Source organism: Leptonychotes weddellii, chromosome 4 (genome assembly GCF_054177405.1).
Source record: "Leptonychotes weddellii isolate Sample4059 chromosome 4, ASM5417740v2, whole genome shotgun sequence".
In the NCBI taxonomy this organism is placed as follows: domain Eukaryota; kingdom Metazoa; phylum Chordata; class Mammalia; order Carnivora; family Phocidae; genus Leptonychotes; species Leptonychotes weddellii.
Window position 1 is genome coordinate 43701718 of NC_138372.1, and position 72089 is coordinate 43773806.

General features: G+C 44.9%; 1 long non-coding RNA gene across 1 annotated transcript; it reads left to right on the plus strand.

The window, feature by feature from the left end:
- Positions 1–17487: 17487 nt before the first annotated feature.
- Positions 17488–32850, plus strand: LOC115938094 (uncharacterized). The gene is made up of 5 exons (XR_014144883.1): positions 17488–17788; positions 18121–18257; positions 26747–26887; positions 28140–28253; positions 31082–32850. It is a non-coding gene; the product is annotated as an uncharacterized LOC115938094 (long non-coding RNA).
- The last annotated feature ends 39239 nt before the right edge of the window (positions 32851–72089 follow it).

Genomic DNA, 72089 nt, shown 5'->3' on the forward strand with positions numbered 1-72089 from the left:
ATCAGAAGCTGCATTGTAACTAGATCTCAGATGATTCATATACACACTAAAGTTTGAGAACCACCACTCTCTACAGCTTTAAGTGACTTCGAGAAATCCAATCTGACTGCACAGTCTTGCCTTGATGTATTCAAAGACCACCACAGCCTCTAAAGCCAGTTGCACTGGTAGGAGCAGCTGATAGTTTGAAGTGGGTAGAACTTTGTTATGCTGTGCATTTTACAGATGAGGAAGCTGAGGCCCAGGGAGCTGGTGATGCCCCCACTGCCCCACAGCTAGTGAGCAGCAGAGCCTGATGCTTTGTCTTCCAGTCCGGGTTCAAGTTTAGAGCAGAGGAACTCTAGATGAGATGCCAAGTGCCTTGACTGCAAGGTCACATCTCATATTCTCCTGGTAAGTGGCGGAACTGGGGTCCAAGCCCAGTCTGGCTCATTCCCAAACTCTGAGATTCCTGCTTCCCCTAGACCAGCTCCAATGCCCTCTTACTAATAATGGAGGAAGCAACTTGCCCCAGGTCACACGGAGAATTAGAGGCTGTGCTACACATAGTGTCTCTCCCTGAGACCATACCACCTGTCTGCTCTCTGCCATGCCATGGGAAGGGGCTTCCAGAGACAGGTCTCAGGGCTGACAGCTGATCCCCAGGAGACCCGGGCTTCTTATGAAACTGAGTGAGCCACTTTGGGGGAGGCTTCTGGCCCCACTTGGAAGCACCGTTTCTGTGTTTAGTCTGGTCTGCCTCCAGGGGCAAGATGATGAAACGGAGGATCACTTTGGACAGCGACTGTCACTTGCATGCCAGTCTATTCCCTGTGTTTTCCTTTTGCTGGGGGGGTGGTTCTTCGTAACTGGGCGGAAACCCATGAGACAGGCACTGGAGGGAAAGGGAGATCATCTACAACTCAAGCTGCAGAAAAGGAAGAGTCAAGGGGACAGGGATGGTTTCTGCCAAAAACCAGGTGGAGAACTCCCTACGTTCTCGAAGATCAGGTAATGACAGTCTTTGGAAGATTCTTAGAAAGCCTTAAGCAATTGCAGCCAGTAGCGGGCTGGGCCTGGGTTCCAGTCTTGCTCTTGGCCTCTTTTCACTGAACAACATTATACCCGTCGTGTAACAGTAATGACACTGACTTAGGATTGTTGTGATCTTAAAATGAAATAGTGTGTTTCCTATGCCTGGTCCAGAGAAGACAAGCAGTAAATAAAAAGCAGGGTGTGTGTGTGTGTGTGTGTGTGTGTGTGTGTGTGTGTGTATGCGTATGTGTCCCCTTACCTCCTCATTTTCTTTTTTTTTTAGAGGGGGGTGTGGGGAGGGGCAGAGGGAGAGAGAGAGAGAATCCCAAGTAGGCTCCCCACCCAGTATGGAGCCAGACTGAGGCTAGATCTTACAATCATTAGATCATGACCTGAGCAGAAATCAAGAGTCAGACCCTTAACCGACTGAGCCACCCAGGCACCCCCGCCTCTTTCTGACCTCCTCATTTTGTAGACAGAGGACTGAGAGCCAGAGACAGAAGTTGTGATGTGCACAGACACATGGGAGTTAATAACAGAGCTCAGAGTTGAACCCTTGTCTCCAGCCTCCCAGGCCAATGTTCTTTATCTCACATTATAATAATAAGGATGAAATTTGTTAACTAGATTCCTAACTTCTGAGCCATGGAAGCATAAAAAACAATTTTCAGAGAGCATACAGAGAATACACGAAAATAAAATCGCTCTTCAAGCATTCCAGCATCTAAGAAGACCATTTCTGTATGATCAGGGCATTGGGCATGTGGTCGGACTTGATCCTTCTCACTCAGGGGACAGCTAGACTCAGCGATGTCCTCACGCCGCCATCCCCTCCCGAGACTGAGGAGTCTCAGCAAGGTGTGAGCCAAGAGAAAGTCAAGGGCAGAACGCAGGCACTCTTGTATGGGCCCTGCAAACAGCTGGGGCCGGCTTTATCTATGAGATAAGGATTGTGAATGTACCTTATAAAGCACGAGTTAACCAGTAATTCTGTTCTTATTAAAAAGGAATATTTCCAGGGCGCCTGGGTGGCTCAGTTGGTTAAGCGACTGCCTTCGGCTCAGGTCATGATCCTGGAGTCCAGGGATTGAGTCCCGCATCGGGCTCCCTGCTCGGCAGGGAGTCTGCTTCTCCCTCTGCCCCTCCCCCCTCTCATGTGCTCTCTCTCATTCTCTCTCTCTGAAATAAATAAATAAAATCTTTAAAAAAAAGGAATATTCCAGAAATGACTTTATCCCTTACCAGTCTCTGAGACCACATTAGAGGCTGAATCTTTTACAAAGACATTGATAATTTATATCACTAAATGATATAATGATGTAATTTGTTAAGCATGTCACTAAATTTACAGTTTGAGGAAATCAACACTCATAATTAAGATTCAGAGGTAGGGCCATAAAATCCTTCCTTGCCTTCTGAACCATCAAGGCAAGGCCCAAGCATTGCTCCTGTCAGCTCACTGACCTTTAGGTCTTTGTTCAGATGACACCTTCTCAGTGTGGCCTTCCCCGGTCACCCTAACTAAAATTGCAAACCTATCTCCATCATACTCTATCCCCATTCCGTCCTGATTTAGTTTTCATCTTCACACTTGATATCATGTAACATGCTACATATCTCGCCTTGTTATTGCCTGTGTTCCCCTGCTATCTATTTAGCAATACTCCTATGCTCTAAATGCTTTGCAAATACCAGCCTATTCAGTCCTCATAACAGCTATAAAGGCGGAGACTACTATTTGCTCCTCTGTACAGATGAGGAGACAGAGGTACAGAGAGGCGAGACAATGTGTCCACAGTCACACAGGTTGCCAGCAGTAGGAATAAGATGTGATCTCAGGTGTGTGGCTCCTGAGTCCTCACTTACACCCACCACACTGTTCTACCCATAAGGTGTGAATACACAAAGGCAGGGACTTGCCCATCTGATTCCCAGTGCCTAGAATAATGCCTGGCGCACCATGGCACCCAAGAATTACTTGTTGGATGAATGAATGATTAAATGGTCTTATACTATTCCATTGAAAGCCCTTCATTCACAGACACTATGTGTAGATAGCCACCCTCCATGCACCAAACATCTGGAATCTAGGAAGGCAGTGGGGCGGGGGAAGGAGCATGGGCTTCTGGGTCAGGCAAGAAGGAGATCACAACCCTAACTCAGTCAGTCACAGGGATAATGTTAACTGAGCTGTGTGACCTTAACAAGTTCCCCTAACCTCTCTGAGCCTTGGTTGCTGCCTCTTTAAAAAGGAGAAAACAGTGGGCTCCTCATAGAGTTCCACGTTATAGTGAAAGTTCAGTGCAGACAAAGGGCCAGGCACAGAGCAGGTACTAAGGAAATATTAGTTCCCTCCTGCACTGGAAGGATGGAGAAAAGTGAAGTGAAACTCCATCTTCCTTTTGCTGAGCAAGCTTAGTTTTTGCGGAATGAGTATCTTAGGGTCAGGGGATGGGGAATGCAAAGAGGATCCGGAGATGGAAACATTTCACTTTTCGCTTCTATAGCAGTTAAGACTAGAACAACTGCAATCAGGTCAATAGCATATTTCATTTGATTTTCAGATAAAGCTGTATTGACATCACTTTTTTTTTCTTCTGTTACCTTATTAAATTTGGTTGTCTCTAACATAAAACACTGGCTCCTCAGAAGTGGTTTCCATCATATTATCGAGCAGTCAGGAGGATTTCGATCTATCTCCCACCAGAAAACAAAGTCTGCTTTAAATTAGAACAAAGTTGCACATCTGAACAAGTTAGAACAAGTTTCCAATTCCTCCTAATTTGTAGGCTGAGCTTTTAAAACTCTAAATATTTGTCTTACTTTTAAGACTGTTTTCTTCAAGTCTTAGTCAGAGACTCTGCTGTGAAACCAGCTAAGAGTCCTGGGCTCAAGCTACTTTGGGTTGTGGTGCGTGGAGGTTGCTTCTGCTATCTGGGTTTGGCAAGTGCCTTGACCTCTGATTGCACTGGAAACTTCCAGAAACTGCTTTCAGACAGAGGTATCTCCTTCTGTGTGGGGAGGTTCAAGGTCCAAAAACCTCTGGCACGCGCTCTGTTCTCTTTCCCGGACTCTTCTGCTGCTCATGGCAGGAGCACTGTGGTGGCAGCCATGTTGAATTCCTTCTAAATCTCTGCACACGCTGTTCCCTCTTTTTGGAACACCCTTCCCTCACCTTCTCTGAACTCTGAGACCTACTGAATCCTCAAGACCTGGAGTGGTTCTCCCTCTGGGAAAAGGGCTCCAAGGCGCCTGTGGTAGCCAGCCCTGTGGGTTCCCCCCACCCCCCAGCAATTAGCTCCTTTCTTATCATCTTTAAATGTTCTCATTTCTCACTGGGATCTCCTTCAGAGTAGGAGCAATGTTATTCATTTAAATATCTTCAGGTCCTGGCATGGGGCCTGGTCTCTAGCAAGAGGTTTAAAGAAAAGCACTGGAGTTTGAACGTTATGCTGACATGAACAGGGAGCTGGGTCCTTAACACAAAGAGCAAGCAGTAGGATGAGGGGCATATGGACTGCTCTTTAGAGGACCCCTCCGACCAGTCTGGTTCAGCCCCTATTATTTTGCATATGAAAAAGTAGAAGTTTGGGACATTGCTGACACTGCACACATTGCTGGCAAAACCAAGGGCTCCTGGCTCTCAGTCCAGCACCCAGCTTCTGATATCAGGATGTCCCTCGTCCTCCTGAGGATGAGCTGCGGCAAAGACACAGCTGGTGCAGTGGGGAAACGCATCGAGGGAGAAGATACTGGGAGTGGACGAGCATCACTGGATGTGGCCTGCCATCTTGGCAGCCGGCGGCCTGGAGCACTGAATGATGCCAATAGGTAGGAAGCCTCAGGAGGGCAATGGGGAAGAGCTCGGGGATGGAGACTTGGGTTCCCGTCCGGACCCATTGTGCTGAGTCAGCACAGGAACCAGGAAAGAGTGTCACAGAGCCATCCCCCAATATCAAAGGCTTCTGGCTCCTCACAGCTGGGCATCTGGCCAGATGTTAAGAAAAAGGGACATTGCAAAAACTTTCTAGTCAGAGGAAGTGGTTTGAGTTTCCTGTTTGAAGGAGGATGCTTCATTTAAATAGAATTCAGTAGAACTAAGAGGAAGGAGGAAGTATCCTGAGCCTTCCGCCTGGAGCTTGAGTCTGTTTCTTGTAGAGAAGAAGGATTCAGAAATGCCTCCCAGGGAACCAGAGGGAGGGTTCCACCAAAGAACCTCAGCCAGGGTAGGAGTGAATTTAACAGAACATGTTTCCACCTCTACCTGTTCTGTGCTAGGTGCTTACCTCGGCTAGTCCTTCTGACATTCTCCCCAGATTCTGGTGGAAATTCAGGTCCTCAGAGGCTACATGATTTGCCATGGAAGACAGCAATGCAGGGCTTGTGTTTGGATCTATTGCCCCAGACTGCTGGATCTAGGTGTGCTCCCAAAGCGGGCTGACGTTCCCCGAGCCCTTGGGGTCTCAGTCTAAGTAAGCTCCTGTTGTCTGTGAGCTGGCAGTTACCAGGCCTGTGCCCAGGACCTCCCCAAGGGCCAGGGGCTGAGCAGATGCTCAGAAATAATGGCTCCCCTGTGCCAGGATCTTCCTGCATATTAGCTCATTTCCTTCTCACGCCGTCCCAGTGATGAGGTCAGTTTTATCATCCCCGTGTTTGAGATGGGGAGACTGAGACTTGTGAAGGGAAATCATTTTCTCAGGATATATTGTTTGATCACCTTTTAAAAATAAAGGTATTTCCTGAGTATGGTATAGGGAAGATGTTTTAGGATACTTCAGGGCAAGAAATATCATATTTATTTGTATTTCTAAACCAAATAAATCTGGCTTGCCATCCCCGTTGCATTTGGCAGAAGATTCCATCTCAGCTATACGAGGTGGAGGTTGACCCAAACCCTGGAGGCTTATAAGGGATGGAGTTTAGAGAAGAGTCTGTCTCTGGTCTTCAGCTCCAGAAAGTTCTAACCACAAGAGTGACGTTAATGAAGCTCAAGCTTCAGAGCCCCTTGCTTGCACAGCCCCCTCTGAGAGGGACCCTGGAATGTGCCCATAGCTCAGATATTATTATAAAATTTGCAGAAGTATGATTTTTTAAGCTCAGTCAGTGAAAATGCTGCTTCTTCCATTCCCCACCCCATCTCCTCCATCACGCTTTCCCTGTTGGGTAAGTTGGAGTGGTCATAGACATTTTATATTTGTAATTATTTTTCTTAAGGAAAGCTTCCCCCTCCCCAAATTGCATATGCTTCAAGCCCCACAAAACCTAGGTCTGTTCCTTCTGTTCTCTTTGCACGGCTCTTCCTGTTAAGTCTTATGGCTTTTTCTTTGACCCTTTCAGAGGTTCTGCCCCGTCCTGGGTGAGGGGTGCTATCCGGGAGTGGGATGCAGGTCCTCCTCTTTGCAGACCAGCAGCTGCCACAATTTATTTTGCCATCTCAGAGAACCCCTGCCAGAGCCAGGCCATTCTCCCTTTTCAACTTGAGTACCAGTGTTGGCCCACTCTTCCTGCTCCAGAGTGATTGATCCCTATTTAACTGGGGAAGTAGGGGGGAGAGGATGTATAAGGACTGCTCAGACCTTAAAATCAACAGCCAGCAGACACTTCTCCTTTGTGGGAAAAGGCATTCCACGATATGTGAGCAAGCACATCAAAAACTAAATATATTTTTTTGCCTCCCTGTAGGATGCATGGGTTAAAAGGGAGAGGGCTTCTGGAAGAAGTGGCATTTGAGCTAAGCTGTAAAGAACAGAAGCGTTTCTGCCGGGTGATGGGGTGGGGAGGCCGTGAGTGAAAGGGCTCCTGAAGCACGGATGCTTTTGCAAATGTGAAATCACAAGTCAAAGAACAGAGGAAAAGCCAGCCGGGAAAGAGCAGGCATGGTGGGTATGGTTGTTTTTATTCTCTTAGATGAAGTTCAAAGCAAAGGTCTCTGATCCCTTCTGAGGAGAAAACATCCAGGTTGTTTTCCTGCCCAGAGCAGAGTAAACAGGATGACTGGAACCTGTGGCGGCCTCCACCAGACACACAGACTGCTGCCTGGCTGGCCCAGGGACACAGGGCAATGTGGAATTGGCTGGAACTGGGAGCCGCCCTGGCCTCTGGACTTGGGACCCTGAGGAAACGCCTCTGTCAGGAAAACCTGTCCCAGGCACTTGGAATCTACATCTCAGGTCAGAAAATATGCATAGCCTTTGACCCAACAATTCTGTTTCTGGGAATACAATGAGAAGAAATAGTTGCCAGTATGTGTGATGATACACATGCGAGGATGTTCTGCGTAGTGTTGTTTATAATAGAGCAAAATCAGAAGCACCTTAAGTATCTAGTGATGGGGACAAGTTAGGAAACTTAATGTGCATCTGTATGATGGAAAGATATTAGCCATTAATAATCATGTCACAGGTATTGACGTGGAATATTCAGGATATTTGGCCAAATGGAAAAAAAAACCCAAACCCTCTAAAGCAGTAGATACTGTTTGCTCTCAGTTATGTAATATAAGTTGTGCTGACCCTTCCTGAACACGGACTCTGTGCCAGGCATGGCGCCAAGCATTTAAAATATATTAATGCATTTACTCATCAAACAGCTTATGAAGAAGATATTTTTATTATCTGTATGTTACACATAAGGCGACTGAGACACAGAGTGTTCAAGTAATTTGCCCAAGGTCACACAGTAGTAAGTGGCAGAACCTGAATGTGAACAAGGCAGTCTCCAGAGCCCATACATAAACCACTAAACTGGCCATGCTCTCTCTTTCTGTGTCTGTGAGCATTGGTGTAGTTTTCTCAATGGTAGCAGTGCTTTAGGTCCTCTCCTCCTAGAACAGGATACAGCAGTGATTTCTTGATGCAAGTGAATGTTGCAGCTAGGGCGTGCAGGCGCTGGGGGACATCTACACTCTGAACAGAGAGACCACACCATGTGCCTATTTGGATCCTGCACAGGCCAGACCTACCAACTCCCCAAGTTGCTGATTCAGCAAAGCGGGGATTCAGTGTCAGTTCTTTGCAGGCTCTGTTCTAGGTTCTGAGAATTCAGCAGTGAGCAAGACAAGGTATGCAGAAAACTTCCATCCTAGCTGGGGAGGCAGAGAGGGGACCAGCAAATATTAAGAAAAGTATCAGCATTGCTGAGAACTTCAGTGGGGATGGTGTGACAGGGTGCGGACGTGGATTTAAGGGATTAAATGGTCAGGGAAGGTGACCTTTCAGAGGTGGCATTTTGGCTAACATTTAAACAGCCTGAAGGAGCAAGGTATCTATCTATCTATCTATCTATCTATCTCTCTCTCTCTCTCTCTCTCTCTCTCTCTATCTATCTAATCTTAGAGATAAAGTGAGTCCGGTAAAATGTTAACATTTGGGAAATCTGGGTGCAGGGTACGTTAAAATATTTTGCATAAGTGTTGCATCATTTCTGTAACTCAAAAAAATTAAAAGGCTGAAAATATTTTTAATATATTTATTTTAATATAACAGTGACTGCTCGACATATAAGGAAGCAGTCAAAGGGCTTGCTGAGGAATGACAGCAGCAGGGGAGGACCCCAGGGGGTAGGAAGATGCTGATGCCTTTGACTGAAGTGGGGCGAGGCTGAGGTTTGGGGAGCAAAAGCCAGCATTCTTTTTTTGGCACTGGGATGCCGGATAGTCACGGTTAATAAACTACCACACATTCATCTTCTCATTGGGTCTCCCGCCGTCTGCCTGTGGGTTAGCTAGGATTGGGATGATGTTTCTTTTCCAAGAGTGGGAGAATGATTTTGCAAAGTCTCATGGTAAGCAAATAGCAGAGTTAGGGCCAAAGTCAGGTCTTCTGAATCCACTAAACACAATACTCCCAAGGTTTGAGTCGTAAGAGACACTGCACATATTATTTTCTGCTGCTTCTAAGATTGTATAGACATTGAACAGGCTGGCAAGAAAAAAAAAAAAAATCCATCCACAGAGTATTCATATGAACTCAATCTTAATAGCAATACTCTTTTTCAGAAACTGCTAAGGATCCCCAGTGGCCCATGAACCAGTTTAATCCCCAAGAATACAATGTTATGGGCTGCAACTTGACTTGTCTTGTTAAGCTATTATTCCATTTATTATTATTCTGAAGTAAAATCATTTGTCCCACACAAAGACAGTTATGAGAATTTGCATCCAAAGGAGCCGATGCAAGAGAAAGGGCTTTGTGGTCTTCAACGTGCTGCTCCGGACAAAGCTCTGGACTGAGGCTTGGGCCCCCCGTTCATTGTCTTCAAGCACACTGCCAAGTGTTCCAAGTGTCTTTGGTGCTCACACCGTGTGACTGACTCCACTTCTGCTAATTTGGAGACCAGTTTTAAATTAGAAGATATAAGAAACAAAACAGAATGCAAGAGCTTAGAGAAACAAAGGTGACTTTATCACCAAAGTAGCACCTACCAAGGCCCTATGGCCTCATTTAATTCTTCCAACAATTTCTTGAGGCAGCTGATGGCTGGTATTACAGAGGAGGAAACTAAGCCTGAATCACCAGCACTTTGAACCCATATTGTCTAACACCAAAATCCACACGCTTTCTACCTCACCATGTGGCCTGATTGACCCTCTCTGCTCCCAAAGACAAAAGCTAACCCCATCACAGGGTGTAAGAATGAGTTGCCTTGGAATCCAGGCTGTTTGCAGATCCTTACCACCCTAAATCAACGATCTGAGTTATTTCACTGGGATGGTATGCACGCTTGATTTATGTTGGCACAGAGCAAGCTATAAATTGTGCCCATGGACCCATTGAAGGCTTTTCTCACATTGAAGATGTTTATAGAAACAGGAAACATGGCCTCTGCATGAATATACTGGTCCTCTCTATGTCAACATCATCATAAATAGACGTATCCAGGATCTCTGCCTGGGCTGTTTTCCACAGATACTCAGCAAGCCCATGAGGTGGGTCATTATTACCAAGGAGGAGGAAAGAGGCCCTCCCTTGTGTCTAGAACTTATCCCGATGAGAGACCCATTAAAAATTGCCCCACCTCCTGCCCCACCCTTTCTCTGTTGCTAGCAGCAAGGTCTTGTCCTTTTTGACGTCCCTCTCCTGTTTTTACAGCTTTGATCTGCAGGCTCCTGACCTAGGAACCTAAGAGTTGTAGAGCTGTTCTCTGCTCCTGGAAAAGTGGGTCCACCCTGTGGATTCAGTACTCTTCTACTCTCATTGCCCTTTCCAGTTTGCAGAGCTGTTCTGCCCTCTATCACAGTGGACTCTCATAAGGGTCATGGGATTGCTTTTAGTATTCCCATTTTGCAGATGAGGAGAATGAGGCACAGGAAGGGAAGGATCTGTTACTTGGCTTTGAATTCATCACAGTTTAGTATTAAACTTTGCCTTTTTTTAGGAACTTTATAGTGGTTGTAGGTTATTTCCACCATAGTCATCAATATCTGTATCCGTGAGAGGCCTGCCAGAAAACAGCCAGCACACTTATAAAGGGTTCACATTGAATAGCGTTTATAAAGACACTATTGCAGAGGTGTAGGCAGGGTTAGGGACTAACCCCCAGGAAGTCACAACAGTGGGGAGACTTTAGCTCCTGTTACAAGCTGAATTGTGTCCCCCTTCCCAAAATTATAAGTTGAAGGCCTAACCCCCAGTACTTCAGAATGTGACTGTATTTGGAGATGGGAGTCTTTAAAGAGATACTTAAGTTAAAATGAGGTCATTTTGGTGGGCACTAATCCAATATGACTGGTGTTCTTACAAGAAGAAGAAATTTGGACACAGACTATGCAGAGGGAAGGCCATGTGAAGACAAGAAGAGAAGTCAATTATAAGCCAAGGAAAGAGACATCAAAAGAAACCAACGTGGTCAAAATCTTGATCTTGGACTTCTCACCTCCAGGACTGGGGGGAAAAATGTTTCTGTTGTTTAAGCCACCTAGTCTGTTGTACTTTGTTATGGCAGCTCTCGCAAACTAATTCAGTGCCCTCTAAGCTTGAAAGAGGGAGAGGAGGAAAAAATAGCTCACCTCTCTCTCCTCCCAGCCTCTGATCTGCTGCTAGGGTTTCCCATGGGCTGAACCCTGCTGAAAACCTGGTAATATAATAGTATATGATCACATCAAGAGCCCTGGATAAGGGCTAAGTACATTCATTTAGTCAACGCATTTTCGCCAAATACCTACAATGGACCAGGAGCTAGTCTGAGTACTGTGGTTCCAAAGATAAATGAGATACAGTCCCCTGCCCCCTAGGGGTTCTCAGTGCAGCATGGACGGCAGACCCTACTATGAGTTCTACTCTGTAAAACCCCACTTTACAATGCAGTCTACAATAGACGCTTGCTGTTTGAGCATGGTGCTATGCAGCCCAGAGGAGGGGTCACTCAGTCAGCCAGGGAGGTGGGAACAGCAGCACAGAGGATGGACATTCTGGCAGGCCCTTGAAGGACACGTGACGTTTCACAGAGGGAGGAAAGGGTCGTGGTGGGCTGAAGGACATGCAAAGACCCAGAGAGGCAAAAAGAGGAGGACCTTCGTTAGAATCACTTCTTAACTGTGATGCATCACAATGCTAAGGACTACCTTTTGAGTACTTGTGGCCACATGCACAGGGTTCTAGAGTCTTGGGTTGAAGCTCCAGTGCTGGCATCTGCTCCCCGTGTGACCTTGAACAAGTCACTCAACCCCTTCCAAGTTTCTGTTTCCTGTGCAGTCAATCAATCCACTAGGCCTGCTGGGTGTCTTGTCTGTTCCAAGCTCCGGGGCTATAAGGGTGCATGGTGCTGGCCTTGGGGGCCTCTACTACAGCAAGGGGCAGACTCTATACTGAGCCCCCTTGTGCAGATGGAAAGGCTCCCAGTGCTGTGCCCAAAGTGCTCTGGAAATACACAGGTTAACACACTGCCCTGCACTCTACCCAGGGACGTGACAGGAGTCTGGAGAAATAACAAGAGCATATGCTTATAAACTGCTACTAAGTTTGGGTGGCAGTTTTGTTATATAAGGGTTCTTAGTATTCTCGTTGCTCTCCCTAATCATCTCTACCTTCGTACCCTGGCTCACACCAGGTCCACCTCCATGCCTCTGACTATTTAAATCCTACCCATCCTTCAAGGTCAAGGTCCAGATCCACCTTGTCCAGGAATTCTGCCCAGAACACCTCAGGCCACAAAGGTCTATCACCCTCCTCTCAACCCCGCCATGTCTATGGGCTCATTAGGCATTTATCCATTAGTAAAAGACAGTTCTGTATTCTTCTAGAATTGGTGCCTGGTCCAGGGTTGTCTGGATCAGAGAATGCCAGGGCCAGATGGGACCTCAAAAGGCCACCATCAAGCCTCCAGTCTCACCCCTCCTAGCTGTCCATGTGGCAACTGGGGTGATCACTCACCACACAGGCTGGAGCATGCTCCTCTCCTGCATAAAACCAGGTGACTCTACAGTTTATTGCCCAAGCAGTGATACTTTGGAGGGCGAAAGCAAATGCTATTATTTTAATGCTAGGACAACAGGCCTAAGCAGGGTGATACCAAGGCAACCAGGGCAGAAGGTCCCCGTGTAACCTGTCTACCACTCTGGTACTGCAGCCGGCCTGCAGTGTTCCAGCATCTACTGAACAACTTGTAATTAACCAAATGTCCCTTGCTGTTCTGACCCCTATGCTTTGCACATGCTGTTCCCTCTGCCTGAAATGCCATCCTCCTCACCCTGTCCATTTCATCCTCAAGTTTCCAGCCAAGGGGCGTCTCCTCTGTGAAGCCTCCCAATGCCCGGGATGGAGGGAATTGCTTCCAGCATCCTTTGCTCTGTCTCCTAGCGCACAGCTGTAGTCACCTACGAGCCCACTGGCCTCTCTCCCTAGACTCTGAGCTCTCAGAAGTTACGTCTCAGGCACCTTTGTCTCCCCAGGCACTTGTCCAATGTCTGTGTGTGATGCTCAGTACGTGCTCAGCGTGTATTAGTATTATTTTACAGATAAGATAGCTCATCTTTGCATTCATTGCTCTGTATTGCCACTTCATTCTTATCCTATTTCACTTTTGATGTGTAGGTTAGATATCCCGATGAAGGCAGACTTCTCAAACATATCCCATCATGAAGGTCGAGGTTTATCTCAGGGAAGCTGCTATTGCTCCAGATTTTCCAGTAGCTTCAGATCCAGAACCCCAGCTTCAGGCTTCAGCTCCAGATTTTCCAGTAGCTTCAGACCCAGTAGCCTTCTGAGTCTCCTAGGGGGGTGAATCCTCATCCCATAGGGCTACGCACATTGTATAAAAATAGGCAAAAGTCTTTCAGAGACATGTGAAGAAGACGAGTGAAGGAAACACGAGGTGTTCCAGTCCATGTTTGCTAAAGTAATGAGTACAAGAAAGGGAAGAATGACAGAAGGAAGAAAAAACTAGAATAATTTTTTTTATTTGGCTTTTAAACTAAACTGAAGTGGGACTTTACTGAAGGGAGTTAAGAGAGTAATAGATTCATACGAGAAGGAAAAGGAACCAGCTTTTATTGAGTACTTATGTTGCATTTACTGAATGAGACCTTTGTTTATACTATTTCACTTTAATTTAAATGGAGCAGCACCCCACCGGGGCAGAAATTATCATCTGAATTTTACACTTGAGAAACTTAGGGCTCAGAGAAGTTAAAACATTTCCCCCAGGTCACACAGGTTTACACTTTGGGTTGAGGGGAGCCTCCTATTGAGACCAGACTTAAACCCAGGTCACGTGACTACCTCCCCTGCTTTTCCCCTGTATCAGTGAGAAGCCTGGTTTCCCAGCAGGACTTTTTAAAAGAGTCACATCCATTTGGAAGCATCTATTCTGAGTAATTTTGTTTTTAAAAATCAGTCTCCTTACTTCATAATCATAGCTTATAGATACCATATGGACCAGGCCATGCTTATTCATCCCAGAATCCCAAGAAATTATCACAGTGCCTGTCTCCATAGGGGTTGCTACTCAGTACATAGTCATTGAGTGTCTTAGATCGGGCCCCTTGGCTTTCTGTGGCCAATCACCCCAGCATGCCCACTTTTCTGAGCCTTTTGATCTTTTCTTTTCTTCTCTGTCCTGGTGTTTCCACTTCACTTAGGGTGGGCACTTCACGTGATCATCTGCAAGATCCCCACAGCCAACCTCCTGGCATATTGGGACTGTATCTCAGGATCCTTGTCATGTGTTAAATCCTGTTTCTGGGCAGAGTGCTCGTATATCAATAAATGCTCTATTTTCCCACCGTCTATTGCCCCTGGATTCAGTCCCATGCACGGGCACCTAGCACCTGCCAATGCAGATGGGCTGGGCCCTGTGGCTCCTTTAGGATATAGCCCTTCCTAAAGGCCCAGCATGTCCATGGTGGGATTATGGGGTGGCTTGGTCCTAGTGTTTGGTCTGGTGGCCTGGAAGGGAAGTCCTGAAGCAGATGTGTGCTACCTTGTTGGGCCAAGTCCTCCGCTGTCATCTTCAAGCAGGGGGGAGATTGGTCCATAACTGGGAATATTGGGCCACTTCTGCAGCCCAGAAGATCTAGCACAGCTGGAGGGGCAGGGTCCCAGGTTCTCAAGTACATCAACCCACATGTGCTCACCCCATATCTGAGGGTCCCACTCCTTCCTAAACAGGGCCCTGACCTTAGTCACAGCAGGGTGGAAAATGATACTTTCACTGAATCTCTGCTACCCTTTTAATTAAGTGCAGGCCCAGTCCTCAGATTTTCTGCTCTCCAGCTGCAAGAGAGGAGAATCTCTTGATATGCTGCCAAGGAGGCCCTCCCCTCTGACTTTCATAGTTTGTCTTAAATTAGTGATTAATCACTTCCAGCCTTTCATTGACTCTCTCCAATACATCAATCACACTCAGTTGAGCCATCTCTTTCCATAGTCTTAATAATGACTACTTTCCCCCCAAAGCTCTCGAACATCCCCCCCAAGCACCAGCCAGTGCTTTCCTCTTACTGTGATCCCACCCCTGCTCACCAAGAGCAGAAGTCCTCCCAATCTCAGGGCTTCAGCATGCCAGGAGCTCTCAGCACTCTCCCTGCCCCATGATGGGATCCAAAATCCCATACAGTGCCATGTTGCTACCAACAGTCTCAGGCTGGGTGCTCTGGGAAACAGACTCTGAGGTGGGGATTTGTATGCAGACAGTTTAGGAGGAGTGCTTTTGGGAGTACCACCCATGAGGGAGTAAGCAAAGCAGGATCAGGTGGGGGAGAACTAGTTAGAAGGGGCAAGTGGGGTTTGGGCTGGGACTCTAGGTGGGATGGCCTTCTAAGCTGTCACAAATTGAGGGAAGGGGGCCAGGCTCTGAACCGTCCACATTAATCCTTTGATGAAAACAGGCTGTCAGAAAGCAGGCATGGCTTTGCTTGAGGCAGCACCCTCCAAGTGGGCAATTCTTGGAGAGGAAGTCAGCTGTGAACTCTCAGTAGCCAACACTCCTGGCACCTGGGGAGATGCCCTTAAGGGGGCATCTGGGCAGTACACCACCACATCCACTACTCCAAATGAATGAATGAATGAATGTTCTGTTTCTCTTTCTAACTAACTTGAAAATCCCTAGAAAAGAGGCTTTTCTATTCTGTGGCTTTTGCAGACCCGGTGGTGCTGGCTGCCTGGTGTGATACTGTGTATCTGGGTCCCTTAGTGTCAGAAAGAACTTTCTCGAAAATGCCCTTCTAATTCAATCAACTTATTTTCCAGATGAGAAAACTGAGGTCCAAAATGTTTAAACAACTTGCGTACAGGCCCACAGGGAATTTGCAATTGAGCTGAGACATCATAAGTATTATTTCAGCTTTAGAAACAGAGACTTACCCACACCAGAATTTCCTTGGTCATAGGAAAGAAGTCTGATGGCGCAGAGTTGGTTACAGGCTCCATAGTTGTCAGAGCCCCCATTTGAGCATATGGCTTCCAACCTCAAGGTCACTTCAAGATCCAACATGGCTTCTGGAGTTCCATGTAGCACACCTGATCCTTGCTTAGTAGCAGGAGAAATCAGGAAACAAAGGGTGCAGGCTCTTTCCCTTACCAGGAGCCTCCTCTGAAACCCCACTTGCCCCTTCTAACTATATACCATTGGATAGAACCTTCTTCAGCCATAAGGGAGACTGGGAAATATGTTTATTCTTGATGGCAATTTGCCCAGGGGAGTGGGAGTTCCACATGTAAGCGTAAAGGGGAAGATGGATATTTGGCAGGTAACTTATAATCTTTACCTCATTGGTTCTGGGACTGTAAAAAAGTGTATATTTGGGGATTATACCTGGTTCAGTCCCTAACTACATGAAGAACTAGTTAAAAGTTATTTAACATCTGAAACTAATGATGTACTATATGTTGGCTAATTGAATTTAAATTTAGAAAGAAAGAAAAATAAAGATGCTTTCTACACACACACACGTTATTTGACATCTAGACCTTTAGTTTCTCCATGTGTGAAATAGACAACCAATCCCGAATTTCACAGATGTATTGTAAACTAACATGTGGAAAGTGCCTAGCACAATGTCAAGTATGTGAATTGGCAGAATGTCCATCTCTCCTTCTCCCAAATGACCAAATAACTTGGTTATCATGTAATGGCATTACACCCTGTTACCTTGTTCAAAACCCCCTCAAAGAATAGTTCCCATCTTGCTCTTGGAGCATAATTTGGTTGAGACATGTGTCCAGCATCCCACCAATTTGTTGGGTATAATGGAGAAGCAAAGAAACGTCTGTCATGATGCTTTCAACAGGCTTCTCCATGAATTCAGCTGGTGGCAGACAGACATAAAACCAAAACAACTCCCAGAGCATTTCTGAAATAAAAACCTTTCTTCTCCATTTCCTCTTACTCAGGAGACCAGACCCAGGCTCTAATTATTGCCACCCACAGTCCCTGGACAGCTCCTCCCGAGGCAACATAGCCACTACCTGCGCCACACAGGCCTCTCTGCCTCCTTGGGCAGCTCAGCATCTCACACAGCTTCTGTTCATTGAGTCAGGCCCTGTGGGAAGAGCTGGGATATGAGGTTTGTAAGGTAAGGTCCTCGGTTTTGAGGAACCCCAGTCCGAGGAGGAGACCGAAACATAAACAGATCATATCACTCGTATTAGTTGAGTGCTCAGTAAAAGGAGCTGGGGATGCAGAGGAACACTTAAACCAGCTTGGGGTGGGAGTTCACTGAGGACTTCTCAGAGGTGGTGATGTTTGAGCTTCATCTTAAAGGATGAGTAGATGTCTCCTTAGGTCAGGAAGAGGGGAGGGTCCCCAGGAAAGAGAACAGCAAGAACAAAGCCTCAGTGGAATAATAGACCTTGGAGGGGATTGAAAACTGCAGGTAGTCTGGTGACAATTGGGTTGTAAAGGAGATTGAGGCCTCATTTATTGGAAGGGCCACTGGGTCTGACATTCAGTGTTTCAGTGGTCTGCCTCACCTCACCTCTGTCTATGACTACACTATTCTGGCAAGCAGTGGAATCCCCTCCTCAGTGCCAGCATTCAAGCAGTGGTGGGCAGTGAGGATAGAGAGTACTGAATCGGGTGTAATTATTCTGTAATTGATAAATTAGTAGAGTCACTTCCAGTTCTAGGATACTGTGATGAAGGATGCTCCCAGAGCATGTTTCTCATTGATGTGTTTGCTGGAAAACATCTGGCCTTAAGTTTCTTTGTGTTTTCTTGGCAGTCCCTGACTCTCTTTAAATAGGAAACACACGATGAAAACAATGAGCAATTTGGAACACCTTCACTGCACTGAACAGCCACTTTCACACACCATCTCCTTCAAGCCCCACAAGTCATTGTAAGTAAAAATGATTAGCCTACTTTTTATAACAGATGTAGAAACAGGCCCAGAGAGGTTAAGTTTATTAAGTTCATGTTTAAGTTTACATAGTAAGTGATGGAATGGGGAGTTGACTCTAAGACCACCTGACTGTGAAGTCTATGCAAACTCGTCTACCTTCCTTAATGTCTTGAGTGGGTTGGATAGGACTTTGTTTTACTCCCTTCTTTCCTTCTTCTTCTCAGTTTCAAATCCCTGCTCTTTTGGGAACCTTCCCTCCAGTCTGACTTTGAAGTTGGGATAGTGGCAAGTTACAGTAGTTTCCTCACCCATGCTTTCTCTTTCCACAGATTCATTTACCCACTGTCAACCACGGCCAGGAAGCAGATGATTCTCCTCCTGGGTGTACCGTTGGAAGGTCAGTAACAGCCTAACGCTGTGTCCCAGTGTCTACATCATTCGTGTCACTTCATCTCATCAGGAGAAGGTGAGTACAGCCCAGTAAGTAATTTTGGAAGAGAGAGAGACCACATCACATAATTTTTATTACAGTATATTGTTATAATTGTTCTATTTTACTATTGTTGTTGTTAATCTTTTACTGAGCCTAATTTATAAATTAAACTTGATCCTATGTATGTATGGGAAAAAACATAGTAAATATAGTGTTTGGTACTATCTGTGGTTTCAGGCATCCACTGGGGGACTTGGAACATATCCCCCTGCAGATAACTAGGGACTTCTGGATTCCAAAAAGACATCTGAATATGTTGAGGTCCCAGGGAGAATGGGCCTTTGTTTGATGGTTCATTCTTCTATAAGTAAGTTCTGGCCATAGGTGGTTTGTAGTATCCCAGCATCATAGAAGGATAGATCTAGAAGGGACCTCAGTCTACTGGAAACCAACCCCCAGGGTTTTACAAGTGAGGTCATCAAGGCTCAGAGTGGGGCAGTAGGTTGCACATGGTCACTCAGAAAGTGAGCAGAATTTGATGTAATTTCATGAGAATGTTGTCTTTGGATTCACTCTTTCTCTTCTCCTTATGGGTTTTTGGCTTCAGGAAGAGATGCAGTAAGCCAGGAATGAGCCTAGACATGCAGACCTGTGGCAGGAGTTGCTAGTTGAGAGACTGGTGTAAAAATTTTAAGGAGTGTGGAAGAGGATTGTCAGGTTTCTGCTGACTTGGGATCATCCTCAGAGACTTGACTATTCTCAGTGGGAACGCCCTAGACTGAAGGAATGGATAGGACTATAGGGGCACTGCAGAGAATTCTGTGTCTCTAGGAAGGAAGGGGACTTCCAGACCATTGAGTACAGTCTTCTAATTTGACAAATGAGGAAACGGAGGCTCAGAGAGGAGAAGTGATTTGTCCAAGGTCAAGAAACAAGTGAAGGGCAGAGCCAGGTTTTACTCCTGGTCCTCACGAACCAGGATAACTGTGGGTCAAGAATCAGAGCACCAGACACATGAAGGTTCAGCCTATGATTCTGCCACTTTCAGCTATAGAAAGCATAGCTGTGTGTCTTTAGTAAGTCACTTAACATCTCTGAACATTGACCTCCTTGTCTATAAAATGAGGTCACAGGTCTATACTCAGTGTTGTGAAAATTAAATGTGACTATAACATAGAAGAGTCTGGCACACAGTTGCTCATTTGCAGACCAACCTCCCACCCCCCGCCCGTGAAGCCTTGGTAATATTATGTTGAGGCAGGGGAGAGAGGGAGTTGTCACAGTTGTGTTAAATATAAAGGTGTCAAAGGAAGTCAGTGTGTGAAGATGCTTGGTGTGCTGGGGGCGAAAGGAGCCCTGTGGTGTGTCTGAAGCCCAGATGCTAGCAGAATAATACCTACCCCAGGAGGAGCCAACAAGGCCTGGGCCTGGGGGTGTTTTACTGCTGTTTGTCATGCAAAGTAGCTTACACTTCATCTTGTAGGCAAAGGGAAATCACTAAAGGTTTTTAACCCTGGAGAATACTACCACACACTGCTTATGTAGGTAATGTGTAAGTGCTCACAAAGGAATAGAAAACATTAAAACCAGAATAGTGGCCACGTCTGGGGAGTAAAAGAAGAGATTGGAAATAGGCTCACAAGGGGCCACATCTTTACTTCCTGCTTTAAAAAAAAAAATCTGAATCAGACATGGTCAAATGGTAAGATGTGAAGAGCAGAATGGAAGAAACAGCACTGTTCATTATATTATCCTTTATACTTTCCTGCATGGTGAATATCTTATCATTTCTCTAAATGTGATGAAGGCGTACTCAGGGTCTTAGGGAAGTACAAAAGCCTTGGCAGGAAGGGAAGAAAGTTCTGTCTTGGAGGGTTTCCTGCAGATGATGCTAAAAATTCTTAAACACTTGCCACAGGCCAGGCAATGTTGTAAAGTAGTGACTTCTAGAAGTAGGGACTTAATTATTTCACACAACCACCTTATAAGGTACATACAACTATCCTCATTCATAAAGGAAGAAATTGAAACCCGGAGAGGTTAAATAACTTGCTCTAGGTCAGGAAGCTAGTAAAGGGGGAGCTGGGGTGGAAACCAGGCCGTCTGGACCCAAATCCTGAGCTGGCCACTGTGAGAACAGCCAAATACCCTCTGAGCAGCGTGATGGATTGATTCAATCTCAATTTTGAGTCATTTCTCTGTGTGGGTGTGAGGGACTTTTTACACTTGGGTGAGGCGGGGGGCAGAGACATAGGGTATTACTGTCTAAGACACTCTCTTTTTTCTTCCTGAGACTTTATATATATATATTTAAAGATTTTATTTATTTATTTTGGGGGGGGAGAGAGAGAGCGAGCAGGGGAGGAGCAGAGGGAGAGAGAATTTCCATCAGACTCCGTGCTGAGTGTAGAGCCCGACATGGGGCTCCATCCCAGGACCCTGGGATCATGACCTGAGCTTAAGGCAGACGCTTAACTGACTGAGCCACCCAGGCACCCCTTACCTTATATATTTTTAATACAAATCTTCATTTTATAAATTCTTTAATACATACCTGCTTTTGCCATTCATGGCTCATCTTTTCCCTCTATTTATGGTGGCTCTTGTTGTATGGGAGTTTTTAATTTCCTCCCCAAAACAGGACCTGGACTAGTATAAGAGCGAGGGAGGAGAAAAATTTAAGACAGGTCATGAAGATGGCAAAAGTGGCAGGATTTGGAAAAGCTTCCTACCTCCTCGTCACTTGCAGAGCAGGCTGGCTAACCTGCAGGGACACTTAATTTTCTTGTTCTGTGCCTGTCCAAATTGCCCCCAAGGCCGACTCACACTCAGCTTGGCATCTCCCACAGCACCTGGCTGAGGGCCTTCTAGGCTCAGGCACTTGCCATCTAGAAGACAAGGACAGTCACAGTTTGGGAAACGATCCTCACTACTGGGGTAGGACAGTGGAGTGAGGTTTTCATAAAGCTAAGTTTATTCAGTTGAATAAACTTCATCATGTGTGTGTGTGTTTTCCGAAGGATATGTGGTTAAATTTTCTTCCTATGCAAGAACAGTGACATTATGGCAAATTAATTGTTTTCCAATGTTCTTTGTTATGCGAAATAAAAAGTTGGCAACACTCTTTTGGTGCCTCAAAGTTATTTATATATATATATTTTTTTGCTTAGCTAGATTTTAAAAATATCTGAGAACAATTGTCATAGAGAACAGAGCATAGGCTTTTGAGTCTCAAAAATATGTGTTTTTAGTCTTGTCACATGTAATAGCTCTGGAAGTCACCAAACTTTGGTGAACTAGGTTTCTTCATTAATGTGGGATAATTAAACTCACCTTAGGGAGATTGTGAGGATTAAATAAGATAATATCTGTAGGGGCTTAGTTCCAGGTATGGCTCATTTCAGGTTTAATTTTGCTGCCCTCTCTCTTCCTGGATGGCAAGAACTGGACTTTATTTGTATTTCCTGACAATTATCCAGTTTAGACCCAGACCATAGTAGGTCCACAAAAATTATCTGTTGAAAACCATAGTAAGATACCACCTCACATGGGTACGATTAAAACAAAACCCAAAACCCAAAACAGAAAATAATAAGTGCTGACAAAGATGTAGAGAGATTGGCACCTTTGTGCACTGTTATCGGGAATGTAAAATGGCATAGTTGCTATGGAAAACAGTCTACCGGCTCCTCAGAAAATTAAACATAAAATTATCACACACTTCATCAATTCTACTTCTGGGTATATACCCCAAAGAAATGAAAGCAGAGACGCCAACATACATTTGTACACCCATGTTCATATCAGCATTATTCATAATAGCCAAAAGGTAGAAGCAAGCCCAGTGTCCATTAACAGATGAATGGATAAACATAATGGAGTATACACATGCATGGAATATTATTCAGCCTTAAAAAGGAAGGAAATTCTGACACAGGCTGCAACACGGATAAACCTAGAAGACATGATACTAAGCAAAATAAGACAGCCACAGAAGGGCAAATATTGTATAATTCCACTTAGAGTAGTCAGATTCACAGAGACAGAGAGTAGAATGGTGGTTCCAAGGCCTGGCGGGGAGTGGGAATGGGGAGTTCACGTTTAATGGGCATAGCGTTTCAGTTTTGCCAGATGAAAAAAGTTCTGGAGACAGCAGTGTGAATGTACTTAATACCACTGAACTGTATGCTTTAAAATGGTGAAGATGAAAAGTCGTGTATGTCTTTCCTACCATAATTAAAAATAAAAATTAAAAAAATTGTTAAATGCAAGAGCCAATAAACGAACATGGAAAAGAACAGAGCCCTGGGGATGTCTGAAGCAAGAGCCTTTTCAGCAAGAAAAGAGCAAGTTTTGCTCAGTTAGTGGGGCAGCCGCTGAGAGGCCCACACACCGGGGGGAGAGTGGCAGCCGAGGGGCAGTGGGGAGCACGTGGGTTGAGGGGCAGCCAGGAAGCAGACCATGCGGGCTTGGTAGGACCTTGCATTTTATTTTCCCTGAATATGGCAGGGAACACAGATGTGTGAATGGAAGGAAGGAGGAGGTCATAGAAGCCCAGAGGAGAGTCAGGGCTGCTCTGCGTCTTTAGCAGAGCTTCGACATCCCTCCTCCCCAAGCCCCCACCTGCTCCTAGGACCTAGCGACTTGAGGAACACAGAGGAAGACCCCGGGGGCTCATGGGATTGATTCTCAGATCACAGGTCTCCACTTCCAACGTCCTAATGGTGAAATTTGCCTGGATGGGGACGTGTGTGTCTTCCCCCTGACATGACTGCAGATCATTGCTCTTGGTTTTTAATGTGCCAGGAGGAAGTACGAAGGGTGGAGGAGCTAGTTCTTTTATCACACAATTAGATGAGAAAGGGGCTGGCTGCTCAGGGCAGGGACCCACCCAAACTAGGCCTATAGGGGAGTTGCCCGGCTGGGTGGCCCAGTTTTGCCCTGGAGGGGCTTGACTTTTCTGGATCTGACTTCATTAGCTCTTCATATTCTTGAGAAAAGGCCTATGGTCTGCTTCACACAAAAGCCCGAACCAGATGGCAGAAACTCACTTTGAGTCCTAGTATCATTCACGTATTCCCTTGTTCATTCCTTCACTCATCGGTCATTTATTGAGCACCTACTATGTGGACTAGGCACTGGGAATACATATGTAGACCCTATAGTTGAATTGCTGAAAGGAGGAACTATGATGTAGTGATAATAAAAAATAACAATAAATTGGCTAATATTAAGTTCTTACCCTATGCCAGGCAGGCACTCTTCTGAGTTGCACACAGGGACTCGTTCAATCCTTAGGAAAACCCTGTGAGGTGGGTGCTATCATCCCCCATTTTACAGATGATGATACTGAGGCACAGAGAGGTTCAGTGGCAAGGACATAGTGCAGCTAGAAAATGTTGCAGCCAGAAAGAACACGCTGGGCCGGCTGGCTCCAGAGCCTCAGTGGTTAACACTCGGCCGCCCCTATATGAGAACTCAGTGGGAAATGGGCAAGGCGCATTGCCTGTAAGAGGCGGTGCCCTGCCTGAGTGGTGGAGGATGACAAGAAGTCGGTAAAGCTGAGAAGACAGGGACGGAGGACTGGGGAGGACTTACACCCATCAAAAGTTTCAAATGGAACTGCAAGAGCAAAGCCAAGAGGCGTGACAGGACATGGGCCTTTCAGAAGGTGCAAGTAGGGGAGAGACAGGGGATAAGCCGGTAGAGGGGGCCTGGGACAGGATCCCCGGGGTGGAGGTAGGGGGCTCATTTCTTTAGGCAGTGGGGAACAATGTCGAGTTTTGAGGCCTAAAGTGATGTGATTGCAATCACCAGTTTAGGATTTTTGCAAGAGTTTTGTTTATGGTTTGGGTTGAGTAATACTAGCCAATATGTAAATCACAAGGAATTCCGCTCTCTGACCAGCCTGGTGATTCACCATCTGCACCCTCTTTCCACTGATATCTGTTCTTTGGTCTGCACTGTGCTCTAGGAGGCTGCCCCCATGTGATTGCATCAGGGGGCGGGCTGCTTTGCCTCTGTCTTCCAGGTGAGCCAGTGATAGGCATCACAAGAGATCAGAGTGGGGAGAAGAGATTGGGATACTTCCCCCCAGGTCCCTCCCTGCTTCTGTGCTCCTGTCTGTCAGTGACCACGTGCCTCAAACTACAGCTCCTACCAGTGGCCCCTCTCCTCCAGCTCTACCACTAACGGGGCTCCAGCAACACCTGGCCCTCCTCTTTTGCCTTCAGGTACAGGGGTAGTGCTACCTCCCCACTGTGGCAGGTCTCTGGGTGCCTCAGTATCCCCTATCGGCTCCCTTAGCCCCACCCCATCCCTACAAGTTATCCCTCTGTGACGTCCTCCCCACGAGCCCAGCAGAATGAGCCTTCTTTTTCTTACTGACAATTTCATGCTGAGAACATAACAATGAGCATTTATTAAATACCGACTGTGTGCTTGAGGCTCTACATGCAGTCTATTACACTCCATTTTTGCCACGGCCCATAGGTACTGGATCCATTTTCGAGATGAAGCCGAGGCAGGCACACAGATGTTAAGTCCCTTGCCCAGAATCACCTTGCTAGTCAAGGACAAAGTCAGAATTCAATCCCAGGTCTCTGGACTCCAGAATTTATCCTCTTTCACTGCTCCATGTCACTGAGTAAATTCTTGCAAATGCTTAATTTGCCCAACTCTGGAAAGTCAGTAAAGGCCACAATAGTAAAATCTCTAGGGGAACGGGGGATGGGGTTTTCTGTGGAGGAATGTGTGTCTGGTGAGGAGCGGGGTGGCTCTTTAAGTAAAAGTTCCAGAATGTTGCCATTCCTGTGTTGACGGAAACACAATGGTGGACGATTACCCAGAATATCTCCCACTTCACGATGTGTGGTTCCTCTGGGGGGGGGGGAATGTAGCCCTTAATTAGTTCAAAAGAAGAGGAAACTCATCCCTCCAAGACCCACAGCAGAAAGCATAAGGGTTTATTTATAGAGAAGAATTTTATTATTTTTTAAAATCACTTGTGGGCTCCTGCACCAAAGCTTAGGAAAAGGCACATATTCATGGCCAGTGGTCAAGGGAAACCACCCTGTTTTCTTGGCAGCGCTGTGGCTGAAACAGCTCTTCCCAAAAACAATACATGGGGGAAGGAAAGGCAAAACCAAAGGGAGGTTTTTAAATGCTGTGGTTTGCTTTTTAATATTGTGTGTGTACGTGTGTGTGTGTCTGTCTGTCTGTCTTTCTGTCTGTCTGTGGGACTGGAGAAGGCAGTGGGGGATTCTACAACTGGCCAAAAATGTCATGCCCCTTGGACTGAGAATTCCTGGAGCTGCCCTCCCATGACTCATGCCTTCTCCTACCTCCAACCGCCTCAGGCCTCCTGTCCAGGCCCATCTGTGAAGGATAGTAACAATAACCCAGCAATAATGATGCCTCCACTTTAAAGTTCAGTAGGTCTTTCTGTTTCACAAACCTCTTTCATATTGGAACAAAAATGGCTGCCTTTATCCTAAATGCCTGGCTCCTTACCCTCATCATTTTATTTCATCCTAACAAAGCTTTGGAAAGGTAATGCTTATCCTCCTTTGACTAATGAAGAGTCTGAGGCTCAGAAGATTAAATACAACACCCCAAATAACATGGCCAGTAAGGAACCAAGCTGAGATTTAGAGCCAGGCTCATGCGGAGTTGGTGGTCTTGGGCTTCAGGATGGTTCTGGACATTCGCATCATCTTTCCATTTTCTAGATGAGGAAGCCAAAGTAGAGAGAAGTGGAGGAGATGTGACAGATTGCTGGGCAAGTTGGGGATGAACCTGGACTGCAGGCTCACCTCAGGATGCCTCCCAGGCAGTGTCCATCCACAGGCACATGGCCACATCTCATGGGTGGTACTAGTTTGTTAGAGGGACAGCCAATCACAAAACTTCTGTTTTAGACCCAAACAAATACCCTCATTGGCTCAGATATATTCACAGCTCTGCCTTGTGATACCATCAATCCTTATATATATGTTTAAAGCTAAGGTCTCAGACTCTCCAAAAGGCCAAGGGGTAGGTGATGCTTGAATGTGACATAAGAACCCCCCCCCCCACCCCGCGCAAGGACAGATCTGAATTTAATTCACATTCAATCCCAAGAGGACTCAGAGCTGGAGAAACTGCTCTTGCCTGGAACTCTCTACAAAGTCTTGCCCTGTGTGCTTGGGGCCCTGAACTCTGATTCACTGTCACTCACTAGCTGTGTGTCCTCAGGCAAGTTACTGAGCCTCGCTGAGTCTCACTTTCCTCAGAACACTGACTGAGATTTCCCCAGGCTGCAGTTCATTCCTTCTAAAAATCTGGTTGGCTCTGAGGAGACCCAGGAGGGCCTTCCAGGCCAACAGAGACACAGGATGGGACTGGTGCTGAAGAGCAAAATGGATGCTTAAACTTCCAAGCCCTCCCACCAAGACAGTTTATTCCAAATTTTGACAATTCTAAGCCATTACAATGAATAGTGCATGTGTTTAGAGTTATAAATGTTTTCTCTTCCTTCACAGAATTTCAGGGTAGATGGGTCCATGCAAGCCAATTTATCTGACAAGCCCCTTATGATACAGAGTTCGTGGTCCAGGAAAGGGAAGCCATGGACTGAGACCTTACAAGGGCTTCAACCCAAACACGAGTGTTCTTTCCAAAAGGTACTGCTGCCATTTTAAAGAGTTCTCTCATCTGCAGACAGGAATAGTAAGCATTAACTCATACTATTTTTCTGATGATAATAAAAATTAAGGCATATGAAAATGTTTTGTACTCTAAAGCAGCATGCTTCTGACAAGAGTTATCATTCATCTCAGATAGAGTCATACCAGTGATGCTGAAGAAGCACATTGTGATGGGCCTATGCGGAAGTCTTGCTTGAAAACATAATTGTGCTTTGATTTGTTTTCAATCAGTATGTTAACATTAGTTAGAAATTATAATTCACATTGAAGGCAGAGGATATTTGATTTTGTTTTTCCAAATGGATGTCTGAATGTTGAAAGATATTGTTTTACCAGAACTCTCAAACTCACATGCCTCTAGACGTCTGGAGATTAAGGCCTCAAAGTGATGAGCTTCTGTCCTTTCTAAAGCCAGCTGATTTTGCCTGGCAGGAATGAAAATACACCCCCTTCACCATGCTAATGGCTATATTTTTTTTCATTTAGCTACAGGGATCTGCTTCAGATTTTCTTTAAACCTTGGTTGAGCCCTTCCAAAAATACATCTACGAGCCTGAGACAGGCTGTGGGCCACCAGCATAGAACTTCTGCTGGTCTAGGTGTTCATGTTTCTGCGTGTTCACATGTGTGGTTTCTGCTCCTCTGCCTGTTGCAATATGGGCATCTTCCTGAGTACACTGGACACCATGACCATGTTACTGTTACTTACCCTATAGCCAGGGTGGCAGGCCAAGGCCAAGGGTGCCAGAGTATAGAAAGTGCGCAGGCTCTGGACAGGTGGCCCAAGATTGGATCTTAGCTCTGCCATCTACCAGCTGAGAAAGGGACCCAATCTCTCTGATCAAGTCTCAGTTTCTTCATTTGTAAGTATATCATACCCACCACCTCAGGTGTGGCAAGGAGTAATGAGATGGCAGATATAAAAGGCTTAGCTCATGAAGATGTTCAAATAGGATAGCTCCCTTCTTTTCTTAAAAATCTTAGCTAATGTGTAAAACTCATTGCAGGCTGTGGCCCTTCCAGAAAGGCTGTCATGACCTCTTCTGCTCACAGAACCCTTTTCTCTTAATTGCTGTTGCCCTTCAGGACTTGGCATTTAGTGGACAATCTTTGGCATTACCAGATCATTTATCATACGTATGCAACACCCTCAATTAGGTCATCAGCTCCCCAAAGGTACTTTTCTCCTTTTCATGAACTTAATTCCTTATACTTGACTTTCAACCAGGCATTGCCTTGTGTCAAGCTTTCTTATGAGAACTGCAGAAAGAAAGGAGCATCAGGGACTGGATACTCTAACAGGGCAATTGGCACACAAAGTGGAACAACTGGAAAGAAACAGGTGAGTATAGTGTTCATGGTCACCAAGGAGATAAGGCAACAGAAGTGGATGACCAAACTCAACCCTACTTCCGCTCCTGGAAAAATAACGCAACGTGCAATTTTCAAGGGGGAAAGCAAGCATGGTGGGCTGAAAAATGTTTCCTAAAGATGTCAGGTCCTAATCCCCAGAACCTGCAACTATTACCTCACGTGGGAGAAGATGTAATTAAGTGAAGGATCTTGAGTCAGGGAGATTATCTTGGATTATCCAGATGGGTCCTAGATGCAATCACAGATGTCCTTGTAAGAGGGAGGCAGAGGGAACTTTGATATCAGCTGAAAGGAAGGAAAGGAAGGTAATGTGTGGTTGGAAACAGAGAAGGGGATTTGCCTACAACAAAAAGATGAGGCCACGTGTTGCAAGAAGAGTGAAGCGGAATCAGAGGCTACACTGCCAGCTGCCAAGATGGAGGAAGGGGCCACGAGCCAAGGGATACAGGAATGCAGCTGTAGACACAGAAAAGGCGAGGAAATGTATCTCTCCTAGAGCCTCTGCAGGGAATGTGGCTCTGTCAACACCTCAATTTCAGCTCAGTGACACTGATTTCCAACTTCTGGCCCCAAGAACCATAAGAGAAGTGGTGTTTTAAGCCACCAGGTTTGTAGTAATTTGTTAGAGCAACAACAGAAAATGAACGTAGCAAAGCGAGGGAAAGAAGTAGCAGAAATGAAATAAGGATGGGTCGTGGAGCCAGTATGGGTGGTTGGAAGAGCCCTTCAGAAAGTATCAAAGACCAGTGCTTGTCCTGGTTACTTCATCATATGGCTGCTTCAGCTTGGGCAAATCACTTCACCTTTGAACCAGGATCTCCTCATCTGGAAAACGGGATCTATATCTGGAAGTATAGAATCAGAAGGGATAGTTTAATTAGTTTGATGTTTTGTTCTCATACTTTCATTTAGGCCTTTGGTCTTTGGCCATACCAAAAGTTTAGCTTGAGAAGTTTAGCCTGAGAAGAAGAGGGAACTAGGTGTTTTGATTCCCGCCCCCCTTTCTTTTTGAAAGTCGAACAACCCTGTGACTTCATTTCAGAAATCTTAACCCAAACCAAAGGCCTTTGGGCTTTGGCCATACCAAAATCAGTTAAGGTGGCACCCGACGTAGTGCACAATTATACAGTTAGTCATTTTAAGTTCAAAAAAATATTTCTCCCTATAGGTGATATTCTGCAGAGACCACCAAGACCCTGAGCTTCTACATCAGAACCAGTGTTGGATCACTGCTAGAGCCTAGTTGACCCCCTGAGATTATTGGGCCACTTACTGGCTAGGTGACCTTAGGGAAGTTCTTCGCCTTCTCACTGACTCAGCCCAGTTGCAAAATGGGGACACCACCTCCCTCAGAGGGTACTTTTGTGGGGTGGTTGAAATAACATGTAAAGTGCTTAGCCTGGGCATAGTAAATCCTGAATCATCGGCAGTGTCTTAGCAATATTATTATTTGTTACTACTGCTACCCGGCTCTTAATGAAGCTAATTAACTTTAGTAAAATTTGATCTCTTGTATTCTTCAGTCAGTTCGCTATGGCTCCTACCAGCAGAGCCTGTGTTGTGGGAATAGCAGAGCTTAGTGGTTAAGAGAAATGACGTTAGAGGCAGGCACTGCTGGCTATGTGACACTGGGCCAGGCACGCGAACTCTCGGAACCTCAGTGTTGTCATCCGTAAGATGATAATGGTATTTATCTCACTGACATGAGGGTTACATAGGACAATGCATTCACCGGGCTTAGCGTAGCTGGCGGAGAGTAGGCGCTCAATCCGTATCCGATGAATTCAATTCCCCTGCTTTCATTTCCTTCTAAAAAGAGAGAGAGAAAAGTCTGAAGGTCTAGACGATGAATGTCATCGGGCTCTTAGCTGAAAGTGGAAACTGTCACTTCACACCTGGTGTTTGTGTCCCTGTAAAAGGCCTCACTCAGGTTCTCCGTTACTCTTAGTTTCTAGGAGATTTGACTTAACAGGAAACAGGACTCTTCTCTCTCTGAAACCTTGACGCGTTAGCCTGGAGAAAAATCCCTCGGCCCGGGAGGCTGTTCAGTTATGACCTTTCGCAGGCAAATTGACCTCAGGCCTCGGGCGGGAAGAGGCCTCCAGGCGGGAAGAGGCCTCCAGGCGGGAGCGCCCCCCCCCGCCCCCCCAGGCCGAGCGAGCGGCGCGCCTGCGCCCTGGGAATTTCCTCCCGCCCCCTGGGCCGGCCCTGGCTGCGCCTGACTGAGCCGCTGGGGCTTTCTGTCACTGCTGAAACTGCTGCGGGAAGTTTAGCTTGAGAAGAAGAGGGAACTGGGGTGTTTTGATTCCCACCCCCACCACCCCCCTTTCTTTTTGAAAGTCCAACAACCCTGCGACTTCGGTTCAGAAATCTTAACCCAAACCGAATGCTTTGCTGCTGGGGTGACAGCGCTGCGGAGCACCCCCGGGCATGCTGACATGGTGGAGACAGTGACACTGGGCAGGGGCCAGATCTCAGAAATCACCCGGTACAGGTTCACACGCCACCAGGGACTGCTGGAATGTTGCTTTGTTTTGGACTCTGGATTTATAGTCCGGCCCCTCCTTCCCCCCGCACCCCCCGGAACTTGATTTATTATTCTGCAGACCCGGTGGCTCCCCTCCAAATTTATTTCTTTCTTCAGAAGTAAACAACGGTTTTACAACTCTATAACCTCCCCAAAGTTTGTTTGTTCTTCCCTGCGTACAGTGTGGGCCATGTTTGTTCCCTGGGAAAGTCTCTTCTCTTAATTATTTTCACATTTCAACAGCTTTTGTTTCTTCTTCTTTCCCTGAGGTTTATAAAAATGCCGATGGCGGATTTGCTGCAGGCTAAATTGTACAGTAAACGTTTTCTCTTCGGCACATGGGATCCTCGGTGACTGGGGCCTGTTGCCTTTTGTGACTGTGTAACCAACGCGCCAGAAGGAAGTTCGAAAATCCCGAAGTGCTCCTTCCCAAGGCTGAAGGAAAAATATGTAAATCGGTAAAAGGAGGAAATCCGACTGATCTTGTACAAGGAGCCTTTGACAACACTGTGTGTGCAAGCCTCTGCTGAGAAAAAGGCTGCCTTGATGACTGACTTTTCATTTTAAGGTGGGAATTTTCTGCCTCCAAGCCCAGATAGAAATTTGGTGCATTTTAAGGAAATAGGATTTAGAAAATCAAAGGCTAATACATTTTAGCAAAATCTTGGATTACGGGACAGGTAATGGCTTGCTTTAACCAAAAACTGTGAATCTAACCTTGACGTTTGAGTATTCAGTTTGAAGACTGAAGAACCTCTAACAATGGCAATCATTGGTTCTGGGTGAAATTGGGGCTCAAAAGGATAGTGCCTTGTTTGTTTCTCTCCTCCCTTATGTGGTCCTCTGTGTCTTGCTGGTTTCAGTACCACCGCCCCATACATCCAACCCCAGAGAGCCTTACTGACTGTTAAATGGCTCCAGAATCTCAGATTCACATGTCCTGTCAGCTGTTGTGTGAAATTCCAGACCTGCCCCTGAGCATCTCTCCTAGTATCCGACAGGAACCCTCAAACCTGACTGTCTAAAATGGAATTGTGATCTTACCCTCAGTCTGCCACCTTCTCAAATTCCCCACCTCACTGTGGGGCACCATCATCCCCTGAGGCCCCTTGCAAGGGAGCCTGGAATCATCCCACCTTCCTGGTCTCTCTTACCTGATCAGGCCTTGAATGTTGGCCATTCTCGCTGCCTCCTGTCTCTTGAATAGGATCATGTCTCTCCTTCCCCCAAAGACATTTGCCTCATTCAGGCTTTTATTGCTTCTCACCTAGACCACAGCTGTAGTCCCCTTGTTGGTCTCTGCTATGGTATGAATTTGTGTGTCCCTCAAAAATCGTATGTTGAAATCTTAATGTCCAGTGTGATGGTATTAGGAGGTGGGTTCTTTGGGAGGTGGTTGGGTCATGAAGATGGAACCATCATGAATGGGACTAATGCCCTCACAAAAGTGGCCCCAGAGAGTTCCCTAGCCCCCTCCCACCATGTGAGTAGCAGTGAGAAGTCCACAGTCTACAACCCAAAAGAGGGCTTTCACCAGAACCCAGCCATGCTGGCACCTTGTTCATGGACTTCCATCCTTTAAAATTGTGAGAAATAAATTTCTGTTGTTTATAAGCAACCCATTCTACCAGTATTTTGTTATAGCAGTTCAGCCAGACTAAGGTAGTCTCTATGCAAATCTGACTCCCTCACCCCCATTAAAGGGATCACCTGCCAAGCTGTAAAAGTGCTCTGACTGCAGGATGGACATCACTTGTCCCTTTCACTCCATTTTCCAATCAGGCTGTTGCAGGCCCCCAGCACTTAGTGCCCTCTGGGAGCTATTCCAGCCTCCTCCCCAGGCTTGTCCTGCTGCTCAAGGTCCACATCCACCCACCCATCACATAGCTGGTTAGTCCCCCAGATACACCCCATGCTCTTCTGTGCTTCCTGCTGCTCCTTAACTTGGAGTGCTCTTCTGTCATAGGCTACAAATTGTGTCCCTTTCAGAGTTCTTTTTTTCAGAATAAAGGGGCAACCAGCTTGGATCTCATGTAACTTCAGGTATCCCACACTGTCTGGAACCTTCTGCTGCCATGCACCTCGACCATCTTGGACTCTTCTGCACCAGGTTCCAAGCCTGGACTTGCTGCATCTCTTACAACATGCAGAATTGAACTGGGGACCACCTTGGCCCAGGGTCCTGCTTCCCCAACTTACCCAGCTTCTGTCGCTCATGAGGAAGTCCCAGCGTACCTCAAGGATGATCCCACTGTAGCCTGTCAGCAAGTGTTTTATCCAGGAATAGGGCAGCAGAGATTCTATGAGGCTGAGGGCAGTGTCCCCTCTGCTAAGATTTGAATGAGAGGGAAGATTCCAGGATCTGAGAGGTCAAAACTACACAGCTTTATTCATTCGTTTAAGTCACTTTAAAGACAACCTACTACATGCCAGAGAGTGGAGCTAGGCATTGAGGTTACAAAGATGAATTCAACAGTGTCCTTGTCTTAGAAGAGCTCTTGACTCAGTCTGGGAGGTTCCCTTCTGGGGCCTTCCGAGCACCAGTTCCAGCCTGAGGACCAGGAAATCTCCTGTGCTCAGAGTCAGGGTGTACATAGAGGGTGGATAGGCCTGGGCTTGGAGATAGGGAAGAGAGAGAGCTAAAAGGTCAATCCTGGGAAGACCTGAGTCTTGCCATTCTCTGAGGCCCTTACTATCTCAGGGTCTGAGTTCCCTTGTCTATGAAGTAGGGATCCCCATCCTTGCTTGTTCACAATACACAGGGTGTGAGCACCTGTTATGTGGGGTCCTACGTCAAGGCTCAGGATGCAAATACACACCCAGTCCAGTGTCTATCATCCTTAAGGTGCTCAATAAATATTGGTTGGATAAATGGAATAAATGAATGGTTTCTGCTCTCAGCCTTATAGAGAAAGGCCAAAGAGCATCTGCTGTACTTTACCTGTGTCAAAACAGGGCACACACAACCACCGCTAACAGGACCAGGATGAGTGAGGCTTCCTGCGTGGCAGATGGTTTGCTTTTCCTCTTCTCTGGATGGAGAGTGGTTTCTGTTCAGAGATGCTTGTGAGGGCTCTGTGGAAGAGGGGAGCTCAGAGCAGCCCTTAGGTAGAGTCAGATTATACACTGTTGACCCCTCCTTCTGGGCTCCTTTGTGTATACTGGAGCTTCTGTGGAGGGTCTCTTTCCATCTTAGCCTCCTTCTTCCTGAGCACGGCAGGGAGACACACAAAGATTGTACATCCTGGAGGCAAGAACTTTGCTTGGGATCCTCTGCAGATGCAAAGGAGGTCTCTGCAATAGGGAGACAATTTGGCTCTCTTTCTATGTTTCTAGATTTTTCACCACATTGTTGTCCCTCTGGGTCTTCATGTGCTTCTGTCTTTTTTTTTTTTTGCTCTCATGATCTTTTCTCTCTACCCACCCCTACTCTGATTGGAGGTGTTCATCTCTAGTTTTCTCTTTCTCTTCTCTCTCTCTCTGTTTTTTTTTTTTCCAAAATGAAACAACTTTGGGACTGATTGAGGTTGCTTTTAACCTGGAAGTTCTATGATCATACACCCCTTGAGGGCAGAGATCCACATCTGTTTGTTCACTGTAATGCACGTACTTCTGGCATAGCAACTACACTCAGTAGTGATGCCCAAATATTGTTGATCGAACACATGAAGAAAGCACATTTTCTTCAGAGGGCTGAGGAAGGTCAGGACAGGGCCTGGAAACCCTGAGAATAAAAGTTGCTGTTTTGGTCTGGCTTCATCTAAGCTTTAAGGGGAAGGACAGAAACACATAGCTTGAGATTTTTAGATTGTCCTACCCAGCTTCGCATGAGAAATGAAAAATATGACAGATTCTGAGTAGAAGCATCTCCTGGGAATAAAGAGGTTGTGTCTAGAAGCACATCCCTAGGTTTTTATCTCTTAGAAACATGAGGACCTGGGGAATAGAAAGCCCCGAGGAAGCCTGGTGCTACAGGAGCATGTAATGTGGGGTCCCTGTCCTCAAGGAGTTGACAGTCACCTCATAAGGATCTTAATTGCAGTAGGGGTTCCCATCCCTGTCCCATCCCAGGATGGCTGTCTGATCCTACACAAGTCGCCTGCAGCTTTGGCCCCATCCTGTCTGTAAAGTGAAGGATGTGAGTTAGATGATCCCTAAGAGCTCTGTGGTTCTTAGCTTCGTGAAATGAGGTAGCAGATGGGCTGGCAATTTGAGCAAGATTCTATGTCAGAAGCTGTTACTCTAACAGGAAAGATGGGAAACCATGATTTGATTGATTCTGCTCATTGCTGGAAGCATTGAATGTGCCTCTGATCTGTATGCTGACTCATGCAGGTCCTTCTAGAAGGGCTTCCTGGCCCAGGCAGGATGCCACCTTCACTAGGAATAGAACATCCAGGTCTCTGAGGCTTAAGTGTCCATATGGGGGATAAACCAAATAGTTCACAACTTGAATTGTCAGGAAAATAATACTTGGTTATCTAGGCCATCTTTATATTTCCCCCTTTGGGCCATCCCCCACCTCCCAACACATACATACATACCTAGGACCACAGCTAATGAGATCAGGCAGTGTATGCCCCCGAACCACACACAAACAGAGCCACCCATGTGGACACCCAGCCTACATTCATGTGTTAAACAGACACATGCCTTAGACATGTATAGAGATTCTATCTGTTCCACACACATAAAAACCCACCTGCATATTCAGATATTTTATTTTTGCCCTTGGACTAGCATACACAGTGTGGTTGGTTGGCAGAATAGCGGCCCCCTAAGGATCCCTAGAACCTGTGGCTATGCAGTGTTCATTGGCAAAGGGAATTAAGGTTGCAGATGGAATTAAAATTGCTAATTAGCTGACTTTAAGATAGGAATGGTAGCCTGGACTGTACAGGTGGGCCCAACAAAATCACAAGGTTCCTTAAAAATGGAAGAGATGAAAGAGTCAGTGTCAGAGTGATGCAATGTGAGAAAGACCCCACCAGCCATTGATGGCTTTGAAGATGAAGGAAGGAGCCATCAGTCAAGGAATGTGGACAACCCTCTAGCTGGAAAGGGCAAGGAGCAGATTTCCCCCTAGAGCCTCCAGAAAGGAATGCAGCCTCCCCACACCTTGATTTTAGCCAGTGAAACCTGTGTCAAACTTCTGACCTCTAGAATCTGTAAGATCATTAATTTGGGTTGCAATAAGCCACTGAGTTTGTGGTAATTTGTTACAGCAGCAATAGGAAATGAATACCCACAGAGACAGACATAGTCCCATAGCCATGGAACCTATGGTCTAGTAGAGGAGACAGGTGCAGAACCAGAAGGCAGAGTATTCTGCCAGAACACATAGTGAAAATATTGTAATAGGAGTAGACCAGGCGTTGAGAAAATACACAGGAGAAACTCCAACCCACATTTAGGCATGGAGGGAAGGTTTCCTCATGGAAACTCTATGAGGGCAGGGACCAATGGGGGCCAAAGTCATCAACACCTACCACTGTGCCTGCATGTACTGGGCACCGAATTAATATGTGTTAGAGGGGAAAGGAGGAAGCAAGAGAGGGAAGAAAGATGAAAGAAAGTTCAGATTTAGGGCCTGATAGATAAAGAGGATAAATAGAATAGAAAGCAAGGGAACGTGTTCCAGGCAGAAGGGACAGCATGGGCAAGATCTGAGGGCTATTTAGAGAACTAAATAAAGTTTAGTTTGGCTGGGACACAGTGCCTCATGGGGAATGGGGAAAGATGAGTCGGGCAAGGTACAGATCATAAGGGGCCTTATCAGCTATAATTAGACATTTGGCCTGTGTCCTGTATGCAATTGGCTGGTTCTTTCTCTCTCTCTCTGTTTTTTGTCTCTCCTTGTCCCTCTTCTTTTGGTTTATACTTTAATATCTTTTAAATGGAGAGTGTTTGTTCAATCTCAGTTATGTCTTATCTGATATAACTTTATTTGGCTTATGGAACTATCTCATCTTTGTCTCCTTAGGTTGTATTTCATTCACTCTCTCCATTTTAGCAATGCTTGATGACCTAACTCACCGATTTTCACTTTGGGTAAGATGGGATGGTCCAGTAGACAAAGGGCACTGGATATGTAATCATAGGGTTCAAGTCCATACTCTTCCTTTTACCAGCTAGTATTTGACCTCTGTAATCCCTGTTTTCCCAAGCTGTAAAATGGGACCAGAATAATGCTTTCTTTATGGACTTGCTCTGATTATCAAATGAGCTAATCCATGAACATGCTTTCAAAGGGCCAGGTATGCAGCAAGAAGACAATGACAGCTATCTACCCAAATCATTAGTCTGTATAGCTATTCTCAGCCAACCATAACCCTTGTCCTGGTGAGTGTCCATGTCCCTTTACATCACTGCCATCCTTCTGCACTCTGCACCCCATAGACCATGCCCATAAGCTCCCTTGCCCTCTAGCTTCCAAATGAGTCCAGCCTATGGGAGGCACCAGCAGGTGCAGAGAGCGGAAGGAGTGTGAGATTGGGGTATTTTTTCGCCCTGGCTCCCTCCTTTCAGGGCTTGTGGGGCTTGGCTGATTTCCTCTATTAAGAGCAGCCTCTTCCTGGGAGGCTCTCTCTCTATAACTACCATCTTTTGGTTCCAGGAGCTGCTCCCTACTCTTGTCCCTACATGATCTAGTGATAGTAGGGGCTCCCTGCTGTTGCAAGCCCCAAGATTTCCTTTGTGCTATCTGATGTTGCTTTCCTTTGTACCTAAGTAAGGGTCCCCCAAATAACCCCATTTGAGCATACCTTCTGTTCCTGCTGAAACCCTGACTGACAACCTTTTCTCAGGTATTGAGGCTGGTGGCTTAACAGGCTGAAAAGACCTCATCCTGATAAGAGAGCCCTTGTTCCTCTGGTCAGCTATGGAACATTTACCAAGGTGACCACATTGTTACAAGACCCCTTCTCTTTCATTCTGTAAGAAGCTTTGAAATTCTGAAGAAAATGTGTAAGCTGAATATACATTATGACTATACTCCTTACTAGAAAATGAAACCAAAACCAAGTGTCCCAGACCCAGAAAACTGGGTCACTCTGGATTTCCTGCAGCCAAAAGGCCATGAGTCAGAGTGACTGGCTTGAGGACATGAGGGAAAGTAGACCAGCAGGTCTGGGGACCACTGTGGTAGCCCTGCTATCCTGAGTCAACTTCCTACTTTCCCTCCTGCTACATTCCAGGGCTGTGTAGACCCTTCATCCATATACCTCTCTAGCCTCCATAGGTGAGCAGTCTACCTCCTGCTGGCCACATCACTGAAATGGAAGTTCCAAGTGGCCCTTCTCCCACTAACACTCCCATGTTACTCTGAATAACTAGAAGCTCAATCACTTTTTTATTCACCCCCATTCAGGGCTGCAGGACACAGCCCTCCTCCTTCCCCCCCTCATCCCCTCCCCATACCTGGGTTTGTTTGTTTGTTTGTTTGTTTGTTTGTTTGTTTGTTTCTTTCTTTCTCTTATTTATTTATTTATTTATTTATTTATTTATTTATTTATTTATTTGACAGAGAGTGGCAGGCAGAGGGAGCAGTAGAAGCAGGCTCCTTGCTGAGCAGGGAGCATGACGTGGGGCTCGATCCCAGGACCCTGGGCTGAAGGCAGACACTTAACTGACTGAGCCACCCAGGCACCCCATGGGTTCCTTTCTTGTTCCAATCATATCTTCCTTTTCCAGACTGTGAGCTTGTTGTGGTCAGGGAGTCTTCATTTACTTGATACCCAGCTCAGAGCCTGCTTTTTAAGAAAGTCCTGAATCTAGTATGGTGGTTAGAAACATAGGCTTTGGAAGCAAAGAGAGAAATCTTGGTTCCTTTGGTCTTTTATCAATCACTTTTCAAATTACCCTGTTTGTACCTTCTGATTCTTGTTTTGATACCACTAACTTTACGTATGGAATTTGTCTTCCTGAATTTTATTTTCCTCATGTGGAAAATGGAGATAAAATGGCCCTCCTCATAGAGCTATTATAGGGATTGAAACGGTATATACAAATCTCATAGCTTATTAGCATACACAGAAACAGTTATTGTTATTGCCCTGGTAAATAAAACGTTTGAACTTAGAGATCTATAGGCTGGGTTGCCTACAACTTAAAAATGGACAAGGAAACAAGAGAACCATCAGAGGAACTGAACAAAGTAGAAGATGCTTTACGTTTCCATCAGTGCATCTCCCTGCGCTCACAGAGCAGCTGTATCCTATAATGTGAGAGGCCTGGGTTTGGAGCAGGGCTTTGGGTCTCAGATCTGCCAGTCACGTTACCCACAGAAGGCATATCATCCCACATCCATGAACCTGTTTCCTCATCTCTTAGATTGGTTTAGTAACCCCCTCCACTCAAGGTTATTTTCTCCCTGGATGACAACTGAACACCTATTATATGTCAGACACTATTCTAGCTGTAAATATAGCCACAAACAAGGCAGGCTAGCCCCTGCCCTCATGGGGGTTACATTTCAGTTGGGGAAGGGGCAGGGGGAGACATATAATACACAAGGAAATAAATACATCAACAAGCTAATAATTTCAGGCATTAAGTATTATGGAGAGAATAAAAGAAAATCTGGAATATAGAATAACCTTGTTGGGAGGGTCAGGTCAGGTTCCCTGACTGAGCTGATCAGGGTGAGACTCTCAGAGGAGGTGATTTTGAACTTGAATGAAAAGAAAGAGCCAACCATGGAAGGATCTGGGAATAAAGTGTTCCCGGCAGATTAGCAGCCAGTGCAAAAGTCAGAGGTTAAACAAGCTTGTATATTTAAGGCATTACGAACAGGCCAGCATGGCTGGAGCACAGTACAGGAAAGGGAGAGACAGGGTCACATGGTGATGAGGATTAAGCGAGGTGGTGTGACTTCACTGTCCTGAACATCTGACCCAGCGGGTATGTTTGATGGGCGCTACCTTTCCCCTGACGTCGTCTTTACCTTGAGGACCCACTATGTGCCAGGGGATATGAGAATCAGTAAATCATCTCTCTCTCTAAGGAGCTCATGGTTTAATAGAAGAGAAGAGATATCCACTTTAAAACAAATCCAAACCAGGCAAACAATGGGAACTAAAAACAAGTGATAGCATGGGGGCAATGATATAAATATAGAATAGCTATAGATGTGGCTGTGGACCTGTGATGCTATTTATACTGGTATGATTAGCAGTCATTTCTATAGCACATGAATGGACACAGCATGTCTACAGCAGACCTGAACTGATATGAGCATATTTTATTTCCCCAATTTTCCCATGGGAAAGCAGAAGTGCAGAAAATGGCTTCCACCTGCCCTTTCTCCGTGACCATTTGATGATGTCTTATTTTCAACAAGCAGTGAAAACATACACCTAAAAAGGCTCATGTAAGCTCTGATGAGGAAAGAAGATGGATGGGCCAGTGGTAATGTTAAAATACCGTCATAAGTTTGTTTCTTGATCTCTAGTAAATATTTTAAAATGTTTTAAATCAAAATATGAAACAAAAATCAGGAAGATTCACAAAGTTCTTATAGATGTCAAAATTGGGGTGGCACAGGAACACAAGTCTGCGGACTCTAAGGAACCTCATGATTTCTACTGGTGAACTATCCACTTGATTCTGTGCAAGTTCATGGTCAAAACCAATCACAGAGGGACACCACAGAACTCAACACAGATGATCTCCTTGTAGGGCTGTGTTTGGCAAAGGAGGCCCTGAAAGAAGCCAGTAAATGCCAGTGAATATAGTCAGAATGATCTAGACCTGAACATTTTCAAAGCAGGAGTTGCCCGTTGTCCACTAGAATTGCAGAAAAGATTTTAATAATATACTACGGAGCATGTAGTTTTGAGCAGTATAACTTGCCAATGAGTCTTCTAGGTTAAATTAGTTACAAATAATGTCCCTAAAATTACCATAAACATTTGAACCATTGAAAGGGTTATGGACTATGTAACAATTACATTTTTCTAGACATTGTCAGCCCAAAATAGAGTTCTAGAAGTGTTGATAATTAAGCTGCCCTAGCCACCAATAATTAGATCATTTGCCCATTGAAATAATAACTTCAGCCAAAGAGATCCTTTCTGCCCAGTTGCTATGGGAAGCATGGGCACATTTGTGAATTATCTAACCATGATAGGTAGGATCCAGCGCTGTTATGTGTAGCCCTGGGGTCCACATGAAGAAGGCCTTAAAAAATACTGGGTGTGGGGCACCTGGGTGGCTCAGTCGGTTAAGTGTCTACCTTCAGCTCAGGTCATGATCTCAGGGACCTGGGATGGAGTCCTGCATTGGGCTCCCTGCTCAGCGGGGAGTCTGCTTCTTCCTCTGCCCCTTCCCCTGCTCATGTTCTCTCTTTCTCAAATAAATAAATGAAATCTTTAAAAAAATATATTGGGTGGGGCACCTGGGTGGCTCAGTTGGTTAAGGCTCTGATTCTTGATTTCAGCTCAGGTCCTGATCTCAGAGTCCTGAGATCAAGCCCCATGTCTGGCTTCATGCTGGGCATGGAGCCTGCTTAGGATTCTCTCTCTCTCCCTCTCCCTCTAACCACCCCCCACCCCCCGCCCCCCACTCATTCACGCAGGCACATGCTCTCTCTTAAAAATCTGAGTGATGGTGATGCCAAGAGAAGTTTGCAGCTCTTTTAAAAAATGACAGAACTGAGATGGTAGAATCTTGTGTTCTGTTTAGAGAATGTAATGATTTGGAAGAATTAAAAATCAGGGAGTGAGTCTATTTTGTTTTCCTCTGCTTTGGTCAAATTGATTTGCATTTGAGGCACATGGAGGCTAGGTGTGTGGCCGGGCATAAGTCTTGAGTCAGCCCTGTGTCCTGCAGTTTGACAAAAGCTGTCTGTCCCACTATGCCCCGAAATCACTGTAGAGCCAGTGGTCTAGTGTTTGGCACTTGGGCCAGGATTTCAACCTGTTCTAGACCATATTTCCCGCATTTCCCCAAAGGGCCCCCAAACCCAAATGTTCTGTTTTCCCTTAGGGTAGCCAGACACAGAGCATCCCCATGTTGGAACCCCAGGGAGTGTGGAGTAGAAAAATATGACTCCGTCCTCTCCCTCATATGTTTTGTTAGGTTCAAAAAAGCAGGTGAAATCACAACTGAATTTGAAACCCCAAAAGAAACCAAAGCAAATCAACTTAAAAAAAGCTTATTATAGCAAAACCTCCAAGCAATTATCAACTCCCTGGCTGATTTCAAAGCCCCCTTAGGACCTCATGTGGATTGAATCGCCATGATCTAGCCTCATGTGAGGACTGAGTGGGCTGTTCCTGAGCCAAATGTCTGCGGCTGTGGGTAAATATATTGATATCCTAGCAACTTGCAAAAGCCACGGTACCTTAGACAAGGGCTTGTTTTCACATTTTGTTAATAAGAGAGTAGGTTTCAGATGGGGGCCTGGATATTTTGAGCCAATCAAAGAGGTTTTAATAAACACAAAATCACTTCCTTTTGGTCATCCTTGACTGCCCCTTGCAAGTTGGAGTCATCTTCCCACTCAGCCACCCAGTGTCTTCCTGAAATTTAAAGTTCTTTTTTTTTAAAGGTAGAAACCAATATTATTCATTCACCAAATTCTCACTAGTTTGGGGTGCCTCGTTCCAAGCCCTGTGCAGGGTTATTAGAATGGAGATGTTTAAGATATGCTTTCCACCCTCAAGAAGAACTCTGTCTAGTGAGGAAGGTTCAGTGTACCATTCACACTAGACTTCTCGCCTTGGTGTCCTTGTACTTGTCCTCCCCTCTGCCTGGACTGAATGCCCTTGCTCCCCAGTCTCCTCTATGGGAGGTACCCTCCGCCCCACCCACACCTCTGCAATGCTCTGTACTTTGGTCCCACATATGTTTCACATTTCTCACCTGGCATGAGGTTATCCGAGATCCCGTTTATCACTTCTGCCAGACATATTCCTTTAGCCTGGAACATTTCCTGGCACACGGTAGGCACATGATCCTTATGGGTAGAATGAATGAGTGACTGAATTCACAGGAAAGCACAGTAGTGCACTAAAGTCTGTTTCAACTTAAATCTGGCACAAGTGCTTATGGTTTGGGTGAACTTGGCTGAATTACTTAGCCTCCTAAGACTCGCTTTTTCTATCTGTAAAATGGGAACAAGACCTACTGCACAAGGCTGTTGTGGGGATGAGCAAATTCTTAGTAAGTACTTAGCAAAATGACCGGTCATGAATAGAAGCCACTAGGATAGTTACCACTAACACATCTACTGATGGCTCACTATGTGCCAGGCACTGTGCTAGGCACTGAGGACATAAAATAAATAGGGAAAGGTACCTGCCTTCAATAAACTCCCAGCCTGGTTTGGGAGACAGATATGTTCGCAGAAATTAAAAGGCTATTTTACTAGTAAGTGGGATTAGGAACACAGAGGTGCAGCCTAACCCAGACTGGGATGGAGGGGCAAGATCAATAAGGAAGAATTCTCAGGAGAATGAACCTAGGGATGGTGAGATCCAAAAGGAAAAACAAACTCAGAATCTTTAAGGCCTCTCCAAACCCTGTCCTAAATATTTCTAACATACTTCAGCATTTCCCTTCCCTTCTAAGTCACCTTCCTTTAGCTATATTGTTGATGATTATTGTTCTTTGAATTCCATACTTGTGATGCTTTACACTTTGCAAAGAGCTTTTGCACATCATGTGATTGTTTCATTAGCCTCTCCTAACTCCCCTAGGAGGCAGACTAAGCAGGTAATAAACCATCCAGTCCACAAGTGAGGGAATTGAGTCTCAGACAAACCATACAGATCCCAAGTGATCAGCTAGATGTGACCCCCAGGCCTGAACGAAGTCTGATGCCTTTCAACTCCCACAGACTGTAAACCCCATGAGCAAACCAGGAGCCCACCACCTCTGCACCTGGGCCCCACCACTTCCCCCACCTGAAATGCCCTCCCCGTCCTCTCTGAAAGGCTTTGAAGTCCCTGCTCTAAGCCCAACTCCCCTGGGAAATCTCTTCCTGTCCACACAGCATGCAGGGGTCTTCTCCTGAACTCCAAGAAAACTCACAAGGCCATACTAGGATACTGATATCCCCTGGAATCAGGTTTGTGGTTCATTTTCAGGTGCTCATGTCGGCCTCCCCCCACCCGGCTGAGCCCCACGAAGGAGATACTGTACCTTTTTAGTCTCTGTATTTGGTATATAGTAGATGTTTGGTAAATGCCTGTTGATTAAGGGAATAGCAACAAGGTGGTTGCTAGCCAAGTCTCCTTTTAGGCTGATGGGAACATGAGGGGAAGGAGATGAGCTTGTATTAGGCAATTGGGCCCTGATGTAGAGACGGAAGTCAGATGGAGGACCAGGAAGCTCCTCATCTGATTCAGGGATAGCAGCTGTATAGGTAATACCCACACAGAGTGGGAAGTTCCAAATACAGATACAGAACAAGGGGCCATGGGAGACCCCAGGTGGCAGGGGGAGGAGAGAGTAGCGGGGAGGGAAGGGATGCAAGCAACCGCAAAGGAGAGGGGGAATGGCGAGATCTGAAGAAGGTCTTAGAGCATGCGCATGTGCTGACCGGGATGGCACCAGGTATGGTATGGTGCAGCGTAGAAAGTGGCTCCACGGTCTAGAGAAGAAACCAAAAATGAAACAAAGCCAAATCGGAGTCATGAAAGGATCTAATGTGGATATAAAAATATCACGGGGTATCATTTAAATGCCACCCTAAAGTCTAAAGAGATTTGCCTCCTGAGTGGGTGGATGGATGGATGGATGATATGAACATTCACTCAGGAAGAATAAAAAGGAAACATAGGTCAAAGATGAGCTCTCGGCTCTGAATATTAGAATTGGTGGTGTTAATAACTATGTGTTAACAAGGGCAACATAAGTTCATTACTAAATAATCAACAGAAATATGGTAAGCAATTTAAAAAATTCCTGTGAATTTCTCTATCCAAACACAACCACTGTTAAGCGTTGGTGTAGGTTTTTCCAGTCTTTCTTTTGTCTTTCTGTCTCACCCATCTGCTCCCCATCCAGCCATATCCCTACCTTCCTGCATATCTATGACCCTTCTATCCAGCCATGCCTCTGTCTACCCATCTATACTTTCCTAAAACAAAAATAGGCTCATATGGTACTTTATATTTTGTAACCTAATTTTTCGAACCAATTTATTATGAGAATCGAGTTATGTCTACCTATTTTAATCAGATGTTAATAGTACTAAGAAAGCACTAAAGTTGGTATTATAATCCCCTGGGTTGGGGTTGCCTCTATCAAAGATGCTTCAGTGAACAGTGTTGGTCTCTTCTTGGTCCAGAGTTACAGCAGAGAGGCTACCTTCCTCTGAAGCTCATGGAGCTCTAGGTTGATCACGCAGAACTTGAACTTGATATGGGGTCCTATTTAATCCTCTGACATAAATCAGCTGCCTCTCAAAGTGACATCCTTTCATGTCTAGTGGCTCCCTCCCCACAGCAGCCAGGCAGGGTGGAGGGGCGTTTGCCACAGTGCAGATACCCAAGTGCAGACACAGGCAGTTGCAGGCTGTCTCCGACCAAGAGGTTTGACAGCACCAGCTCTCCTGGCACCTTCTCGGCCCCGGTGATTCAGAGCTGTCAGCTAACACAGCTGCAAGGAAAGATGATGATGGATGGATGGCGTGCAGCAAGGACTTCGCGACCCACAGGTGGAAAAGCAGATGCTTTTGCAATAAGACTAGTCCATGTGGCAAGAAGGAGGAGAGAGGGACCAGCCTTACTAGTAAAATAGAATCCATCCTGCCATTTCTTTAGGTTTTTAAATATTCAATGCTCCCCCCTTCCATAACTTACAGAAAAAAACACCAACCTTTCTAGTCCAGCAAAGAGGTAAGTGATGTGGTGGGAAGAGGACTGGCTTAAAGGCCAGAAGCTATAGATTCTAGTGGCAGTTCTTCTACCCACTAGCTGTGTGACCTGGGCAAATCACTCTCTTCTGGGTTTGTTTTTCTCCATCTCTAAAATGATCATACACAGATGATGTATAAGTGTTTGAAACAATGAGTCAGTGAAAAGTCATGCATCATCCAAAACTCATTTACTGAGGGATTTTCACACACCGGGGTTACACAGTGGAGCGAGAGAGACCAGCCCCTGATTTTGGAACTTGCACTCTTGGGGGTGTGCATGTAGGGATCAGAATATAAAATAATCAAATAGCCTGTCAAGTAGTGATAAATTCTCTGTTGAAATCAAAGGAGCAGGGATGACAGAGACCAATTCAGGGCCTGGGTTGGGTTGGGTAGTCAGGAGATGGTAACCTGGCAGCTAAGGTTGGAATAAGAACATAGACAAAGCCACAGGTCCAGCTGGAGAGAAACAATCTAGCTGAGGAAACCACCATGACAAGGCCTTGTAAGCAAAGATGAGCTTGGTGTTCAGTTAACTAAACCCATATTTACTGACTGTCCCTCTGCTAGACTCTGGGTGTGTGAGGATGAACAGGAAAAGTACGGGCTCCATCCTCACTGGGCTTAGAGTGGAAGAGACGGGCTAGCAAACAGGCGATCGTGACAGTGTGGTGAACACAGTGATGATGAGCAGGAACTAAGAATGTTTCTAGGAAAATGTGACAGGAGCCTCTAACCGAGCCCAAGAAAGTTGGGATGCCTTTCCTGAGGAGGTGGGATTGAAGCTGAGTTCAGATCAAGCAAAATAAAAACAAAATGAAACAAGCCAGCATGGGGCCCAAATTCTAACCTACGGTGGTCTCTCTGCCCATGCCCACTCTTTGGCCTATGCCTATGATTCTGTTGGACTTTAAGTGAACATTGGGGGAAACTGTTGACTCATTTGGGGGAAGGAAGGCCAGGACATCGCAGGAAAAATACATGAGACTCTTGAAAGCATTCAATCAAACATTCATTCCATCACATTATCACTTACTGTAGCACTTCTCAAACTTTGGCTTACATCAGAATCCTCCAGTGGGCTGGTTTAAAACGCAGAGTGGGAATCCCACCCCCTGAGTTTCTGCTTCAGAATGCTTAGCTGGTGTCTGAGAATTTGCAGTTCTCACAAGTGCCCAGGTGATGGAGATGCTGCTGGCCTGGGAACCACACTTAGAGAACCACTGCCTTAGATGGAGTGCTTGACTCTCTGGGGAGGACTATTAGGGCTATAGCAGTGTTTTCTTTTTTTTTTTTTTTTATTATTTTTTTTTATTCTTATGTTAATCCCCATACTATAGCAGTGTTTTCTAATTCTCCTCAAGGCTGGTAGAGGACAAAAGAGGGAGCAGAGCTGGAGGCAGGAGCCCTTAATGCAGGGCATCTGGGGCGGCTCTTCCAGAAGGATCTTCTCCAGCCTAGTTCCCCTTCAGACTTTTTTTGCCAGTAGATCCAAAAGAACAATACCTACTCTTGCCTTGGTATTTGTGTTCTAATGAGTAAACAAACTTAGAATTGTTTTCTTATTTTTTTGAAAGAAAGATAGGGCTTTGCCAAGCTAACAGCCCAAGCTCCAAACATGTATTTTTGACCTGTCCTCTTGGGTAGCTTTTCCTCAGTTCTTTTTTTCTGTCCTATGGCTCCAAAAGTCATACTAATATTCTATTGGGTCAGCTCCCCAAGATGCCGCTTTCATGGCCTCTGGGCTATGGACAATGTCTAGACAGACCCCCCGGACAGCGTGTGAAGTATATGGTAGTGGATGGAGCCCCAGCTTCACAGCCACATAACTTTAGCATCAACAACTTAGCATCAACCAACCACTTAGCATCAACCCTCCATGGGGGTTGCTTAACCTCTTTGAGCCTTAGTAGAACAGTGGAGGAGAGTCAGTAACAGCTCCACTGTGTTGTTAGGAAATGATAGATGTTAAGCCTCTGGGGCATGGGAGGTACCCAGTAGGTTAGGGACTCACAACATTCTGTCATTTCAAGTGGTGCTGGACATAGAATTGCTGGCTCAATGTCCATCACTCTGTCCCACATTTCTCTAGGCCTCAAGGGCACACAATAGAGGATGGTGAGGCCATCACTCCATGTTTACCATGCCCTCTTCCATGGCATAATTCCAGGCCCTTGACACCTTTTGCCTGGATTATTGCAATGGCCTCCAAAGGACTCCTCTGCCTCCAGAACACCCCTACAAACTCTCTTCCTCATTATCACCAAGGGAATTGGTATAAAGCAGAGGCTTGACCATGGCTGCCAAAAACCTGTCACTCTCCATCATCCAGAGCATGGACCACACCCTGAGAGTCTACAGAAGGCAATAAGAAACAGAAATGAGTGCCACGACCATGGGTAGGCAATGGAGAGCAGTGGGGATTGTGGTGAATTGAAGCATGGCTGTCTAAAGACATTCAATCTCAGAATCCTGTAAAATCCCCTGTGAGCCAAATAAAACTTGTCCTAGTACTGAGTGTAGCCTTGGACTGCCAGTGTATGAAAGCTGGTTTGGAGTATGAAGTCCAGGTTCCTTGGCCTGGCTTATAAGGATTAGCCTCCTTCTTGCTATGCCCTGATTTAAATTCATACAACTGTCAAACGGTTTGCAGTTCCTCTGCACATGCCCTGCTGGTCCTCAGCTCTGTACCTTGATTAAGTCTGGGACTCCTTTTCCCTACTCTTCATTTGGCAAAATCCTGCTCATCCCATTAAAACTCATGCAGGTAATACCTCCTCTAGGAAGCCCTCTTTGCACTCATTCCTGGTTCTGTCAAATGGATTATGTGCCAATTCCTGGTGCCCCAACAATATGTGCTGCTTTTCTCCATCACTGTATTTATCAAGTGGTTAATAAAGTTTTATCTCTTGCATCTTCCTCCCCTGCCAAAGTGTGAGCACCTAGACCAGGTGTTAATCATCTTGTATGTAGCAAAAAGGAGCTGTTCGAGCATTGTCAAAAAGATGAATGGGGAGGTAGGTGGCCCCCAGAGTGGTGGTAGAGAGTCTAAACAATGGCACAAGGGGTGTACCCATCAGCGACAGGAAGAAATTGGGAGAAGTACAGGACTGTTCATCCCTATCTCCTTCCCCAGGCACGAATATCATGGGAATGGGGACAATGAAAGCAAAGGCACTGAGAAGCAAGAATGTCCTTGACTTGTTCTCTCAACTACTAAAGGCTGTATCTCCTTATTACTGATTCAATTTCTGAAAGGGAGAATCTGATTGTTGGATTAAATCACCCCAGGCTCCAGTGAGACAGCTGCCCACACCAGACAACCCCCATCAGCCGGCCAGACTGCATATTGGCTGCCTGTGGGCAGGGGCTCCTCTCTGGTCCAGTTGAGGCAGGATCATTGGCTGGAAAACATGGCACCTTCCATGGATAGGATCTCTCTGGAGGGACTTTGAGTGTGGCAGATATTCTCTGGTCTGCATGGTGCAGGGTTCAGGGCCTAGCAAAGCTTCACTTGACTTCCAAGGGCCTAGCTCAGAAGCCACTTAGCAAAGGCAGTCATGAAAGAACAACGTAACATCTGTTCTGGGCCTTCACAGAGGACATGCCTCACATTCCTCTCCTCAAAGCAAAATTGATCGGCCTTGACCTGGGGCTGCACCAGGAAGAAGTAACCCCCGGGGGTGGGTGGGGTGTCATTCGGTGCCCAGATGAGGTCAGTGACCACATGGTCCCTGGTAGCCCTGAGGTATGAGAGGTATTTGCCTCCTCTATTAATCACTCACAAGAGTGAGCACCTTGGGTTGAGTTGACAGTTTTCATCTTAGCAGACAAACGGGTCTAAGGCTCGACTCCCACTCAGTGAGAGTCTGTGTAGGTTGGTTCCTCTGAGATAGAGCCAGAGGACCACAGAGGTAAGAAGGGAGAGATGATAGAAGGGAACAGTGAGGTGGCAAGGGGGTGTTATTCATCTAGTCCAATCTCAGATCTGATAACTTGCACCCAAGCTAAGAGGGTTGCATCAGTCACCCTCCTCCAGAGGCAGCTCATTTCACTGTTGGATGGCACAGATTATTAGAAATATCTTTTATAATGATAAGCCAAGGCACATCTCTTTGACACAGTCATATATGAGTCAGTGTGGATGAGGAACAAGTAAATTTCTCATCCAAATAGTTGCCCTTAAAACATTTGAAGACATTATTACACCCTACTTGAATCTCCTGTTCCCTGTGCAAAAAAAAAAAAAGTCCCCATTCCTTTCAGTTCATCCTTCTATGTCAAGTTTTCCAGGCACCCATCTCCCCTGACTTATCCTGCCCCCCACCCCTTCTTCAGGAATCACAGTGCACTGGTGACCTTCACACAGTTTGGGGCCAGAACTACACATGGTTATGTAAGTGTAGAGAGCAGATCAATCATCTCAACTCACAGATGCTATTGGGTGATGACAGAGCCAGGACAGAGCCCAGTTCTATAGATTTCAAGTTACCTATGGTAGATGGTGAAATACTAACAAACCAGTGAGAGAGGGGACCAGCCTTTGCAAAACACAATATTTTGCATGGAATTTACCACGTGTGTACTGTCCCTCAGGGCTCCCGTGGACCAAGCATCTGCAGAAAGCCAGCACACCCACGACTGCAGAAATGCTGACCAACTAGATGTGCTTTCAGCTCTTTGAAGCCAATGACAGTTACACGGCTAATGCTAAAAAGCAGTTAATGTAGGCTAGGGAAAAGGCCTGGATGAGGACTCAAGTCTCTGATTTATACCCATGTTGCCTAAAATGTCTTCCTTTTCTTGATTACCACTTCTCAGTTTCCCTTTATAGTACATTTCCAGCAAACTCACACCTATATGTGAGCTCAGTTTCCTTGGCTTCCTTTAGCCTAATATTCTGGAATAATTATTCCCTTTTTTCATATGATAACCATACTTTTAATTCTATTTTTAATGATCTTGTGATTTTCTCTTTAAGGTTTATATTAGTCCCATGAATTTTACACAGTATTGCTGTAGAAATGGGAACGAATGCTATTCTTGACTTGCCCCAGTGGTTTCAGCTGCTACCTATATACCATGACATCTCCCAAACTTTCACTCCTGGAGTTTTCATCTCAAATAGTGCTGTACACTTTGCAGTGGAACCTCTCCTTTGGGAGTCCCATGAGTACTTAAAATTCATCATCTTTCTTTCTCATTCAAACCTTGAATAATCTACCATGATTAATGGTCCTGTGATCACTGCCAATCAAGGCGCTGTACTGCTGAGAGAGAAAATTCACATTTCTTGAGCATCCACTGTGAAGCTTAACAACAGTGCAGCACAAATATTATCCCTATTTTATAGGTACAGAGACTGAGGAATGCTCTCATGTCCCATATCTGATCCTGTAACAAATGCAGTGGGCTCTGCTTTCAAAGCACACCTAGGATTCTAGTGCAAACTTACACATTTGCAGCACAACTACCTTGGCTCTGGCCACCACCATCTCCTGTTGTGGTTATTGCAATAGCCTCCAAATGGGTCTCTCTGCTTCCACACTTGCTCCTCTAATACCCAATTTTGTAAGGTCCCCAGAGAGAAGTCTTCATGTGATTCAGATCAACTCCCCATTACATTTCCATCTCACTTAAAACAATATTCTTTTAATTGTCCTCGGGGCTCTTCATGATATGCTGACACTTCCTATTAGAACCTCATCTCCAACTGCTCTTTCTCCCACCTCTTTCTGCTCCATTACATGGGCCTCCTGAGCACTGCCACAAACGCTCTGAGACACTTTTCCCTGAGGGTCCTTGCACTTGTTCTTCCCTCTACCTGGAGTATACTTCCCCCAGATAGCCATGTGTTTCACTCCCTCATTCCCTTCAGGGTTCTGCCCAAATCGTATCTTATCAGGGAAGTTTCCTCTGGCCACTCTGTACATAAACTTCACACCCCCTGTCTCCTATCTTCACCTACTCACTTTAATTTTCTTCCTGACACATCTACAGCCAACATGTATATTATTTTTTTATTTGTTGTCCTGCTCCTCTTACTGGAATATAAGCCTCATAAACTTACATTCTAATGACAAAGTCTGTTTTATCTTACATTTAGTAGGTGCTCAATAAATATTCAGTGAAAGAATGACTTAGAGGCAACTGGCAAAGCAGGGAGTATCCAAGATGGTATGGCATTCAGAGACTATTACCAATAAGAATTATTTGGAAAGAGGAGGAAATTTCACTTGGAAATGTAGGACCAGGAAGAGAGTCACGAAGACTGACTTCAACTACTTGAAAGGCTGGCAAGCAGACTTACTCTGAATTTTCCATAAGGTAAAACTAGGACTAAAGGGTAGCTTGCCAGGTAGGCAAAGGGGGTGTGGTAGGCATTAAAGACAAAAAGAATGATCTGAGCACTGTGTTGATGCTAAGACATGGAAGGACATGGCTTGTTTGATGAATACCAATTAGCCATGTGTAGCTGGAGGTGAGGGGTGATAGATGAGGCCAGAAAGATATACTGGATGGGCTACGTGTGCCATGTTGTAGAGTTTTGACTTTTATTGCATTCATTCATTAATTTATGTAAGCATGATATGCTCCACAGTTAATGAACACACATTATAACACACAGGCTTTCTGCTGGGTCCTGGGAATGCAAAGTCTGGAATATAAAATCTGTCCTTAAAGGCTGGTAATGAGCATTTATCAAGTTCTTAATGGCCTCTGCACATAAGAGATGCTCAAAAAATATTGAATGCCTGAGTGCAGGCTAAGTTTTTCTAGTTAACTTTCATGATAATTATATGAAGCAAATAATTGTGCTCATTTTACAGGTGAGGAAACTAAGATTTACAGAAGTAAATTTTCTGTCCCATCTCTACACAGCTGGTTAAATTTTAAGCCATAATTTAGTCCAGCTCTGACATTGTTATTTTTTTTTCTTTTTTGCATTGTGCCCTCTTGCCTCCTCAAAGGAGCTCAGACTTATAAATGCCTTCATAGAGCAAAGAAGTAGAAAGAGGAGGAATGGATCTACTCTGCCTATCCAGGAGAGTTTTGAGAGGGGCTTTAAAAAATGAGTGAATCTCTTTGATCTCCTTAGTCAAACAGTTACCAAGTACTTAGACTGTGCCCAGAACTGCCTTGCTCTCAACCCTGGGAAGTAAGGGGCACCATGGTTAAATGTGCCAGCACTGGGTTGGACAGTCTGGGGTTTGAACACCAGTTATCCCCTTGATTAGCTACATGAATCTGGGCATATTTGATCTTGTTAGCTCTCAGTTTCCTCATCCTTAAAATGAAGATTAAAAATTGTGCCTCTCGGGGGTCCCTTGGCTAGCTCAGTCAGTACAGCATGTAACTCCTGATCTTGGGGTTATGAGTTCAAGCCCCACACTGGAAGTAGAGCTTACTTTAAAAAAAAAAAAAAAAGTACCTCTTAGAACATTACTACAGATCCTATGGATATTAAAGGGAAATAAGGAATACTATGAACAACTCTATACCCACAATTTTGATAAACTAGATAAAATGGACCAATTCCATGAAAGACACAATTTGCCAAAACTCATGCAAGAAGAAATAGACAATTTGAATAGGGCTATGTCTATTAAATAAATTGAATCAATAGTTAATAACTTCCCAAAGCTGAAAGCACCGGACCAGATGGGTTCAATGGTCAATTCTACCAAACATTTTAAAGAAATTATACCAATTCTGTATAATCACTTTCAGAGGATAGAAGCAGAGTGAATACTTCCTAACTCATTCTATGAGGCCAGCATTACTCTAATACCAAAACCAGAAAAAGACATTACAAGGAAAAAAAACAAAAACAAAAACAAAAACTACAGACCAACATCCTCTTGAACATAGAGGCAAAACTCCTCAACAAAATATTAGCAAATTAAATCCAACAATATACAAAAAGAATTATATGCCAGTGCCAAGCAGGATTTATCCCAGATATACAAGGCAGGTTGAACTTTAGAAAAATCAATCAATGTAATCTATCACATCAACAGGGTAAAAAAGAAAAATCACATGATTACATCATCATATCAATAGATGCAGAAAAAAAAATCATTTGACAAAATCTAACATCCCATCATGATAAAAACTCTCAGCAAACTAGGAATAGAGGGGAACTTCCCTAACTTGATAAAGAATATCTACAAAAAACCTATAGCTAGCATCTTACTTAATGGTGAGAAACTCGAAACTTTCCCACGTTATCAAGTTTAAAGCAAGGATGTCCCCTCTCACTACTCCTTTTCAACATCATACTGGAAGAAGCAATAAGACGAGGAAAGGGAATAACAGGTAAACAGACTGACAAGGAAGAAACAAAACCAACCATTCACAGATTACATGATCATCTAAGTAGAAAATCTGAAACAAAAAAACTCTGGGAACTAATAAGTAATTATTACAAGGTTGCAAGATATGAGGCCAATATACAAAAGTCAATTGTCTTCCTACATACCAGTGATGAACAGATGGAATTTGAAATGAAAAATACAGTACCATTTACATTAGGTCCTGACAAAATGAAATACTTATGTATACATCTAACAAAATATATACAACATCTATATGACAAAAACTATAAAATTCTGATGAAAGATATTAAAGAAAAACTAAATAAATGGAAAGATCCTGTCCATGTTCATAGATAGGAAGACTCAATATTGTCAAGATACTAGTTCTTTGCAACTTGATTTATAGATTCAGTGCAATCCCAATCAAAATCCCAGCAAGTTATTTTTGTGATACTAACAAACTGATTCTAAAGTTGATATGCAGAGGCAATAGACCCAGAATAACCAATACTGAAGAAGAAAAAACTTGAAAGACTGATACTACCTGAATTCAAGACTTAACTATAAAGCCACAGTAATCAAGATAGTGTGTTACCAGTGAAAGAATAGACAAATCAATGGAATGGAATAGAAAGCCCAGAAATAGACCCACATAAATATAGTCAAATTGACCTTTGACAAAGGAGCAAAGGCAATTTGATGCAGCAAATTTAGTCTGTTAAACAAATGGTGTTGGAACAACTGGACATAAACATGCAAAAAAAAATTCAACCTAGACACAGACCTTACACCATTCACAAAATTTAACTAAAATGGATCATAGACCTGAATGTAAAATACAAACTATAAATCTCCTAGAAGGTAACATAGGAGAAAATCTGGATGTGAGTATGGTAATGCTTTTTAGATTCCTTTTTAGATACATCACCCAAGACATGATCCATGAAAGAAATAATTGATAAACTGGACTTCATTAAAATTATTAAAATTAAAAACTTCTGCTCTGTGAAAGACAAGAGAATTAGAAAACAAGCCACAAAGTGGGAGAAAATATCTCCAAAAGATATATCTGATAAAGGACTATTATCCAAAATATACAAAGAGCTCTTAAAACTCAATAATAAGAAACCAAATAACCTGATTTAAAAAAGAGCCAAGACCTTATCAGACACCTCACCAAGGAAGATCTACAGATGGCAAATGAAAAGATGCCCCACATCATATGTCATCAAGGAACTGCGAGTTGAAACAACAATGAAATACCACTACACACCCGTTAGAATGCTCCAAATCCTGAACACTGACAACACCAACACTAGTGAGGACATAGAGCAATAGGAACTTTTATTCATTGCTGGTGGGAATGCAAAATAGCCCAGCCACTTTGGAAGACAGTTTGGAGGTTTCTTACGAAACTAAATATACTCTTATCATATGATCCAGCACTCCTTGGTTTTTAGACAAAGGATTGAAAACTTATGTCCAAACAAAAACCTGCACATGAATGTTTATAGCAGCTTTACTCATAAATCAAAACTTAGAAGCAAGAAAGATGTCCTTCCGTAGGCGAATGGATAAACAAACTGTGGTACATCCAGACAATAGACTATTATTCAGAGCTAAAAAGAAATGTGCTATTAAGCCATGAAAAGACATGGAGGGACCTTAAATGCATATTTCAGAGCAAAATAAGCCAATCTGAAAGCACTACCTACTGTATTGATTTCAACTATATGACAGCTGGAAAAGACAAAACTATAGAGACAGTAAAAAGATCAGCAGTTGCCAGTGCTTGCCAGGGATGGGGGGAGAGGGTGAATAAGGTGGAGCACGGAGAATTTTTAAAGCAGTAAAAGTACTCTGTATAATATTATAATGATGGCTCTATGTCATTATACATTTGTTCAAACCTATAGAATGTACAACACCAAGGGTAAACTGTGGACTTTGGGTAATTAGGATGTGTCAATGTAGGTTCATTAATGGCAACAAACATACTACCCTGGTGGGGGCTGTTGGTAAAGGGGTAGGTGATACATGTGGAAGGACAGGGGATATATGAGACATCTCCATGACTTCCCCTCCATTCTACCTTGAGCCTTAAGCTGCTCAAAGAAAATAAAAGCTTAATAAAAGAATTGTACCTCTCATAGGAGATTATTATGAAATTAAATGAGATAAATCATATAGAATATTTAGCAAAATTCCTGGTACAAAAGAAATAATTAGTGACTCTCCGTCATGGGATGATGAAGAAAATAGTGATGAGAATATTCTGGCTCTAGTTGACAAAACCAAGAACACATCTGGCTAATAAGGACCAGTTAGTGGCTTCCACTAAAAACCTATTCAGAAAATAAGCTGAGACCCCATTCTTCGTAGTCCCACACTGAGAAGGCCTGAGCCTTAGGAAGGGTGAGGAGGAAGGTACGTTTGCTATCCAGCCCACAAAGCTATCAAACCCAAGAAAGAGTTTGTTTTTGTCCTGTTCTAAATCCTTTTTCGTTTTGTTTTGTTTTATTTATTTATTTGAGAGCGAGAGACAGACAGAGATAGTGAGAGAGAGCATGAGCAGGGAGAAGAGGGAGAAGCAGGCTCCCCACTGAGCAGGGAGCCCGATGCGGGACTCGATCCCAGGACCCTGGGATCATGACCCAAGCCGAAGGCAGCTGCTTAACCAAGTGAGCCACCCAGGTGCCGCCTCTAAATCCTTTTTAAATGAATTCTCCTCTTTAAGGAAATACTATGACCTTTCCCTGGGGCCTAATCGGGGTGTCTATAAATGTATACATTTAAGAATATTAATACAATATACTTTAAAAGTTTTTCTTTGCTTTGGGATGCTGATCAATATTTTGCACATGTCTCAACTATGCTCTGGGTGGCTGCTTTAATATTTTTGCTGAGGCAGTCAGGATACACCCACCCAAATGCATTTCATCTAACATGATGTGATCTGGGACATCTTCGTAATCAGGGAAGACAAAGCAGATTGAAAGTGTGTGAGAGGCCAGTTTCCTAATGAGCTGAAACATATTCTGTTGATGGAAACCACTCCACACAAGGCATGGTGGGGGGATGGGGGAAACAGGGGGTCAGGTTGGGATGACGAGGTGGGAGTTTGGTCATGCCATAGGGTCTGTCTGGGATGCCAGTCATGAGAAAGCAAGCTTCCGCACAGATGTCTATGATGTGGAGTAACCCCACATATTTATATTTCAAAACCAATTTCCTGGGGGGGTGGATTTTTGGGAATTCACAACATGTTGTTAAAGTCAGACAATCCTTGGGAATTGGTTTTCTTCTCCCAAAACTCCATCACATTCAGTATGAGGAAAGCCCAAGTAACTGACCCACGTTGACTCCTGATATGAAATGGCAAGGGGGAAGTACACATTATATTTATTGAAAATTAACTATGTGCTTTCCTTAATTTTTCTCTAATTATCACAGAAGAGGTTACTAGGGGTCAGAAGGAAGCAGTAATTAGTATTTGAAGTCCCGAATGTGCCAGAGGGTGCTGGGAATCTATCGGTGAAGGGAGGAGGAAGATCACTGTTTAAGTCACCTTCCAAGTTGTGGACAGGTCATTAGAAACTGAGCCAGGGACACGAGCGGCCAATGAACACAGCCTATTCCAGGTCATTCCAAGGAGTTCTGCTCCAGTTCAAAGGGCTGTTCCAGGTCCCCGTAGGGGTGACTTTGGAGGCCCCCAAAGGCTTCCCAACCAGGATGAGGGAGGACAGGTCATTTCTTTCCCTTGAAAATGATTCAGCTAAGCCCATCATGCCAAACCTTCTGGGCCAGTGGACAAAACAGTAATGCTCATTCAGCCTTCTAAAGGGAACTTGCTGTCACTTATCCTTATTTTATATAAAATACAGGAGACCAAATTTGAATTTCAAATAAACAATGAAAATGTTTTTGGTATAAGTGTGTTATAAATGTTACATGAGATATCCCAAAAAATGATTTATTATTTATCTGAAGTTCAAATTTAACCAGGTGGCCTATATTTTTATTCTCTATGTCTGGCAACTCCTTCCACAAGTCCCTAAACTTCTTACAAGCATGTTCCCTTCCAGATGGCGAGAGGTAGTATGACAGAGCAAAACTTGCAAAATGGGAATAATGATAGAATATGCCACCTGGGGGGTCATGAGCCTCCCATCACTGAGAGTTCACTTGGCAGTTGCCTTCCTTCCCTGTATCTTTAATCCCTCAATACTCAGCTCCTGGGAATCAGGAACATGGACCCTAAGCCAACTGATTGGTTTGAACTCTGGCTCCACAGATAGTTAGCCATATGACTTTATATTAAGCAATGTAATCTTTCTGTGTGATTCCAGTTTTCTCATCTATGAAATGGGCACAATAATAGCCATTACCTTACAAAGTTGTTCAGAAGCTTTAAAGTGCTTAGATCAGTGTTTGGTCCCGGGGAAAAAAAATGTTTTTATTTTCATTATCCCTGTTGTTATTATTCCATGTTAACCTTATGTAAAAGGCACTGGGCAGGTGAGAATCATGTCGCATCAAAGCTGGGAGAGAATTTGGAGTTTTGGAAGGTTTTGCAGAACCACTGTAGTTCAGACAAGAAAAAGACTTCAGGAACACTTATTTAGTGTAATTCTCTTGTTTTAAAGATGAAGAGAAAACTCAAGGCAGAGAGGCCACAGGACTGGCTCCAAGCTTCACAGGTTGTTAAGAGTAAGGTCTTGGGGTGTAAGGCTAATATAGATCAAAAGAACCCGAAGGATTTGAGCTAATGGTGGAGATTATTCTTTTGCTGGAATCACAGAATTACAGGGCTTTAGAGTCACCAGGAATAGCCACGGCAAAATTTGCACCAGGGCCAGCCTAAGGCAAGGTACTGACATAGAGTCAGTGTTCTTGGGGTCCTGTTCTCAGTTTTATCCTGTGTTTGCTACGTGTCTTTTGGCAAGTTCTCACCTTTTTTGGCCTTCAGCGTCCCTCTGTACAAAAAGATAATCATCTTAGCTCTGTCTGCTTCCTAGGGCTATTGCAAAACCTTTGGAAGGAATGACACCCCGGCTGCCTCCCAAAAATTTACTACCCTGTTTTATCCTTGTGGCCGCTCCCCAGCTCATCGAAGTGCTGCCTTCCTTCATGTCCTTGGCTTCCGGCCCTCAAAGGCATGGGATATCTGGGCCTCAACTGACTGATGACCAGCAGATTCCAGTAGGTGGGGTGAGGGTGGAAATGGCTCCTTCCTGCTTAGCTGGCTTACATTACCCATCAGCCTAGATGCAAGCCATGCAAAGACAGCCTCTGAGCTCAGCTCTCAAGCAATGCTTTTTGAATTGAACAGAGTGACCGTGCTAAAAAGCAAGGCTGGTCTTGATAGTTACCAACCAAATGCTTGCATATAGGTGTTAAACTGGTCCCTACTCTCACCGCCGTTTGTGACCTTTTACCCAGACTATTGACCCCTAGCTTTTCTGTGCCTGGTTGCCCCTGCTCAAATCCATTCTTTGCATAGCCACTGGGAGATCCTTTTAAAATAAAATCTAAATGGGACATCTGCCTGCTTAAAACCCATCATGTACTGTAAGGATTTTTTTGTTTTGCTTTTGAAGTACATGGATGGGTTTAGGGAATTTGTGAATACCCTGAAATGTACACTCTGGTTCTATCTGTGTGTGCACATTAACTTTGATCAGATTCTCAGACCAGTCTGTGACATCTTCACCCTACCCCCCAAAAAGTTTAAAAATCTCCGCTTCACAGGATAAAATTTAAACTCCTTACTTTGTAGGACATGCAAAGCCTTTTATGATATAGTTTTAACCTACACCAGCTTTATTTTGGAGTCTCGGTCCCAATTGTTCAAACAATTGCAATTTCTCACCTCCTTGCCTTTGCTCAAGCTGTTCCTTCTGCCTCAAATACTTCTTCCTATCCTTCCTGCTGAACTTCCTCCCCTGGTTAGCTCCTTCATAAATATTATAACTCAATTCAAGAGTTCCCTCTTCCAGAAAGCTTCCTCTGACCTTCTCCCCCACCCCCACACTGAGGGGATGCCCCTCCCTGGGTTGTCACAATGGAGATGTGTCCACCTGTCTAGAAGTATACTGTTCACATTGTGCTCCCATGACATGAAAGCTCTTTAAGGATAAGACTGTGTCTTACTCATTGTCTCCCTCCTCTCCTACCCTAAAGCCAGTGGTCCTCGGGGACCAGCGGCATCTGCAGCATTGACATCTACATCTGAGAACTTGCTAGTAATACAGATTCTCAGGCCCCATCCCCGGCCTGCATGAGGTAGTCTTGCTTTTTTCTCTAGCCTCACCTCACATCTTTCCTCCACTAATTCCCTACCTGAGGCACACTGGCCTGCTTTAACTTACCAGACCAACAATCCCTTCCTGCCTCGGGATTTGTGCTTGGACCTCGGAGAGGGATATTAGTGAGTCACCTTCTCTGTCCTTGAGGAGGGACAGTCAAGTAGAAGAGACAGATAGGGGCACAAAGAAACATGCAAATGACAGGAAGAAAAGTAATAGAGTTGTGTACACGGTACAGAAGCAGCAAAGATGAATTCCATTTGGGGACTTCTGTTCCTCATTGACTTCCAACTGTTTCTACAGCTCAAATGCGTGGGTTTTCCCATTGAACATTCCAACGCTAGTGATTTCAGCGCCATGAACCTCAGTCCCCACATCTGTAAAACAGGGGTAATGGCCACCATGAAGGAGCACGGGGCAGAGCGCACAAGGTGTAGGTAAGGCATACCCAAGCACAGGGCAGGCCTGTAACCGGAGCTCAGCAGGGATTAGTTTTCCCTTATTTCTGGGACAGATTCAAGTTTAGATCTTAGGGGAACCTGAACTGTGGTGGGAAACTAAGTCTGTCCTGAAGAAATGAGGAGTCAAGGAGCAGGCTTGAGGTTAGGCTTAAAGAGAGAGGAAATTTCCCCTCCACGTTCAGAAATGTCCCTCATGTGGGTGTGGTAGCGAATGTGAAAGTGGAACCTCCCTCCTCGCCCCTGCACTTACCAGCAGGAGCAGTGGGGCTTGCAAAGCCTTACAGAAAGAGCAGCAGCTGAACAGGAACCGGGGCCATGGGTTCTGGGAAGCTGGGGGCTTCAAGGGCAGAGTCCAGCAGGCCCAGCATTTACAAACTTCTTAGCACCTGGACCCAGACTGTGTTCAACACAGGGCGAATTGCAGGGAGCTATTGGCTGGAGTCCTCCATAGATGGAAAGTTGGAGAGAAATCCAGGAGTGTTCTCCAGGGCCCAGGGCTCCCAGCTCTCTAGGTGCACAACCTCACTATGGCTGCTGGGAGGAGGTGGGAAACACAGCAGGCCCAGTGGGTTAGACATTCATTCATTCATTCATTTGCTCCCAATTTCCTCATCTATGAAATGAAGAAAGAATTCCTTCCCTGTCTATTTGAAATGTGTATCGTGAGGAAGGGTTGCTTTGGAGATTGGATGAGATAATAACTCTAACTGCTTAATCTTTACAAACACTCTGGGAGGTAGCTTCTGTTATTTCCATTTGTAGATGGGAATACTGAGGCTCAGAGAGATGAACATGCCTAGATCACACAGCTAGTCAGTGGTGCAGCTGGGATTTGAGCACAAACAGACTGCTAACTGGTCCTGTGCCCATAGCCACAAATGGAGCCTAAGTCTTACCTCCTGCACGTGGGTGGGGGATCTTCCAGTTCAGGAATTGTTATCTATTAATCTCTGAATCTGTAGTACCTAAGCCATGGCCCAGCATGTAGTAGCCGCTCACTAAATATGAGTGGGCCACTTAGATCTAAGAACAATCTAAGACAACAAGGTGAAATGAAGCAGTCTGGTGGGGGAGACAGGGAAGCAAACAGCATGTGATATAGTAGGTAGGTGACTACAAAGGACCCTCTCGGGTTTGTGCTGGGTTGGTATGTACCAGTCAGAGTCTCAACAGCCCACTGATGGCTCTTGTAGTAAATTTAGAGGAGGGCTTATTTGCAAAGGGGCAGATATAGAAGAATCATAGGAGACAGTGTAAGAGCTTAGCAGATGAACATTTCCTACAAGAGGAGGGAGAATCCTGCAGAGCTGACAACCTTAGGAGAAGCAGTGAGGGACACAGTCAGATCTGTGACCTTGCAAGGAGAGAATCAAAGGGATGTTTTCTCCTCTTGCCCTCTGGTCTCCTTCTGAGGCCTCCAATTAGCCAGGAATCTACTTGTGGCATCCCCACAGATCAACCTCCTGGGCACACAGCAGATGAAGAATGGTGAAACATGGATCTAGAAAAACAAAAGATATTCTGCAGAGACAAGAAGGATGTGCAGGTGTTTTCTGGAAAGCAGAGCTGGGAAGGGCACCCCACTGAGGAAAAGGATGTGCAGGCATATTGTGCAGAGTGTTTGGAATACTCTAAGTATTTTGGTATGGCAAAGACTTTGGGAATGAGGGATGAGTAGTAGGAAATGAGGGATGAGTAGTAGGAAATGAGATTAGAGAGAGAGGCGGGGGCTAGGTTGTAGAGGGCTCACTCCAGGGACTCTATTCTGCAGGCACTGAGGAATCACTGAGGGCAGTTAGGCAGTGGGTTTGTGTTCTGGAGCACTTCCTTTGACTGCTGAGTGGTGAATGATTCCAGCAAGGGAGAAGAGATCTAGAGGCAAAGAGACCCATTGTTGACTCTACTGCACCAGTTCTGTAGAGATGAAGCTGAGGGTCTGATCAGACAGGAGCACACCTTCCTCGAGTAAGATGAAGACAGACCAGACCCTCAGGCATCACGGGGCCTGGATTTACCTCCACATGGCACCCTTGTTTGCCCTCAAGGGCACATGTGGAGCAGAGGTGGCCCAGTGCTGATGACCAGAGAGAGGTCATGGTGTCTTGGGGACAGTTCTGGATTCGGTTTCCTTTTGGGTGGAAAGAGATTGTGGAGAAGATTTTGGAAGAGATTGCAAACCTGTAGGGGGCAAGGCTGCCTTGGCCATGCAAGAGAGAAAGGGAAGGACATACGAGGTCCAGAGATTAGAAGGAGCTGCCTTTGTTCTTAGAATGTGTGGCAGGCCATGTCCAGGGGAAGAAGTAGTTCCTGAAAGGTGGAAAGTGTGTGCCTCAGGCACTAAGCAACAAATGGGTGGGAAACTGGTAGATCTCTGTGATGATGATGATGATTTGCCAGTGTTGAATACCATGGGGAATGGGGAGAGGCAGAAGTTGATTGGGAGAGTTTGGGAAGCTCAGAAGCAAATATTGCCAACGAAATTAACAACTTGAAATGCCAAGAGGCTGGGAGAACAAGCAAGAACCTCACCTGAGGTTAGAAGAAGATGCCTGTGTTTAGGGCACATCACAAAAGGGCTGATGTCTGGGAGAGGGCCATTTCTTAGCTTCCAGGGATTATTTTGGTGGGTGATGTTTTTCTTCACCATTGAAGTCTAATTATGTCTGCATTCTGTGCAATAGAGTAAGTGACTGAAAAATTAGATGGGCGATGGACTGGAGAAAACACTCCCTTATGTTAGTACAGCACACATTAAAGCCAAAAGGAGATGCACACATCTCTAACTTCTCCTTTTAAATGGCAAAACTGAGGTCCAAGGAAGGAGAAATGACTTCCTTAAACTACATACAGACACTCCCACCTCCGTTCTTTCCTTTGATCTTCATAATGGTTTTTTGGACCAACATGGAGAGGACCCAGTATAACATGGCCATCAGCAAACTTTTCCTATGAAGAGCCAGATAGGAAATATTTTATGCTTTGAGGGGCCATATATGATCTCTGCCGCATCTTCTTTTTAAAAAAATGTTTAGGGGCACATGGGTGGCTCAGTTGGTTGAGCATTGGACTCCATTTAGGCTTAGGTCATGATCTCAGGATTGTGAGATCGAGCCCCACATCGGGCTCTACGCTCAGCTGGGACTCTCAAGATTCTCTCCATCTGCCCCTCCCCCTGCTTGCCCATGCTTTCTCCCTCTCCCTCTCTCTCTCTCTCTCTCTCAAATAAATAAATAAATCTTAAAAAAAAAAAAAGTGGGGCTCCTGAGTGGCTCAGACTGTTAAGCATCTGGCTCTTGCTTTTTGCTCAAGTCACGATCTCAGGGTCATGGGATTGAACCCTGCATTGGGCTTACGTGCTGGGTATGGAGTCTGCTTGAGATTCTCTCTCTCCCTCTCCCTCTGCCCCTTTAAAAATAAAGAAATACATAAATAAATAGTAAAATGAAATGTTTAAACAACCCTTTAAAAATGTAACAACTCATTCTTAGGTTGCTGGCTGTACAAAATCAGGCCACACAAAAACAGGCCTTTTAGTGGTTTTTTTTTTTTCTTTCTAGTTTATTTTAAAAAGCACGGGCATTGGATTTGACCTGGGTTTGAATTTTGGTTCTGCCACTAACAGGCTGTGTGACTTTTGGCAAATTACTTAAACTTCTTTCCCTTCTTTGTAAAATGACCACACTGGTCTCACCAGGCTGTTGAGATGATGGAAAGAGATACTGCCGAGGTTTGAATCCTAGTCTGCTCTCCACTTGCAATATGACTCTCACTGACAAAACTCTCTGTGCCTCAGTTTCCTCATCTGAGAAATGAAGATAATAGTATTCCCCCCTTTATATGACTTTTGTGTGGATGAATAACACAAATGTAAAACTCATAGTGCTAACGTATACATTTTACGTATTATGGTTAATATTACATAAACACTTAAGGTACCTGGTACAAGATAGATGCTTGGCAAATGCTAACTATGGCAGCCATTCCCCAGTGAGAAAGCTGACTCAAAGAAATTAAGGAAGGTCGGGCCATATTGCAAGAGCCTGGTCTTGCCAGAGTTCAGCTGCAGTTCACTCTTGATTTCTGTCCTATAGGATGAAGCAAGCATGATCGGCTGCTTGAAAGTGAGCTCTGTCTCTCTGGCCCATATGTGGGGCTTCCCCCACCATAAGGTAAGCACATGTATAACCTAAATCCATTTTGATCTCAGCAGAGATCTTTGTATCCATGCACGCACTTGGCAGTCTTGGGCTGCAGACTTGGTGCTCTTGTTTGTGATCTGAGCTGTGTTATCAATACTTGTGCGTGTAAACTTGGGAGATCAAAGCTATCCAGGTCAGAAAGGCTATATTTAAATTCCATACTTGCATGCACAGCTTTGATATTCCATGGCACAGAATCAAGTTTGCATACAAAATCAAGTCAAACATTGGTTTGACAGAGTTGTAGGGCTCTAGAGTGTGGGTGGGGCTTGCATTTAGGAGAAATTGGGGGCCCGCCCAGAATGGAATTCTGTAAGATTCTGGCTAAGGACAGTTTTTAGGTTCAAAGTTCTGTGAGGCCTTAGTTGGAGCAAACACCTTTTCTTGGTCCAGCTTTGATATCACAGAGGAGATGTTTGTAATCTCTAGAAAGTACATTCTGCTGCTCTGAAAGTTAAGACCCAGGGATACTACCACTTACCTTGCAAGGTATTATAAAAACTAAAGATAATGGACATAAACTTCCTGAAAATAATAGGCTCTCAACACGTGGTAGCTATGTTTTTATAATTATCCATATTCCCATTGTTCCATCCCCTACACCACCGAAAACATGTAGACCAAAGACTGTATCCTTTGGAGATATCAAATCATTTTCTGTCTGCCCACCTCGCCCAGTTAAATAAACCTTTGGAAAGTGCCTTTTACATGCTAGGCAGGATTTAAGGCTTATTTTAAGTGAAAAGATGAATAAGATGGGCCTTTAAGGAGATTAGTCTGGCCATGGGAGCCAGATACACTCACTACTAGTTGTAATACAATGCCGATGGCTTGGAAGCAGAGTGCCCCCAGAACTGTAGCATCATAGGTAACAGAGTTATTCTTCTTAGTAGCAGTGGATTAGCTTTCATGGAGGAGCTAGACTCCCAGCCTCTTCCCTAATGTAGTATAATGAATGGCCTTAGATCCCGGAAACCTAGGTTCAAATCCTGGTTCTCTATGTTTTGAACTGTGTCATCTGGAGCATATAACTTAACCTCACTGAACCTCAGCTTTCTTGTCTGTAGAATGGGGGTAATTATAGTGTCTACCTCATGGAAATGTTGGGAGAAATAATGAGATAATCCATGTAAGCAATTAGCATTGTTCATTGCAAAGCTACCACATAGTAAATCATATTAGCTACCATCATTTTTAATAGGAATTAACTTTTCATCTTAAAAATATAGTATTCTTTCTTATTCTGCTGACATACAAATAATCATGTTACATCCATGTAATGCTTTTAATACTTTTATAATAAATTGAGACATATAAAATTGCCAATATTTGACCTACAAAAATAGCAACTTCATAATAGCATTGCAAGCACCCTTTCTTGCAATGTCTCATTTGATCTCCACAATAGCTCTGTAAGTGTATTGGCACCTATGGGATTTCCTTCTACAGTCCTTTTTGAAAAGCTTCTCCTCCCCAAATTCACATGGATGCTGAGACATCAGCATGTTCAGTAGCTACTGTTATTTGCCAAGGGGGTGGGTAAGCACATGGCCTAGTTGGACCAAAGAATCCCTTCTGTGAGATTTTGTGGGTGGGGTGGGGTGGTGCGTAGATCCTAGGGAACTTTGCTAGTCTTTCAATAACTGAAGTGTTTTGGTATTAAACTCTGGAGTAGTTGGTGACTATGTTTTCTACCATTCACTTTCCAGTTGGTATTTATTGAGCACCTTCTATGCTCTAGGTACTGTGTTGGAGGTTAGGGATATATAAATTAACAAATGGACAAGATCTTTTCCCCCAGTGAATTTATTGTACTGGAAAAGATGAAACAAGCAGGCAAATAAGTCAGTGTGATCAATGCTGTGCTGGGACTATGTGGAAAGAGCTAGACTGCACTGAGAGAGGAGGGTGTAGCCAGCGCAGTGATAGAAGCAGAGAAAATGCTGGAGGCAACACTAGTGGGATTCGAGCATCTGGTTCCAGCAGCACCTGAACCCCTGCCCTCTTGCTGTCCTCTCAGCACCTGGCTTATTCAGATCTCCTTGGATCTCATGAACTGCCAAAACCTAGCTCTCATTTTTATCCTTGAATTTGGTTAGGTTTATGTCATTTGCAATCACAAGGGTCCATTCTAGTCTAACAAAGCTAATGGGAGCATTTACCCTTCTCCCTGTATAAATAGAGCAAATAAGGACATGGGTGGGAAAGTAGGTCTGAAACCTGAGCCACACAAAGTTTTTTGGGATATGTAGCTTAAGCATAAATCATAAATAACTAAGGTGGCCTAGGATGTTGCATGAAATTAAAAAAATAATTCATCAACTTTAGTTGGGTCATTGCTGTCATCACCAACTTTGACAGCTTTTTATGGTCAACAATACAGAAAGATCGATAGGATCAGAGTTTCTGGAAGCTGGAAAGGACTTCATGGATCATTAAATCAGACCTCAGTTTACAGATGTGGAGACAGAGGCCCAGAGCAGATACATGACATGTTCAGTCACACAGCTTGAGAGTCACCAGGATAGAGTTGAACACAAGACTTCTGACTCTCAGCCCATGGTTAGGCTACAATGGACTAATTCATTCACTGAGTCAAGAAACATTTTGAATGTCTGTTATATGTCAGGCCCTATTCCTAGGTGCTGGGGTCACAGCGGTCCCTGCCCTTATGGAGCTTCATTCTAATAGGGGGAAAACAGACAATGAACAAATAGAAAATCTGGTGGTGCATGCTAGGAAGAACCCAAAACAACACATGAGAGAGTATAACTCTGTGTGTGTGGTAGGGAGGAGTCATGTTATTCTAAATTGAGTTGTCAGGGAAGGCTTCCCTGAAGAGGTGTCAGTTAAGTCAGGATCTGAACAGCCAGAGGAATTGGCCATGTGAAGATTTGAGGGAGGAGTATTGCAAGGAGGGGAGACAATTTGTGCAAAAGCCTTGAAATTGGAATGAATTGACCTGTTTGAAGAACAGAAAGAGGAGTAATGTGGCTAAAACATACTGAGAAAAGTGGGGAATTGGGAGGTGGTGTGAACTAAAGTTGGAGAGGTCAGCAGGGTCTAGATTATGGCCTTGGGGGCCAGGGTAAAGAACTGGTTTTTTTTATTCTAAATGTAACAGGAAGCCATTTGGGCAGTTTTAAATGAAGAAGCAATATGATCTAACTTCTGTTTTAAAACCTGATTCTGGGGGCACCTGGGTGGCTCAGTCAGTTAAGCATCCAACTCTTAATTTTGGCTCAGGTCATGATCTCAGGGTTGCGAGATTGAGCCCCACTGTGGAGCCTGCTTAAGATTCATTCTCTCTCTCCTCCTCTGCCCAGCCCCACCTGCACTCTCTCCCTCCCTCCTTCCTTCCCTCCCTACAAACAAACAAACAAACAAACAAACCTGATTCTGATCATTCCTCGGACAATAGAAAGTGGAAATAAAGAGCCAGCCATGCAGGCAAGAATGCTGGCGTCTGAAATAGGATGGAGCAATGGAGGGGGAAAGTGGAAGATAGATCTCAGATATGTTATGGAGGTAGACTTTATAAGACTTGCCTATGGCTTAGGGATGGTGGTTGGTGGACCCGATCTCAATCAATGGCTAAGTCCCAAGTTCTTGCCTCAAGAAACTTAAGAAATAGATGGTGTTGCCATTCACTGTGGGTAACTGGAGAAGACAAAGATTTGAGGAGAAAAAATAAATTAAGAGTTCTGTTTTGTGTATCACTCTGCATTCTTGTACAAGAGGTCTATAATCTAAGGTCAACAAGTGACAAAGTAAACCTAAAAAAAAATCAGTAGAAAACCCTAGAGGACAGAGACCATTGACTGCAGCTCAGTTGCTACCCAGTTGGTCATATGGTCCATTATCCCTCATTAATTAATCAGTGTGGAGCAGCCTGACCAGTAATAATCACCATTATGGCAAACCACAGGGAGGTATCCAGAGCTATCAAGAGGTCCATCCTAGCATCAAAAGTTACCAGGTGAAATCTCATCAGGAGATGCAGAGTTGGACTGGGAGCGTCCTTCCAGGTAGAGGAACACGATGTGCTCCATCAGTTCAGAGATGATAGGATCATGGTGAGCTGGAACGGAGACACAAGGGCCATTTGTGATAGATAGTCTAAAATGATAGATCAGCATTTTATTTTATAGGTGAGAGGTCAGAATAAGAAAACACCCCCAGTTGAACATCCTGGGAGGAAAAACAGACTTACTTCATTCATTCATTCATTCAACAAATCCTTATTGAGTCCAATCTTCATGCAAAACTGTTCTAGATTCAAAGACCTAACAACAAATGGAACAAATGCCCTGCCCTCAAGGAATTTACATTCTAACAAGAAAAGACAGCCTATAAATAAGTAATATAACCATGTGTCAGGGACATATGAGTGCTATGGAGAAAAATAAGCAATTCGTATGTTTTGTGCAGTTTGAGCATTTTTTCTCTGCCCAGTGGGGCCAGCTAATAGAGGAAGTGAGTGGGGAAACCCATCCTTGCTCTGCTCATTGAGCTATGCCCAGATGCTGGTTGCTTCTGCACCAAGGAAGCCTTCTTCTTCTTTCTTGACATAAATTACTGGGGCTGAATGTACAAAGAGGGGATGGAAGGATGAGGTCACAGAGGTAAAGCTTGGTCTTGTAGAGCCTTATAAGCCATTGTCAGAACCTTGGGTTCTACTCTGAGTGTGATGAATTTGCCAAAACAATAGGGAATGGGGAAGCAGGAAAGGTGTCCTGTGTTTGTTCCCAGCCCTACTTTATTCACCTATCCCTGACCCTGCCCTGCTTTGACCAATATGTTCTCTGTAGGGTGAGGAAATTGGAAACTTTCATTCTCTCTCTATAAAATGACATATACCAAACCTCTGATTCTCTATTGTCCTTTATAGAAATCCCACCAGAATTTTGGGGTATGATGGGAGGAGAGGGATAAACCTACTAAATCTTTCAAACCTAAGAACATCCAGTTTAACCCACTCTATCCCCAAGGTGGTCTTGATGGGAAGGCTCCTGGGTAAAGAGAGAGATGCCAAGGAACCTGGTCTTGGGTCTGTCCCTGTCTCCCTGTGTCCCCTGGGGAAAGTCAACTCCTCTCTGTGGGTGAGGGGAGAGTAGTGCTGGGCTGAGGGCTCAGAATTCATTCTCTCTAAACTTCTGTCCTGTTGTTCTACTATTTCTTGATTCTTCATCAGTCTTTTTCCTTCTCAAAGTTTCCCCACCTTCAGGCTTTGAAATGTGCACACTGTTGACAAAAAGAAGTAAGAAGTTCGGGGTGGAGAGGAGATTCAGGGCTGGGCGAGTGGAAGGCGTCCGGGCTGGCGTGGTCCAACACCAAGGAGGCCTGCACAGCCAGAGCCTGGGGGTCCGTCCTGGTGACTGCTGGGGAAAGTCCTGGCTCTCTTTTCAGAGGGGGCTCTGACAGGCTAAATCCAAACCAGATGTGCACCAGAGAGAGCAGGGCCTATTACAAAGTGTTGTGAAACAGCCCAGGGGAGGTAAATAAGCAAAAACAGGCCCGTTGCCTAGCAGCATGTACAACAAAACAAGGAGCAGCCCAATTGGCATTGGCCAGGGCAAAACTGCTCTCTGCAGTGGGGGAAGAAAGGACAGGGAGGGTTTGAGCCTGATGAAGACCCAGGGGGCCCGCTTCCAGCAGCCCTGCCCTACTCCCTGCTCTCTGGGGTGGCAAAGCCTACCACTGGCCAAGCCCAGCCTGGCTCCACAGCCTCGGGGGCTTTGCACCCAGCCAGCCCCATGGGGTCTGGTTGGGGCCTCTCCCCAGTGCTGGGGAATTGGAGTATGGGAGGGACCACACCCCTCCTGAGAACCATGCTCTGGCAGCATCCACTGGAGGGGAAGAGAGGGGACAAAGTTACAGAGATCTGTCAAAAGTCTACTACATGTCCGATACCTGTGCTTTTTCTGCAACCTTCATCATACCTTCCTACACCATGGATTTCTTGACCACCTGTTATGTCCCAGGTACTGTGAATGACCGCAGGGATAATCAGAAAGGAACAGAAGAAACACATTCTTTGTTCTCCACCTATGGAGGAGAGAGACATTAAATAAGGAATTACACAATCAAATGCATGACTGTAAATCATGCTAGGAGCTACAAAAGAAGAGAACTAGTGGCATGAAACAATGAAAGAGGGGGCTAGATCTAAACAGAGCATGCAGGGAAAGCCTCTCTTAGGAAGGTAAGCTGAGATTTCAAGAGTGAGTAGGCACCGGCCAGGCAAGAAGAGGGGGCAGGGGGTCCCCGGCAGTTGGAAGGGCAGGCGGGAAGGCCTTGGGGCAGGAAAGAGACTCTGCTTAGGAGCAAATGACAGAAGAGAGAGTGGGGTTGTGGAAGAGGCTGTGAAGGGGTGGAGAGATGGACAGGCCACATCACAGAGGCCCTTCCGTGATAAGGATGTGGGGTTTTGTCCCAAGTACAGTGAGGAACACTTGGGGTTTGTTTGTTGGTGATAATATTGGGGGAGTGGCAGGAACCCTGAGATGATCAGATTCATGTTTTTAAAAGATTATTCCTAGGTATAACTTGGCAATTTTGAAAGGGAACAAGAGAGGGGACAAGAAGGACAGTCAGCAACCTCTTACAATAATCTCAGCAAAAATGTCAGTGGCTTGGATTGGGGGCAGGATAAGAGGAGATAACAGAGAAACATTTTCTATTGACTCCAATATTATAATCGGTATTATTAGCCCATTTAAAAAGTTTGAGTAACTTTTCCAGGTCACACAACTCCCTTGGAGGGGCAGTTCATAAAGGACAGATGTAGCATTAGAACCAGACCTTCTTGACTCCTAAGCCTGCGCTCTGTACATAATAACGCAGTGCCTAAGATTGGTTTTCTCCAATGACCTGCTAAGGATACAGAACTGGCCAGAGCTGAAGATGGCTGGGTCTGAGAAAGTGAGGGTGGTAGAGTCACATCAGGAAGGAAGGGGTGTGTGTGTGTGTGTGTGTGTGTGTGTGTGTGTGAGAGAGAGAGAGAGAGGAGTGAGCAGGAGGCAAGCGTGTTTGCACAGCTTCCCTGTGCTTTCCTCACCTCTGTGTGGCAGCTTTGCAAGGCACTTCTGGCTATACTGTCATAACTAGCCCTTGCCAGGCCAG